Source organism: Dermochelys coriacea, chromosome 1 (assembly GCF_009764565.3).
Source record: "Dermochelys coriacea isolate rDerCor1 chromosome 1, rDerCor1.pri.v4, whole genome shotgun sequence".
NCBI lineage: Eukaryota > Metazoa > Chordata > Testudines > Dermochelyidae > Dermochelys > Dermochelys coriacea.
In genome coordinates, this window is record NC_050068.2 from 220,161,362 (window position 1) to 220,233,450 (window position 72,089).

Below are 72,089 nucleotides of genomic sequence, written 5' to 3' on the forward strand. Positions count from 1 at the left end.
ATTCTCTGCTCCTTGAAGTCTTTAAACCACGATTTGAGGACGTCAGTAGCTCAGATATAGGTGAGAGGTTTATCGCAAGAGTGGGTGGATGAGATTCTGTGGCCTGCATTGTGCAGGTCGGACTAGATATCATAATGGTCCCTTCTGACCTTAGTATCTATGAATCTATGAAAACCTGAAATTATTCTTGTGGCTCTTTTCTTAACACTTTCCAAGTTTTCAACGTCCTTCTTAGGGTGTGTATATTAGAACTGGGCACTATAATCCAGTTGTGATCTCTCCAGTACCATATATGGAGGTAATTCCACCTCCCTACTACCTGATACCATATATTGTTTATGTATCCAAGGATCACTTGAGACCTATTAGCCACAGCATCACACTGGGAGCTCATGTTCAGTTGGTTATCCACCATAACCCCTAAATCCTCTTCAGAGTCACAGCGTTGCAAGATACTGCCCCGATTGTGTAAGTGTGCCATACATTCTTTGTTTCTAATCAAATCACTCTATGGTGCTGTATATAAAGGTGATGAATTGAGAAAAAGGAACTAGGACCCAATCTAAATGTAGTCTGACCTCCTGTAAAACACGGCCCAAGAACCTCACCCAATAATTTCTGCAACAGGACTATAACTTTGGTTTGAGCTATCTCATATTTTAAAAGCACCAGAGGATTATCTGAATTCTGTGAAAAAGATATTAGATTTATCCACAGTATCAGATTAATTGCCCCATATCTGAGCCATTGCCTTGGGCCTTTTCAGGTTGTTTGCTATTGATTGCTTCCTGTGTTTTGATTAAGCCAAAAGAGTCCTTTACTAACCTTTAATACTCAGTCCTAGAAATTTTTGATGAGACAAGAGGCTCAAAAGATGTGATACCTTTGTGAATGCAGATCAAAAGCATGCTGATCTTTTTTTACATCCATATCACGTTGAAAATGTAGACACCAATTCAGGAAAGACATATGCATAAATCCCATTGATGTCAGTTAAGCATGTTCTTAAATGCTTTTTCTAGATAGGGATGGACTTAAGCACATGTTTAAGCCCTTTCCTGAGCTAGGACGTCATGTCTGATTTGCATTCCACTACCACCCCCAACGTCTCCTTTTCTATGCCCATGTGTCACATTTTCTTCCCTTTATTGAGTGTTCCAGATAATTTCTCCCCAAGTAAACATAATTAACCAAAACAATACATTAAAAGACAGACATTATCCAACATTACCCAAAGAATATTAGTTTATTTTTCCAAAATCGAATCAAGTTATTTCCTCTCCCTTTTTTAAAATACACAATCTCCCTTTGCATTACTTCTCTGTCCTCATTGGTGTTCACTCACTAATATAATGAAACTCACTAACTGTACTAAAGTGCTTTTTACTCCCTCTTCCAGGTCATTAGACACCTCCCTCAACTCAGTACTTTCTCATTTATCTCTACCCTTTATATTTACAGGGCCAGATCCTCATCTGATGTAAATCAGCATAGGCCCATTGCCTTCAGTTAACCTATGTTGATTTAGAGCAGCTGATGATCTGGTGCAATGTTTGGTATCTAGTTTTCATCCATGTAATAGTGCTTGTATTCCACCTAACTTGAAGATTTTTTTCAATGAAACATAGAAATATGTGCTTTACTAAAACCAAAATATATAAGAAATTGCCATACTGGGTCATACCAATTGTCCATCTAGCTCAGCATCCTGTCTTCTGATAGTGGTGAGTGCCAGATGCTTCAGAAGGAATGAACTGAACAGGGCAATTATCAAATGATCCATCCGCTGTCATCCAGTCCCAGCTTCTGGCAGTCAGAGGTTTATGGACACCCAGAGCAAGAGGTTGCATCCCTGACCATCTTGGCTAATAACCATTGATGGACCTATCCTCCAGGAACTTCTCTCATTCTTTTTTGAACCCAATTGTACTTTTGATCTTCATAATATCCCCTGGCAGTGCGTTCCACTGGTTGGCTGTGCAGTGTGAAGAAGTACTTCCTTATGTTTGTTTTAAACCTATTAGTTTCATTGCGTGACTCCTGGTTCTTGTGTTATGTGAAAGGATAAATAATACTTCCTTGCTCACTTTCTCCACACCAGTCATGATTTTATACACCCCTATCATATCCCCCCTCGGTCATCACTTCCCCAAGTTGAACAGTCCCAGTCTTTTTAATCTCTCTTCATATAGAAGCTGATCCATGCCCCCTAATGATTTTTATTGCCCTTCTCTGTACTTTTTCCAGTTCTAAGATGGGGTGACCAGAACTGCATGCAATATTCAAGGTGTGGGTGTACTATGGATTTATCTAATGGCATCATAATATTTTCTATCTTATTATTTATCCCTTTCCTAATGATTCCTAACATTATTAGCTTTTTGACTGCTGCTGTGCATTGGGCAGATGTTTTCAGATAACTAGCCATGAAGATTCCAAGATCTCTTTCTTGAGTGGTAACAGCTAATTTAGACCCCATAGTTTGTATGTATAATTGGCAATATGTTTTCCAATGTGCATTACTTTACATTTATCAGCATTGAATTTCATCTGCCATTTTGCTGCTCAGTCACCCAGTTTTGTGAGATACCTTTATTACTCTTTGCAGTTAGCTTTCGCCTTAACTATCTTGAGTAATTTTGTATTGCCTGCAAACTTTGCCACCTCATGGTTTACCCCCTTTTCTGGATCTGAATATAATGAACAGCACAGGTCCCAATACAGATCCTTGGGAGACACCACTATTTACCTTTCCCCATTGTGAAAACAGATCATTTATTCCTACCCTTTATTTCCTACCTTTTAACTAGTTACTGATCCATGAGAAGACTTCCCTCTTATCCCATGACAGCTTACTTTGCTTGAGAGCCTTTGGTGAGGGACCTTATCAAAGGCTTTCTGAAAGTCCAAATACACAAGAGCCACTTGATCACCTTTGTCCACAGGCTTGTTACTCCCTTAGATAATTCTAATAGATTGGTTAGGCATAATTTCCCTTTACAAAAGCCATATTGACTCTCTCCCAACATAATGTGTTCATCTATGCATCTGATAATTCTGTTCTTTACTATAGTTTCAACCAGTTTGCCTATAATTGGCATTACATTAGCTATCCTCCAGTTATCCAGTACATAGTCTGATTTGAGGCGGGCTACCGCCTGTCCCAGTCCCTGCGTGCTCAAATAAATTTGTTAGTCTCTAATGTGCCACGAGTACTCCTTTTCTTTATACCACAGTTAGTTATTCTCCAATTTCACATTTGAGTTCCTTCATAACTCTTGGGTGAATACCATCTGGTCCTGGTGACTTATTATTGTTTAATTTGTTCCAAAACCTCTTCTATTGACACCTCAATCTAGGACAGTTCCTCAGGTTTGTCAGACAAAAAGAGTGGCTCAGGTATGAGAATCTCCCTCACATACTCTGTGGTGAAGACCAATGCAAAGAATTAATTTAGCTTCTCCACAATGACCTTGTCTTCCTTGACTCCTACTTTAGTATCTTGATCATCTAGTGGCACCACTGATTGTTTGGCAGTCTTCTTGCTTCTGATGTACTTTTAAAAAATTGCTGTTAGTTTTTGTGTCTTTTGCTAGTTGCTCCTCAAAATTCTTTTTTGACCTAATTATGCTTTTACACTTGACTTGGCAGAGTTTATACTCCTTTCTGTTTTCCTCGGTACGAATTAACTTTCAATTTTTAAAAGAATGCCTTTTTGCCTCTCACAACCTCTTTTTTCTGTTGTTTAGCCATGGTGGTATTTTTTCGATTCTCTTACTGTTTTTTTATTTGGGTATACATTTAATTTTAGCCTCTATTATGGTGCTTTAAAATAGTTTGCACTCTTGTGACTATTCCTTTTCATTTCCATTTAACTAGCTTCCTCATTTTTGAGTAGTTGCCCCTTTGGAAGATAAATGCTACTGTGATGGGTTTCTTTATTATTTTCTGCCCGTACAAGAATGTTACATTTTTAATTACATTATGGTCACTGTTACTGAGTGGTTCAGATATATTCACCTCTTGCACCAGATCCTGTGCTCCACTGAGGACTAAATCAAGAATTGCTTCTCCCCTTGTGGTTTCCAGGACTAATTGATCCAAAAAGCAGTCATTAGTAGTGTCTAGAAAATTTCTCTCTACATCCCATCCTGAGGTAACATGTACCCAGTCAATATGGGGATAGTTGAAATCCCCCATTATTATTGGGTTGTCTGTTTTTGTAGCCTCTAATCAATCTCAGCATTTCACAATCATTGTCACCATCCTGGTCAGGTGGTTGGTAGTACATTCTAACAGCTCTACTCTTATTATTCAAGCATGGAACTACTATCCATAGAGATTCTATGGTACAGTTTGATTCATTTAAGATTTTTTACTATATTTGACTCTATGCTTTAGTACCACTCCCCAACCAGCATTACCTACTCTGTCATTCCTATATATTTTGTACCTTCATATTACTGTGTCCCATTGATTATCATCATTCCACCAAGTTTCTGTGATGCATATGATATCGGTTTCTTCATTTAATACAAGGCAATCAGGTTCACCCGTTTTAGTATTTAGACTTCTAGCATTTATATACAAGCACTTATAAAATTTCTCAATATTTAGTTGTCTGCCTTCATGTGATGTAATTGAATGGGAATCTTTTTCGTTTGACTGTTTCTTTTCTTATCTGTACTTTATCAACTTCTATCCTCTCCTCTTTACTAAGACATAGAGAATCCCCTTTAATAAATCCTTCCCTAAGGGATGTCTCTGTCCAAACCATGTGCTATTCCACTTCTGTCAGCTATCCCCCAACCCTTAGTTTAAAAACTTCTCTACCATCTTTTTAATTTTATATGCCAGCAATTTGGTTTCATTTTGGTTTAGGTGGAGCCCATCCTTTACTGTATAGGCTTCTTCTTTTCCAAAAGGTTCCTCAGTTCCTAATATAGTAAAATTTTTATTCTCAATACCATTGTCTCTTCCATGCACTGAGGCCCTGCAGTTCTGCCTGTCTAACTGGTCTTTCACATGTAATTGGAAGCATTTTGAAGAATGTCACCAGGTAGGTCCTGGACTTTAATCTCTTCCCTAACAGCCTAAATTTGGCCTCCAGGACCTGTCTCCAACTTTTCTCTATATCACTGGTACCTACATGTACCATCACCACTTGCTCCTCTCCATCTACTGCACATAAGTCTCTCTAGATGTATCAAGAGGTCCACAATTTTTGCACCAAGCAGACAATTAATCATGTAGTTCTCTTGGTCATCACAAACTCATAAGAACAGCCATACTGGGCCAGACCAAAGGTCCATCTAGCTCAGTATCCTGTCTTCCAACAGTGGCCAATGCCAGGAGCCCCAGAGGGAATGAACAGAATAGGTAATCATTAAGTGATCCATCCCCTGTTGCCCATTCCCAGCTTCTGGCAAACAGAGGCTAGGGACACCGTCCATGCCCATCCTGGCTTATAGCCATTGATGGACCTATCCTCTATGAACTTATCTGGTTCTTTTTTGAACCCTGTTGTAGTCTTGGCCTTCACAACATCCTCTAGCAAAGAGTTCCACAGACTGACTGTGCGTTGTGTGAAAAAATACTTCCTTTTTGTTTTAAACCAGCTGCCTATTAATTTGGTGACCCTTAGTTCTTATGTTATGAGAAGGAGTAAATAACACTTCCTTATTTACTTTCTCCAGACCAGTCTTGATTTTACAGACTTCAATCATATGCCCCCTTAGTCGTTCCTTTTCCAATCTGGAATGTCCCAGTTTTATTAATCTCTCCTCATACGGAAGTTGTTTCATATCCCTAATCATTTTTGTTGTCCTTTTCTCAATCTTTCCCAATTCCAATGTATCTTTTTTGAGATGGGGCAACCACATCTGCGTGCAGTATTCAAAATGTGGGTGTACCATGGATTTACATAGAGACAATATGATATTTTCTGTCTTATTAGCTATCGCTTTATGATTCCAAACATTCTGTTCGATTTTTTGACTGCCGCTGCACATTGAGTGGATGTTTTCAGAGAACTATCCACAATGACTCCAAGGTCTTTCTTGAGTGGTAACGGCTAATTTAGACCCCATAATTTTATATGTATAGTTGGGATTATATTTTCCAATGTGCATTACTTTGCATTTGTCAACACTGAATTTCATCTGCCATTTTGTCACCCAGTTTTGTGAAGTAATTCTCTTGAGTAGTTTTGTATCATCTGCAAATTTTGCCACCTCACCGTTTACCCTTTTTCCAGATCATTTATGAATATGTTGAATAGGACTGATCGCAGTACAAACCGCTGGGGGACACACTATTTACCTCTCTCCATTATGAAAACTGACCATTTATTCCTACCCTTTGTTTCCTATCTTTTAACCAGTTACTGATCCATGAGAGGACCTTCCCTCTTATCCCATGACAGCTTACTTTGCTTAAGAGCCTTTGATGAGGTACCTTGTCAAAGGCTTTCTGAAAATCTAAGTATACTATATCCACGGATCCCCCTGGTTGACATGCTTATTGCCCCCCTCAAAGAATTGTAATAGATTGGTGAGGCAAGATTTCCCTTTACAAAAACCATGTTGACTCTTCCCCAACAAATTATGTTGATTTATGTGTCTGACAATTTTGTTCCTTACTATAGTTTCAACCAGTTTGCCCAGTACTGAAGTCAGGCTTACCGGCCTGTAATTGCCAGGATCATCTCTGAAGTCCTTTTTAAAAATTGACGTCACATTAGCTATCCTCCAGTCATCTGGTACAGCAGCTGATTTAAATGATAGGTTACAGACTACAGTTAGTAGTTCTGCAATTTCACATTTGAGTTCCTTCAGAACTCTTGGGTGAATACCATCTGGTCCTGGTGACTTATTACTGTTTAGTTTATCAATTTGTTCCAAAACCACCTCTAATGATACCTCAGTCTGGGACAGTTCCTCAGATCTGTCACCTAAAAAGAATGGCTGAGGTTTGGGAATCTCTCTCACATCCTCAGCCGTGAAGCTAGATGCAAATAATTCATTTAGTTCTCCGCAATGGCCTTATCGTCCTTGAGTGCTCTTTTAGCACCTCAATCGTCCAGTGGCCCCATTAGTTGCTTAGCAGGCTTCCTGTTTCTAATGTACTTAAAAAAATTGCTATTACTTTTTGAGTCTTTGGCTAGCTGTTCTTCAAATTATTTTTTGGCCTTCCTAATTATATTTTTACACTTCAGTTGCCAGAGTTTATTTCTATTTTCCTCACTAGGATATTTAAAGGATACCTTTTTGCCTCTCACTGCTTCTTTTGTTCTATTGTTTAGCCACAGTGGCACTTTTTTGGTTCTCTTGTTATGTTTTTTAATATAACCCTTCTGCCCATCAGAGTTAGCAGTAACAAGGGCTGGGTTCAGTATCTAGGGGTTCGATTCCAATAACACAATGCAAAACCAGCTCGAGCCCCCACCCAGTGACCTGGGACAAATATATACCACACCCGCTGGGAGCCTCTAAGAGGTAATACTTCCCCTCTCGCAAGCACAGAGTCTGAGTGTAGCAAAACCCTTTTAATAACAGAGAGAAACAATGTGGTATTATGTTAGGGAAACACCACCAACACGATTCATAACACAACCCATGAGCAAAAAACCCACCCCAACCAAATTTGGAGCATGTCCTTTCCCTTTGGTTCTTGAGTCCCGCAAAGTCAACCAAAGTCCCAAAAGTCCAACAACCCAAAAGTCTCTGTCCCTGGTCAGTGCAGCACCAGAGTTCAAAATTTTATCTGCAGAGTTTTACCTCTCAACCTGGGTATAGATGTGAGGGGGGGGGTTAAGGGGCACCTTATATGGTCCAAAGGTGTTTGCCCCACCTCTCTATGGGGCTTCGCTCTGCCAGCCATCCCACGAATAGCTCTGCTCTGCCAGTCGCCCTCATGAGCTGCTCCAGCCGTCCTACAAATTGCTCTGCTCCAAGAGATGCTCTGCTCACCGTCCCACGAGCCACTCCAGCCATCCCGCGAACTGCTCTGCAATATATCTTCAGGCTCCCCCACTACTTAACACAACACTCAGTGATTTCAACTCTTAATAAGTTTAGCTCTTTTGTGATTTCAGCTTGTAGTAGGGGAGCCTCAGTGCTGGTGCACCATTGGCCCAAAGTGAATTCAGCTCAGCAGCCTGTAACTAGACTGATAATAGAATCAAAATTAGCTCTGATATTCCACAGTGGCAAGAGGAGGAAGTGCAATTAGCATGTAAGGCCCTCTCCAGGGGGCCTATACCACCAGATATTAATACCTGTCCCCAGCCTCTCTCAATTCACTGAGTTTTGGAACCCATGTCCCTTGCCTAGCGAGTGATGGCGAGTCCCTCCATCATAACAAAAGGCCAACTACAGTTCCACTGTCCTTGATTCATATAATCAGGATAATTACAATTTATTCTTCCTGCCCCAATAACAGAGAAACTGGGGATTACCCCACAGCAGCCAAAGTGACCATTTGGGCAGCTATGAGCTCATGCTAGGTGGGATGGGTGTGCCTATGCAAATGAGATCAGCCCCCTAAGTTCTTTTCCACAACTTGCCACAACTCACCACCAGATGTCAAGGTGCAGCTCATCCTGACTCTGCTTTCATTAATTTGGGGTATATTTTTAAGTTAAGCCTCTATTATGGTGTCTTTAAAAAATTTCCATGCAGCTTGCAGGGATTTCACTTTTGGCACTGTACCTTTTAATTTCTGTTTAACTAATTTCCTCATTTTGTGTAGCCCCCCCTTTCTGAAATTAAATGTTACAGTGTTGGGCTGCTACCCAACCATCTATATTTCTACTAATCAAATCCCCCATTACTATTACCTGTCTCTGCTTAATAACTAGGATCCCCTCCTCCAGAGGGGCACCTCTGCATGAGAGGATACCATGACATCATCTGGAAGGAGGGTCCCAATTATGGGATTGTTGCCCTCTGCTCCAGCTTGATGTTCTCCTTCCCTGAGACTTTCATCCTCCTCAGCAGCACAGGGGCTGTGAGACTGGGGGTAGGACTGCTCCACTGTGTCCCTAAAAGCCTCGTCTATGTACCTCTCTGTCTCTCTTTGCTCCTCCAGTTCATCCACTCTGGTCTCAAGAGCCCATACTTGTTCTCTGAGTGCCATGAGTTGCTTGCATGGGAGGTACACATATGCCCCCTGTCCACAAGGTGGGTAATTGCACATATTCCATTCAGTATAATAAACTGGATAGTCCCAGCTCTGCCTCCCATGGAGCAGCATGACAATGCACTGCCCCTTCATATGGGTTAAATGGCAACCTCACAATCAAGCACTACTTGTGCTTCCCTGGTCAAGGCTCAGAGAATCCTAAGGGACAAAGAATGGTCAACCAACAGTTCCCTTCATTTATAATATGTCAACATCCATAGCTGCCATTTGGACTAGAAGTGGTAAAAAAGCTACCCTCAGAGAAGTGCATGTTAGGCCAAGTTAAACACGGAAGACACAATTTAGTAGTCAGTGATCCCCAATTCAATTGCCTTGTTAACAAGATGCATCTCCCCTGCATTAAAGACCACATCCACTTTTTTAAAAAAATTACTTATGAAAATGACTTACTTGCTAGGATTGTCAATGCCCTTTCCATTCCATGAGGTTCCGAAAGCAGATTACTCACTGCAGTATCAGAGGGCGGAAGTCTCATATAGCCAGCACCCACTCCCTCTGTGCAACAAGGGAGAGCCAGATACGCAGAAGTGGAACCAGACACATACACTACTTGAAGGAGGAAGCATGCACCATCTACAGAGAAAGAAAACAAAATCCATATGTACAAGAGAACATGGCACCCAATGATTAATCCCACTCCATTAGGATAATAAACCCCACCAAACTGCATTTCAGAACAGAGTCCATTTTATGCCAGAGCTAGCAGATCATCACATAAACACTAAAGGCCACCACTGATTTAAATGGGAGTTGGGCACCTGAAAACCTTTTAAAATTGGGCCTGGACCTTGGCTTGCCTTGCAGCAGGGCCTGGACCATAGCTTGCCCTTGTCTCACTTACAGCTTTACAGGTGACTATGTCCATACCACACAAACAGAAGGTCCATTTAAAGCTGGTTGACATTTTCTCACTGAAAATAATTTTTGGTGAATTTTTTTTCGAATGAGCTGAACATCTTCTATGGAAATTTTGCTTTCATTCAGATCTTTCCCATTTGTTTTTTAAAGAAAACAAATCATTTTGATATGATTCAAGATGAAAAATGTCATTTTGATTCAATTTCAAACCAAAAATGTCCAGCTTGTTTTATTTTGTTTTTTCTCCTTTTCAAAAGAAAGAGAAGGGAGAGAAAGGGGGCAAAAACATAAAAGGAAAACACATTTTTCATTTTAACAAAAAAAAATCCCATGAACAATTTTGAACAAAATGCATTTTTTCATTTCTGTCTATACTTGTGACAGAAAATACTTACCATAGTACAACCTGCTGTGTTGTAATACATTCAAGTCAGAAACTTCTTACTTAAAAGGCACTTAACTCCCCCCAAATACCTTCTGGAGTACTCTGCGGTTCTCTCAATGAGATCACAAATGGTTTTAACAGTCCATTAAAACAGTTGTACTTCTCCATCACCTCAGAAAATTCAGTAGTCAGGAGATGTCAGAGTGGACACAAGTCAAGGGGCTAAACTCTTTATTGTGAGTAGGGCTGTTGATTAATCGCAGTTAACTTATGCGATTAACTCAAAAAATTAATCACGATTAATCTCAGTTTTAATTGCACGGTTAAACAATAGAATACCAATTGAAATGTATTAAATATGTTGGATGTTTTTCTACATTTTAATTATATTGTATTCTGTGTTGTAATTGATATCAAAGTGTATATTATTTTTATTACAAATATTTGCACTGTAAAAATGATAAGCAAAAGAAATAGTATTTTTCAATTCACCTCATACAAGTACTGCAGTGTAATCTCTTTGTCATGAAAGCACAACTTAACAAATGTAGATTTTTTTTGTTATATAACTGCACTCAACAACAAAACAATATAAAACTTCAGCGCCTACAAGTCCACTCAGTCCTACTTCTTGTTCAGCCAATTGCTCAGACAAATAAGTTTGTTTACATTTACAGGAGATAATGCTGCCCTCTTCTTATTTACAATATCACCAGAAAGTGAGAACAGGCATTTGCATGGCACCTTTGTAGCCTGCACTGCAAGGTATTCATGTGCCAGATATGCTAAACATTCGTATGCCCCTTCATGCTTCAGCCACCATTCCAGATGAAATGCTTCCATTCTGATGATGCTCATTAAAAAAATAATGCGTTAAATAAATTTGTGACTGAACTCTTTGGGGAAAATTGTATGTCCCCTGCTCTGTTTTACCCTCATTCTGCCATATATTTCATGTTATAGCAATCTCAGAGGATGACCCAGCACATGTTGTTAATTTTAAGAACACTTTCACTGCAGATTTCACAAAACGCAAAGAAGGTACCAATATGAGATTTCTAACAATACCTACAGCACTCGACCCAAGGTTTAAGAATCTGAAGTGCCTTCCAAAATCTGAGAGGGATGAGGTGTGGAGCATGCTTTCAGAAGTCTTAAAAGAGCAACACTCTGATGTGGAAACTACAGAACCTGAACCACCAAAAAAGAAAATCAACCTTCTGCTAGTGGCATCTGACTCAGATAATGAAATGAACATGCATCGGTCCACTCTGCTTTGGATTGTTATCAAGCAAAACCCGTCATCCGCATGGACGCATGTCCTTTGGAATGGTTGTTGAAGCATGAATGGACATATGAATCTTTAGCGCATCTGGTACGTAAATATCTTGCGATGCCGGCTACAACTGTGCCATGCAAATGCCTGTTCTCACTTTCAGGTAATGTTGTAAATAAGAAGCCAGCAGCATTATCTCCTGAAAATGTAAACAAACGTATTTGTCTGAGCGATTGGCTAAACAAGAAGTAGGACTGAGTGGACTTGCAGGCTCTAAAATTTTACATTGTTTTATTTTTGAATGCTCTTATTTTTTGTACATAATTCTACATTTGTAAGTCCAACTGACATAATAAAGACATTGCACTAAAGTACTTGTATTAGGTGAAATGAAAAATACTATTTCTTTTGTTTTTTTTACAGTGCAAATACTTGTAATCAAAAATAAATATAAAGTGAGCATGTACACTTTGTGTTCTAATTAAAATAAATATATTTGAAAATGTAGAAAACGTCCAAAATAGTTAAATAAATTGTATTCTGTTGTTGTTTAACAGCGCAATTAATCACAATTAATGTTTTTTAATCGCTTGACAGCCCTAATTTTGAGTAATCAATTAAGACAGTGTGGCAAATTGACAGCATGATTATGATGGGTCCCACACTTCCTCTTCTTGTGTGTGTGTGGGGGGGGATGGGGCTCAGAGCACAGTTTCCTGCCCCTGAACTAGGGTATCTACTGTCCCACTAGTAATCCAGAGAAGGGTAGTGGACAGGGAGGGACCCAGACCCACCCTCTACTCTGGGTCTCAGCCCAGGGGCCCTAGGGATAGTGGGAAACCATTTGAACTAGTGCTTCCTTCCCCTGGGCTACTTCCCTCTCCTGCTCTTCAGCTTGTGGGGCTTCCTGCCCTCTCTCTGCACAAGCCAGGTATCTCTCTACCTAGGGTCTTGGTCTTCTAGCCAGGCATGGCACTTCTCCAAACTCTCCTCTGCTCCAACTCCTTTCCCTGGCTGATTGAAGCAGGTTTTTTTTTTTAAATCAGGTGACTGGCTTCAGGTGCTCTAATTGGCTTCAGGTGCTTTTAATTAATCTACAGCAACCTTTCTTCCCTCTACAGGGAATAAGGCTTCTCCTCATCCTGTGGCTTACATATCTCTCCTATATCACTCTCCTGCTGCCTTCTGGCCGTGCTGTATCAAAACAGCTACAACTGTCCCTGTTGCAAATAAAAAGCTTTAGTTCTCTGAGGCTAAAGATAATGCACAATTATTCCCTAAATACATATTAAATAGGTCCCTGTAGCAATTGCTATATTGGATCAGACCAAAGGTCCATGTAGCCCAATGTGATTGAAAGTGATCAGTAACAGACACATCAGAGTAAGAAGTAAAATCCTCGTAATGGACAATGGTGCAGTAACATGCTCATGAGAGAAGTCTCTTCCTCACCTGAGCTGGTTAGCCTGTATCTTGAAGCATGAGGATTGTTATTCCCTCATCCATTTATTATCCAGTGTAACTTCAGATATACTTATTATCCCGCCCAAATGTCAAATCATTTTTCCCCTACTAAATTCTGTGGCTCAGTAGGTTCCCAGGAAATCCCATTTTTTCATACCCTTTAATTCTGCTATTAACATCTTCATTTTGGCGAACGAATCGGTAGCACAATAGGCGCCATATTTAAAACCCTTCTGTAATAGGATCTAAACTTTTCTCTGCTGGACATTAATGTAGGCAAGAAGCTTCACAAAGAATATTATTAGCAGCAGTAGTTACTTTTGCAAAACATATCTAAAGCCATTGTCCTTGTGATATTTTATCTATGCTACCTATCTGGACTGGATTTAAAAGGGAGCACCTACTGCTTAAACAAATCACCAGTCTTCTAGTCTTCTAGACTGGGAGTAGCTGACTCATTACACACATTGAATCTATTTCCCCAAGTATCCTCACACCTTCTTGTCAACTGTCTAAATGGGCCCTCTTGATTATCACTTCAAAAGTTTTTTTTCCTCCTGCTGATAATAGCTCATCTTAATTAATTAGCCTCTTACTCCACTTTTTCATGTTCTCTGTATGTATATCTATATATCTATATACCTATATCTTCTTACTATATGTTCCATTCTATGCATCTGATGAAGTGGGCTGTAGCCCATGAAAGCTTATGCTCAAATAAATGTGTTAGTCTCTAAGGTGCCACAAGTCCTCCTGTTCTTTTTGAGGATACAGACTAACACGGCTGCTACTCTGAAACTAGTCCAGGAGAAACACTTCACAAATATAAGGGGATTAAGGGCAGATTTGTAAAGGTATTCAGGCACTTGAAGATGCAGATAGGCACCTAATGGGATCCTCAGAAGTTCCTAAGCAGTTTAGGAACCTAAATTCCACGGTCTTCAATAGATGCCTATCTGCATCATTAGGCACCTACAGACCTTTGTAGGTTTCAAAGTAGCAGCCGTGTTAGTCTGTATTCGCAAAAAGAAAAGGAGTACTTGTGGCACCTTAGAGACTAACAAATTTATTAGAGCATAAGCTTTCGTGAGCTACAGCTCACTTCATCGGATGCATTTGGTGGAAAAAACAGAGGAGAGATTTATATACACACACACAGAGAACATGAAACAATGGGTTTATCATACACACTGTAAGGAGAGTGATCACTTAAGATAAGCCATCACCAACAGCAGGGGGGGGGGAAGGAGGAAAACCTTTCATGGTGACAAGCAGGTAGGCTAATTCCAGCAGTTAACAAGAATATCAGAGGAACAGTGGGGGGTGGGGTGGGAGGGAGAAATACCATGGGGAAATAGTTTTACTTTGTGTAATGACTCATCCATTCCCAGTCTCTATTCAAGCCTAAGTTAATTGTATCCAGTTTGCAAATTAATTCCAATTCAGCAGTCTCTCGTTGGAGTCTGTTTTTGAAGCTTTTTTGTTGAAGTATAGCCACTCTTAGGTCTGTGATCGAGTGACCAGAGAGATTGAAGTGTTCTCCAACTGGTTTTTGAATGTTATAATTCTTGACGTCTGATTTGTGTCCATTCATTCTTTTACGTAGAGACCTTTGTAGATCTGTCCCTATGTCTTTTTCCCCAGCAAAAGGTAAGAGTGTGTTATGTAGGCATAGGCCTGCATTAGGGTGTTGCTGAGCTGCCCTGACTCAGGGGCCTTTTAAGACATGCAGAGGTGAACACAGGTCTGTACCACTATTGGATAGTGCACCTGGCTGCTTCTTGAGATTATCACTCTGATCCTTGAGTTTGGCTGAGCGATGAATGGGGATAGACATGAGGGGAAGTAAGAGGTCAATTTACACCACTCTAATCCTGAGGCTGGCTTGGTACCCAGCACCATAGGACCGCTCTAAAGATATGCCTGCACAACAGCTGGGAGGTGTGTGTCATGTATACCTTATACATGGTAGGTTGCAGGGCTGCTACTAACACGTCAGGTGTCTGTATCAGATATGGACTGGCTACAGAGCTTCCTTCCCAGAGGGATACATGCCAGATGTGTTCATTATAAGATCCTTTAAGGCTCTGCCAGGTGTGGCTGAGATTAAGTTATAAAGGTATGTTATACACATCACCTTTTAGTGGCTGAACAGTTCATAGAATTGTGCATTCCATTACATCTCCCCATTTAAGTTGTACATTCCTACTATTTATAACATTTACACTATCACACTGTCTTTGAAGTTTAGTATGTATCAGTCTGTTACGTGTCTCTGAATTGTACTTGTTTTCTAATTAAATGACCCGAATGCATAACAACTTGCTCATCTGGCTTTCCATTAGTTGCAACGACTGACTGTAGTTGGTCTGGAATCCCTGAGTCTTCTTCTTGTTCTGCATCCACCATCTGTACATGGAAACTCTGATGTTATCTGTAACTCAGAAGAACAAAGAATGGAGCTTCCTGCTGTAGGATTTTCTTGGATGTCTGTATAGCTCTCTCAGCCTCTGCATTCACTTGTGGACTGCTAGTAATATGATCAAACTCATATTTTGTGTGGAATGATTTAAACCAGAAGTTCTCAACCTGCGGCCCATGGGCCACATGCGGCCCACTTAGCACACAGCTGCGGCCCAGCTCAGCTGTGTGCTAATTGGGTTTAGGTGCTAACTGGGTTTAGATGGGGGGCACTCTGGTTCTCAACCTGCGGCCCAGCTAACACTTTTTTGAGATAAATAGGTTGAGAACCACTGACTTAAACGCTGCTGCAGTGAATTGTGGCCCAATGTTCATCACTAGTTTTTCTGGGATACTGAAGTGAGCAAAAATGCACTTCAGTTTCTTGATAACATTGCGACATCTGATGTCTTCCAGTTACATTATTTGTATGTACTTATAATCACTAATGATCTCTGAATTTGCAAAAATATGCAGCTAATCTCTTCCAAATTCTGTCTGGTAAGGGTGTTGTTATTAAAGGTTCTTTGTGTTGTGTTGGTCTGTTGGTTCTGCAATGTTCACATGCAGATACTTTATTGTTTGTCCTTGCTGATGCCCATCCACCACATTAACTGGTTGGCCTGTTCACAGCATTTAGTTAATCTTTGATGTCCTTCATGGATGACATTCAGGATTTCTACTCTCATTTTGCTTGGAATTACAATGCAATCACCTCCAATCTTGAGTCCATTTGACTCACTTTATTATCCATGTACTACAAAATAAACTCTTGTCACTTTGTTAGTGTCTTTCAGATACTTGGCCATCTGACCCTAATGTAAGTTGTATGCCTGTCAATGTTACTTTTAGTAGCTGTTACAGTCTCTTTTCTGACACACATCCACAGCATCCACATACCCCTTTACATCATCTTCCAGCTCACGGGTAGTCAAGTGCAATGGTGTGATCTGTGACAGAATGTCTGATAGTACCAGATTTTTCCCAGGAATTTATTTAAAAATGTGGTTAAATTGCATTAACTTTATCAATAAACATTGGCCTCTCAGTGATGTTTGATCCAGGTCTTTTCCGTTGATGAGGGTTATAATCGGTTTATGACCTGTTATCAGTGTAAACAAATTCAAATCACACAGATATCTGTAAAAGTTCTCACATGCCCATACACTTGCCAGGAACTCCTTTTCCATCTGTGTATGTTGTTTTTCAGGTTCTTTAAGGGCATAAGAGCAAAATGCCACTGGCTTCCATTCAGAGCAATGTTGTTACAACCATGCACCATCTTGGCCATAGCTGCTTGCATCCACACTAACCGTTGTGGGTTTGTTCAGATCATAATACTTGAGAACTGGAGCTGTAGAGATAATTTCTTTTACCTTTTTGAAGGCAATTACTTGATTTAGCCCCCATAGCCAAGATATGTTGAACTTTAACAGTTCATTCAGGGGTTTTGTCTCTGTAGAAAAGTCTTGTAGGTATCCACCAAAGTAATTTACCATCCCCACTACACGTCTCAGTGCTGGAACATTAGTTGATGCATTCAATTCTCAAATTGCTTTTACTTTATCAGGGCTAGGACTGATTCCTTCTTTATTATCTGTTGCAAAAACTTGATTTAGCGTAGAAGGAAAATAAACTTTTTCTTGTTTAGTTTCAGTCCAGACTGACTGATTAGGCTTAGAATGTCATTGAGGGTTCTGTTGCATTCTTCCATTGAAGACCCATATCTCACAGTATTGTCCATGAAAACTATGACTCCATTTGTGTTAGTTAAGAGTTCTGCAACCTTTCTTTAGAAAATTTCAGGTGCACCTGCAATCCCAAAAGGTCATACTTGAGAACAAAATCTCCCACATGTGTGATAAATGTAGTCAGGTTAGCACTTTCTTTGATTAATGGAATTTGCCAGAATATGCTCCGAGAATCCAGCTTGAAGAATACTGTCACTTCTTTCACTTTGGAGAGGAAGTCATCCAGTGTTGGGAGGATATATTTTTCTCTCACAACTGCTTCATTAAGTCTTTTGAAATCCACACAGATTCAATTCTTTCCATTTTTCTTTGTAACTGGTACCACTGGGACAAACCTTGCTGTTAGTGTGGAGATTTTCTCGATTATTCCAATCCACTCCTTTGTCTTTAATTCAGTTTCTACTTTCTGAAACAGCAGGATAGGAATCCTGCAAGGTATATGTATGGTGTATGGTTCAGCATTGTCTCTTGAGGTTATTTGTACTGGATCTTCTTTCAAAAGTCCAATATCACCAAATATTCTATCAAGTTCTTCTACCTTTCTCACTAGGGCCATCATGGCTGACATACTGTGTCTGAGAAGACTGCTGATCTGTGATTCTTTGATCACATACAGTCTGAATACAAAGTTTATGTCTTTGTAAGCTGTTTCTGTTGTGAACTATCCCATACAGTTCAGAGTGCCTCTAGGGCTAGTCAGGGCTGTGTCAGGTAACTTCAGCTCTGGGCGGGGTTGAAGGTAATTGTAAGGCCCTTCTGAAATGACTGTGACATCTGCTCATGAGTCAATTTTAAAGTCAGTACTCTCACCATGAATATTCAGTTTCTCTCTCCATGCAGGCTCTGTGTCATCACGTTATATATCAGAAACAATGGCTGTTGATTTTCTGTAATATTATTAAATTCCCTGACTGCTTTGGTGTGGCAAACAGCTGCAAAATGTCCATAGTGTATGCATTTATTACACCTTGCACATTTGTCAAAACATACATCTGTTAGACTATGAATTTTACCACATCTTGTGAATTTAGGCTGAAAGGTTTTGATATTTGTCTGGAATTTGTCTTTCTTAGCCTAGGAATTCTCTCTCCTTGCCTCAAGTATTTTTTGATAATTAATTGTAACATTCATGCTGAATCTATTAACAGCTTCTAAGGTAGTTTCTAATTTGGCAAGTTGCTCTTGGTTTTGCTATCTCACTAGCTCAGACTGTTTTGTTATTTGAATAGCTGTATGTAGGGTTATGTCTATTTTTAATCATAGCTGCTATGAATGATTTTTATCAATTAATCCAAAAACCAGCCTGTCTCTGATATTTTCATGTTTTGAAGTTCCAATATCAGTTTTCAGCCAATGCATGGAAAGGTCTTATAAAGCATTCAACATTTTCTCCTTGTCCTTGAATCCTCTGGTGAAAACATGCTCTTTCATAAACCACATTTTTCTGAAGTACAAGGTATGCATCAAACATTGCCAGATCCCTTTCTTAGTCATCTTTCAGAGTAGCAGCCGTGTTAGTCTGTATTCACAAAAAAGAAAAGGAGTACTTGTGGCACCTTAGAGACTAACAAATTTATTTGAGCATCAGCTTTCGTGAGCTACAGCTCACTTCATCGGATGCAAGTGAGCTGTAGCTCACGAAAGCTTATGCTCAAATAAATTTGTTAGTCTCTAAGGTGCCACAAGTACTCCTTTTCTTTTTTAGTCATCTTTGCAACTGTCTTCTGTAAAGTCAAAGGATTTAAAGAAATGCTTTGTCTGCTTCCCTATAGCATAAATTAAAGAGCATAGGTGTATAACTTTAGTTCCTTTGTAGAGTTTTGTAGCATTTTGAAATCTTGCAAAATACTGCTTCCAGTCTGTCCATTGTGAAGGTTTGTCAAAGCTGAAGTTCTATGGGGCAAGGGCAAGTTGATTGTTGATGATATCCTGCAAAGTTTGTTGCTTTCTTTTGCTGCCTGCAACCTTTGTTGCTTTCTTCTTTCTGTTAGCAACCTTTGTTGCTATTTTCCTTCTGTTTTTGTTCTCTTCTGGCACAAGTTTATCTCTGACACAGTGTCATGTATTTCTTATACATGGTATGTTGCAGGGCTGCTACTATTAGGTCAGGCTTCTGTACCAGATATAGACTGGCTAGAGAGATGCCTTCCCAGAGAGATATACACCAGCTGTGTTCACTGTAAAATCTTTTAGGCTTTGCCAGGTATGGCTGAGACTATCTTAAATAAGGTAATCTGGTGGATGAACAATTCATACAGTTTCACATTCCACTACAGTGTGATTCCCAGTTCAGGTAGACATACAGATACTAGTTCTGCTTGAGCTAGTGAGCTAAACATAGCAATATGGACTATAATGGAGATGTAACATAAAGCCAACTAGGCCAGCCTGCACTATCTGAAGATTCCTCTACTCTGGTGGTGTCTGATCTGGGGGGCAGGGCAAAGATCTGACTCTCTGCATCTCCCACTTGCAAAGGGAGCTTTTATTTCCACTATCACCAGTGGGAATAAATACTGACGCTCTCTGTCAGATACAACAAAACTAAATAAAAAATCCAACATGTTTACAGTGCAATTTAAGCACTCCCACTCATTAGTGGAAACAATGAGAAAATGTAAACGTTTACACATGACATCTTTCAAGCTACAATAGTGACAAACAAAACAAATGTTACATTTAAAATGCAAGTTTAATAAATATTTACTTTTGGTACCAGTGCTCAAGCAGTTGACACAAATAGGCGCGACTCCAGCAATGGATGAGGCACCCCCTTTAGGACAGCTGCTTTCACTCAATATGTGTTTTAGTTAGACAATCTTCAGACTGACAGCAGCAGCTCTTCCTTCAGTGTTGCTGTTGTTGTAAGGTAATGATTCATTTCACTTGAAGGATTCAGCATCTTTTAAGGTTTGTCTACAAGCCACACTATGGTGGTGTTACCACACTATGGTGGTAAAGTTACAGAGGGCTCTAAAGTGTTACACTCTAGCTGCTCTGTGTAGATCTGGCTGGAACGAACTAAAAGGTGCCTAGTTTGAATTATCATAGTTGAACTAGGTACCTTTTAGTTAGAGCACATTTACAACCTTGTAGTCTCCACCTGGTAGACAAGCCCTGTGTAAATAAATCCTTAGTAAATATATGATTCATGTGGAAAAACTTTATTTTCCATATGTACTAGATACTTTCATCAATCATTAGCTCTAAGAACATAGTCAGGTTGTACAGCAACTTGTAAACCAACAAGATCCCCAGCTCATGTAAATTGGCACAGCAAGCAATGGAGCCAAACCAATTTACATGAAGTCACGATCTGTATGTTCAGAGGCCCAGTATACTGCAGTGCAGTACTTTGAATATAAAACAATTCATATATTGTAATGGGAATAATAAGGCCTAGAGGAGGAGGGGAGAATGAGGAAAGGAAGAGGAGGAACAGAAAATGTGGGAGACACAGTAAGTCAAAAAAGGTTATTTAGAAAGTCTGGTGTCATAGCACTGAAATTGAATACACATTCATGTTTCATATAGATGTCAGGGTTCAGGACTGTGTAGAAAGAGGCATTTGAGATACCTGGATGTGGCCTGGAGATGAGCAGAGGAGCCCAATACCATTCTTGTGCAAACCTCTCCCTCTCTGTGCCTCAGTTCCCCATCTGTAAAATGGGAATGACACTTACCTCCTATGCAAAATCTTTTGCAATCTATGGATGAAAAGTGCTATATAAGAGATATTATTATTATTAGGTGGGCCACATCTAGTGTTGGTGGGTTTGGGTGCAGGTGTGTTGATATCTTTATAAACATCACTTGCCCCAGGCAAGTTACAGTTAAATGATGGATGAAATTCCATGGCCTGCGTTATGCAGGAGGTCAGACTAGATTATCTAATGGCCCCTTCTGGCCTTAAAGTCTATGAATCTCTAACTAGATAACTTCTTTTTGCCACATATAAGGGTTCCCTTGAACTACCTTAAAATCCTCAAAAGCACAGGAACTTGCATCAGGTATTTCAATATTTACAAGGGGAAGGAACCCATGGACTCTCAAGTTGTATTGGTTATTTTTGCATCAGTACAAATCCTTCCTCTTGGTAAAGTCTAAATGACAGCATTTATGGGTGTGAAGGTGTGGAGACCACTAAGGTCGGACCATCTCCAGACACTGTGCGTGCAAACATGTGCATACACACGTGCGCACAGATGTACACAGACACTTACATCTTTGCTTGGCTGCCTATGGACCTGCTTAGAGAGAGCTGATACAATTTTCAAATGGTCCCAAGTCCAATTTTTAAGGTGATTTAGATACTTGGGCCCCAAACATGAAAGGAATTTAGGTACCTAACTCCCACTGAAATCAGTGTCTGTGCCTTAAAGCCAGATTTCAAGGGTATTTAGGAGTCTAAATATGCAGATAGTCACCTACTGGAATTTTCAAAAGTAAAACCTGGGCAGGTTAGGTGTCTAACCCCATTGGTTAGAAGTTAGGTGCCTAATTTGTTTAGGTGCTTTTATAAATCCTGGTAGGTGCCTATTTGCATCTTTAGGTGCCTAAATATCTTTGCAAATATGTCCCCTGGGTGTCTAAGTCCCATTAACTTTCAATGAACTTTAGAGCTTGACTACATGGTGCAGCAATGCGCTTTACAGGGGTGTGATTTCTAAAGCGTACGAATGTGCTGCAAATTAATTGGTCCATGTAGACTGTCTTGGTGCTCACTAAAAGTTCCCTAGTGTGCTTTAATATAAGGTCTATGTGGACCAATTATTTCACAACATGTTAGTGTGCATCAGAAATCACACCACTGTGGGGTGCAATACTCCACTGTATAGACGAGCCCTTAGGATTCCCAGCGTCCAAGTCCCTTTTGAAAATGGGACTTGGGCTCCTAAGCCACTTGGGTGTTTTTAAAAAAGAACCCAGGAACTTCTCACCCATACATTTATTCTGTGGTCCCTCTTATTCTCCAGAAGTCATCATTTATCTTTGGAAGCCATTGTGACAACCACCAAAGTTGGTGAGCTTCCCATCCTATTTTGATCAGCTCTAACCCTTGAGAATCTCTTATCGCAAATTCATCCATTTAAAAAAGTATTAGTACATGATTGACAATGTAATGTCTGGGAGAGAGTCCTTTACTCTGACTGTAAAGACTGTAACACAAGAAATATAGAATTCACTTAGAACTGGTGATAGCAATTCTAGACCCAGATCCAGCAAAGTAATAATATACATGCTGAATGTTAAGCATGTGAGAAATCCCACTGACTTCAGTGAGATGACTCGTGCTTAAAGTTAAGTATGTGTTTAAGCATTGTGTTGGATGGGAGCCTCGTTTGTATTAAGGTCTGTAGAAGTTCAACCAAATTCCCAAACTGAAGTAATCTAACTGGTTGAGGTAAAGTACTCATGTAATAACATTAATATTGGAGCACTCTTGCTAATTATTGTAATCGCTTTAATAGTGGTATACTCAGAATTTATGGTAATAACATTTTGTAATGAAGGATGATTCTTTTAGGGTTCATTTCAGCAACATCAATACTGAAAGAACCATAAGAGACTGTTCTCCCAGAGGCCTTGATACTATATCCATGTAATGCATCCTGAAGCATCCTGGTCATCTAAGCCTGGAGTGGTAGTGATAGGTCCCCTAGTTTTGCTCTATTTAATTATTAATGGATATAACATGATTTTTCTGTTAATCTCCCCTCGTTATAAAGACTTACTCCTTTTCCCCCCCACCTCTCTTCTTGGAAAGTCTCCCTTTTCTCTGTCTGTCTCATTTCTTTGTGGATCCCTTTCTTTACTTCTTTGTCCATCTCTTTTTTCTTGCCTTGATTTGTCAATAATATCCTTTAAGACCCCATTTCTCTTCCTGAATTTTCAAAAATCAATGTAAACGCTGTTACTACACTGTGTGTTATTTTCTTCACTTCTGTCCTTTCTACCCTCTTTTTTATTTCTGTAGTTCTCTTGTGCTGCTCCCCCCCTCCCCCGACCATTTCCTGCAGGTTCCTCCAGCTTTTTAGTTTGTTTTTTTCTTTTCTCCTTCTGTCTCTTTTAAAAAATTTAATTGGCGTGCTTTCTTCTAGCCCTCATAAAAAGCTTTCCTTTTTTTTACCCTCTCTTTTCAACTGGTTTTCTGAACTGCAGTTGCACCAACTCTGCTTTCCTGACTGCAGAGTCATAGCAGCTGTGATACAGAGGAGCCACTGAAAAGAAAATGCTAATAGGGCTTTTTATAGAATACACTAAAAAAGCGTGGATTAAAAAAATGTTCGCTATATACATTCTACATCTCAAATACCAACAATGGGAGGGAATGAGTGCTTCTTTCTTGGACATACAGCATCTAAACGGGCTCTTCGGGCTCATATATTATCTACCTGTATCCCCAAACCACAGGTAATGTGTAAATTGAGTTAATGTTCTCCCTCCCTGCAGCCTGCCTTGAATTTATATGTAATGTAATTTACCATGTGCCCATTGGGAATATTATAATTGGTGCATAAATCAATAGCAAAGAGGTATCATAGCAAAGAGGTATGCATTGCAACATAGGATTATGCAGAGCACAAGCTCTAAATGAAAAGCCACTAAGGGTATGAAAATACATACATTTCACCAGACACTAAGAACAGAACTGGGCAAATTCTGCAAACATTTCTCCATGAACATTCCCAAGAATCTAAACAAGAATTTGCTTCAGCCTTGCTTGTGTCCCTTTCATTTTTTCCCTCTATGAACATTTTTACCATTGAGCTGGATGTTCATGAACCATCATGCAAAGCAGATTTCAACATTGCATGTGTGAGTATTTGCAGATATAAGTATTTGTGCCAAAAGCGCTTGCACACTCATCCAGTTAGGAAACAAAAAACAACATGTGACTTATCTAACCAATCACAAGAGAGCAACATGGCTTTACTAGTGAATACTCAGATAGCTTTTTGAGATTAAGCAATAGAATTTGAATAGAAACCCTCCAACACTGAGTACTTTTCAATAAAATGGAGGAAATGCCAATCTCTTGATGGATATTCAATAAGCAGTGGAGGAAGAAACATTCACTGGTTAAATGATTTGTCATGATTTATTCATCAGTAGAGCTGGTTGGGAAATGGATTTTTTTCCTGTGAAGAATGTTGATGAAAACAAAAAAATTATTTTTGTCAGTTTTTTGAAAAAACTGAGAACCCTGAAACCAACTTTTGTTCCTGTTTTCAGCAGCAAAAGACCAATTTTTTTCAGTTTATAACCCAACAAAAAACCCCAACCAAAACAACCCCCCCGCTGACAAAAAACAAAACAAAACAGATCTCTCTCTCCCCCCCATTCTTTTTTTTAACCAACCCCCTCATTCCCCATTTTCCATTCAGAAAATGTTTCAATGGAAAATTGTTGAGTTCTATTCACCAGCTGTAAGTGAGAGTTCTGAGTACAGATTCACACAGCAAGCCTGAACCTGCACTGCTTGCATTCTCAAAACTCCTACTGAATTCAGAGAGAGTTGGGGTGTGATAGGCGTGCAGGATCAGGACGAAGGAATTTAAATAGGAGGATGCTGGGAATCAAGACATAGGTTCTGATCCCAGTTGCACTAATGACTCACTGGGTGATCTTAGGCAAAGACAGCACCTCTGTGCCTCAGTTTCCCAATCTGGTAAATGGGGATAATACCCTTTTTTGTAAAGCATTCTGAGATGCCTGGGTGAAAAATGCTATGTAAGTACAAAATACAATTATTGTAGGAGCAGCTCCCATTGGCTTCAGTGGGAGCTGTTTGTATGTTGCAACTGCTGTGGATGTTTATCAACTGAAGCAGGAAAAAATTAGTGTAAAAGGAGAGAGAGAACCACTGAGAAGAAAACACCAGTCAGACAGAGAATACATACACTTCCAACCAAAGCTAATAAGAGTTTGGGGTGATTAAGCACCATGGAATCAATGTTGTGTACATTTTAGTAGCTTTTCTCCTTTCTGTCTTAGTGGTATGTGTATGTTTATTATGATACTCTGATTAAAATATTTGATAGGGGTTTAACTCTTGATTGTTTCTTTATGTTTTGACCATGGTTAAAAAAACCCCAAAACCTTTCAACAATGTCTTTCAGGGCACAACTGAGTTCCTGACAGACACCCAGGCCATCCGGATGCACCGCCCAGCTATGCAGCTTCTGCAGGATTAGGTGGCACAGAAGGCAAGGGATCATCTGGGATGAATAGAGCCCTTGGCCTGTCGTTTAGACCATCCAGCCACTCTCTATGTTCTTTGTCTGGGCCAAACAAGCTCCATATCATTACTCCGGCATTTTGCTTGCCCAGTCTCATTATTAGGTGAATTAGCTGTGGGAACTAAATCTATGACAAGAAAAGAGGGGGTGGAATTGGCACACACAAAAAAAGGCTTTCCCAGCTCAAGCTAACAACTTGTGCCTATTAGCTAAAAACGATCATTAGAAAATTCCCCTGCAGATGTTAGGCTTATGTTGGAGCAAGTTTCACGGATGCACTTGCCCTGTTACATGCACACACACAACCGGCCTTAAAGAAACACTTCCATCAGCACTGTAGCAGGATGCAAACATGGGGCTTTCTGATTAGCTTGAGCATCCTGATGCCTTTAAATACATTTTCTGTGCTTCCCACCCCTCCTTTCTGCCTTTAATAACAGTGTTTTAAAAAATATGTTGAGAAAATGGAACAAATAATAATTTTATGATTTAAAAAAAAAAACAGAAAAAAGGGAAGGAGGAAAGAAGAGTGCCAAACTTACCAGCCTGGCTGTCAGTGAAACAGTTGAGCCAAACAGGCCTTCATTTTTCATTATTTTTTTTTAAACCTGGGGCAAACCACAGCAAAATGATTGAGGTGCACACCTTGAGGGGAGGAGCTCCCCCTAAAAGTTGGTAAAGTGATTAGATTATCCTCCTTCAAATTCCATCTTAAAACTCCTCTCTGTCACAATGGATAAAAGTTTCAAAAGTGCCTACATGGATTAGGAGCTTTAGTGTCTTTTCTCAAAACTGACTTCAACACTTAGGGCCAGATTTTTAAAGATATTTAGATGCCTAGAGATGGAGATAGGTGCCTAGTGGGATTTTCAAAAATGTCGTAAGCAGGTTAGGTGCCTAACTCCCATTGACTTCAATGGGAGTTAGACACTTTTGAAAATGACACTAGGCACCTGTGTGCATCTTTAGGTGCCTAACTAGTCTCCTAAGGACCAGATTTACAAAGGTAAGTCCCATTGACTTTTAATGAAAGTTAGGCTCTTAAGTGCTTCCTAAGTGCTTGAGCACCTTTGAAATTTTCCCCAGTGGTTAAGCAGTCGGTGTATTCACTGTTTCTTATTATACTAAATAGAACAGGCTGAAAATTTCAACAATTTGTTTTTGAAAAATGTTGTCTTTGTTTTTGACGAGCTCTAATGAACAATCATTGCACAGTAACCTTGCTCTGTCATCTATGTCCCTGCAACCATTTGTTTGTTGCCATATAATAAGCGCTGTCTTTTTTATTGTGTGTGTGTACCGTGACTGACACAAGGAGCCTTGATCCCTACATGGGGTCTCCAGTGCTCTACACCACCCTTGTGTTGTCTAACTCACAACTTCATCCATGTCTGGCTACTCAAGAGCTGCAGCTTAAAGGGTGTGGACATCAGCTCTAGCTGATGTTCTTTGAAATCCATAATATCCTCCAGGAACAGGGTTGGGATAGCATTTCCCAGCAGGGCAGCCATCGCTACTACCAGCCTCACTGGGATGAAGCCTAAATCTTATTTTAGATCTTGAACCTCAAGTTTTGTCTTGTAGCCATGTAATGAAAATGTTATTGATTGGACTATGCTGTGATGGAATTACTTGCATTATGAAACAGGCTCTACTTTTTGGATACTGTATGTGATGTAACTGGGAGGAGATCTTTGACCATTTCTCTGGAAGGTATTTTTGTACATGTTTACTATTTCCTCATGCTGGATTCTTTTGAGATAGTGTAATGGTCTTCCTAAGGAAATGATGAAAAGCCCATTGCCTGAGACACTTAAAGCCAAACAGAATAGGCCTCTGGAGAATATACTGTAAGGAAGAGTTCTTTGTTGGCTGAAGGAACAGATAAGACAAACTAAGAAGTTTTTCCCATCCTTAGGTTACACGGACCTGATTCTTCTCTGACCACTGCAAATCAGAAGTCAGTCACTAAAGTCAATGGATTTATGCAACTATAAAATTGGTGTGAGAAGACATTTTTTCTCAGTCCACTTATCAGACTTGTATTCACATCACATCAGCTGGCAATCTTGTTGGTAGCCTCAGCAGAGAGGCTAAGGACTGGAATAGTGGGAATACTTCTCTCCAGGTTAGAGTTGAGGCAGCATGTGGGGAACTTGTATTGCCATTTCTGTTACTAATTCTGTGACTCTTTAACTAAACAGACGATTCTGGTCTCCCTCGGTGTTAACCTGGAATCCCTCATCAGCAACATTTTGTTTGATGTATCTCCCTATGTAGAATATACTTTATCACATCACAATATGAAATCACCCTTGTGTGTGTCTCCATAGATCATGGTCTATGGACATTTAAAGAAAAATCTATGATCTATTTTTGTTCTGACTGCCATTATCAATCTGTGGAAATTTAACATGACACATACACCTGGAGTGGACACTACACCAGAATCTAGGCTACTTACAATCTGATAAATGCCCTAATGCCTGCATACATATCCAATAAGCTTTGGTCGTTGTACACTACACTCACCTTCCTTCAAGTCTTGTGAATTTTGTCTACGGTTCCAGCCGTGTTAGTGAGCACAGTCTTGCAGAAGACTTATCTGTATTTCCCTCCTTTGTGTATCATTTCCAACACATAAAGGTGTGTCTCTGTCTGGTAGGTTGAAACAAAAGATACTCTGACTCCTAACTAAACAGGTGGTACAGGGAGATTGGAACTCGATGCAGGATAAACACATTAGAATATTTAAGCAACTTTTCTACTACTTTCTTTAAAGAAGTGTTTCTAAAACATCAGACCATGAGCAATAAACAGGATGATATTCTTCTCTGCTTTATTATAAAGGGAGAATATTGAGTTATACAAGACAAAAATTAGGTTTCAGAAAATAAAAGTTTTACAAAACCGAATGGAGCAAATCCCCCGAGACTTGACACCAGCATCAGTGATCCTGGGCAAGGGACATTTTGATGGGTTATGGACACGCGGTTTGGCCCACTGTACTACTTTATTAAAGCCAATAAATCCATATAATTCCCAATATAATTCCATGATACTGAAAAAACTAAACATCAAAAACTGAGAACTTCAGAGAGGAAGTGAATCCAAAAGTCCTGTTTCCCTTTCTTCTGTTCTAACCACCAGATCACATTTTCCGCAAAGGGGAATTAAGATTTTGGAAAATGCTAATAAAGGCCAGAATATTAATGTTCTGAGGCCTCATGGAGGTTGTCAAAGGAAGCAACCCAGTGGCATTTGGCAAGGTTTGTGGATCTGGATATATTGTACTGAAGTGCAATTTTCCACTTCATTGTAACAGGCATTTGTTGTGTCAATTACAATTAAGGTTTCAGAACAGTACATTAGAACCCTCTTTTTTCAGAGGGTGGTAATTTTCCAAAATGTTCACCCTTTGGGCTGACATTTTCCAGTCTGAATCTTTGGCTAAAGGTGAATTTCTTTGGAAAGTCTGAACAAAAAAAGGTTCTTTTCCAGATATAGAACAGTGACAAAGATGTACTTTACTGAAAAAGAAATGTGGCTTTTTTTAGCTTGGCATAAATAAAAACCAATGAACCTTTAAAATGTTAAATTTGACACATTAGAAATTCCTTGTGTGAGTAGTTCATTTTTGCTTAGATGCAAAAATTATGATTATAGAGTAACAATGTTATGCATAACAGAGGATGTGCAGAAGAGCAAAATATATTAGACCTGATTCTGTTCTCATATCACTGTAAATCTGAAGCCATGCCAATGGCTTCAATGGAATTAATCTACATTTATGCTAGTGTAAATAAGAGCAGAATCAGGACTTTGCATTTAAATTGGAATATTAAGCAGAAAAGTAATGTACGTGTGAAGATTAAGTGTGAAATTAATGGAAGCTGAAGAGACCAGGCTGGCCAAAAAAATCTGTTTTAACTTTAATTTTTAAATGGATAATTAGGTTTTAGATTAAACAAAAAAAATTGAGAAAAATATCTGTTTTAATTAATTTTTTGTCCAGAAAACCAAAAACCTGAAAACAGAAAAATTTCAAGTTGGGGGGGGTTCGGATTAAAATTATTCTATTTTAGCAATTTTTGGCCAAATTTGTTTAGTATTCATCAATTTTCATTTTTTTCATGAAAAGTTGAAATTTTAAGATCATAAGAACGGTCATACTGGGCCAGACCAATGGTCCTTCTAGCCCAGTATCCTGTCTTCTGACAGCGGCCAATGCCAGGTGCCCCAGACGGAATGAACAGAACAGGTAATCATCAAGTGATCCATCCCGTCACCCATTCCCAACTTCTGGAAAACAGAGGTTAGGAACACCATCCCTGCCCATCCTGGCTAATAGCCATTGATGAACCTATACTCCATGACCTTATCTAGTTCTTTTTTGAACCCTGTTATGGTCTTAGCCTTCACAACATCAGTGTTATAGAGAATTTTTATTCATTTTCATCAAACTTTCAGCAGGAACCCCCATCTTCCAACTAGTTTTAAAGGAGACACTCAATCTTTCAGGATCAGGACCTTTCTATTTCATAAGATACCCCTATGCATTGGATTTTGTTGAATGTGAATGTATAAAGCACCTGTGGAATTTTCAGACCAAAATGCTTTTGAGAAATGTTACTACAAAAAAAGTTAGAACGCTTTCCATAAACTGAACAGGGGTTTTGTTCCAAGTGAAATATCTCAAAAATGCCTTATCCAATCAATCTCAATTTTTTTTTTTACAAAAATGTTTTGTCTGGCCTCTTGCAAGCAGAAATCAATTTCAGTGTGAAAGAAGCCTTTACGGTGGATGTGAATCAAATCTAGGTAATCAGTAGAAACTATGTTATTTAGTCAATGGAATTTGCCCTTTTTTGGATCACAAATTGTTAGAGCTATTCAAAATTTTTGTGACGGAACAGCTTTCCATCAAAAACTGCAATTTTGTTACAATCAAAACATTTTGTGGGAACTTGTCAATTTCAACAAAATTTTCAAGAGGAAAGACTTTGGAAGTGCTTTTTACACTAACATTCAATGCTTAGGTTCTAATGCTTAGGACAAACCTTATGAAACAAATGGCCTGATCCCACAAGTTTCTGAGTGTCTTCTCTAGAACTACTTGGGCAACGCTTAGTTTTGGTAGTGTCGAAATGATTCATTTTGATTTTATTGCTTCAATTGAGTTCAAGTAGACTTTCATATTACATTAATTCATTAATTTTATTATATTACATATTGTTATATTTAATATTTATATGACATTCTCTTGATATTATTTAAACAAAACAATTTGACATTATTGAAAGGTTTTGACAGGACATTTTAAAATTTTGTCTTTTTGTTCCAATTTGGAATAAAAACAACTTTTGAAGTGTCAGAATTTCCTGCAGAACAGAAATGCTCATTTCTGACGAGCTCTACAAATTGTCCAATTGCCATTTTCTGAATAATTTCTGTGACTAATTTTTGGACCAGAGCTCAGGGATGAGCATAAGTGTTTTGCTGCTGATTTTTGAACTTCAAGCTATTTCACTGGAAACATGAGGACATGAGGGTATATTTCTGTTCCCTGAGTGGATGAGCATAGTTCTTACAGTCAGGTTCTAGTGCAAACAGAAAATGTACATCCCAAATATATTTTACACAGTTGTGCAGCATTTGCTGTTTTGCTGACCATTTCTTCCAGAAAATTTCTTTGCTAGGATAGACCAAGTACAAAAAGATTTGCAGGATTAGAATGGATTTGCTTAAAAATGTGAATGAAAGTTAACTGAAGGCTTTTTGAAATATTCAACCTTAATAGCTTAAATCCATGTCCTAAATTGGTATAAATCAGTGTAGTGTAGTTCCATTAATGCTAGGATCTGGCTGAGTCAATATTATACTAATTATTATTATTTATTATGATTACCATAGTGCCTAATGTGACACCATTTTTTTGTCTTTCAAGAAGTGAACCATTGTATGTGGCCTCCAATTCAGAACTTGGTCTAATTCCAGGAATGTCTGAAAACATTCACTACATCTTTTCTGCTGGGAAAAATCTTCTCTCAATTTACTGTTAGCACTCTGATCCAAAAATAAAATGTACAGTACATAACAAGTGTGGTCAGATAACATTTTCCCAGCTGGAAAGATGGGACTTTTTAATTTGCATATAAATAAAGAGAGACCCAACACTGCCCTTATTTAAAAAGAATGGGAGTTTTGTCATTGACTTCAATAGGCACAGAATTGGGTCCTTTAATATGGTGGGGACGATGAAAATGCTCCCTTATCAAATACAAATAAAGGGACAGCTCCAAAGCCCACTAAAATCACTAGAAGCCTTCCACTGATTTGCGGGCTTTGGATCAGGGTAAAGGTCCTAGTATGTCTTCCCTTCCCATATTATGCCTTTTTGTCTGAGAAATTATCATTTCAAATGACTGAGTTTTTATACTGAAAGTAAGCCTGTCATATCCTTTAACAGGTTTCAGAATAGCAGCCGTGTTAGTCTGTATTCGCAAAAAGAAAAGGAGTACTTGTGGCACCTTAGAGACTAACAAATTTATTAGAGCATAAGCTTTCGTGAGCTACAGCTCACTTCATCGGATGCATTCGGTGGAAAATACAGTGGGGAGATTTATATACACACACAGAGAACATGAAACAATGGGTTTTATCATACACACTGTAAGGAGAGGTTTCAGAGTAGCAGCCGTGTTAGTCTGTATTCTCAAAAAGAAAAGGAGTACTTGTGGCACCTTAGAGACTAACAAATTTATTAGAGCATAAGCTTTCGTGAGCTACAGCTCACTTCATCGGATGCATTTGGTGGAAAAAACAGAGTAGAGATTTATATACACACACACAGAGAACATGAAACAATGGGTTTATCATACACACTGTAAGGAGAGTGATCACTTAAGATAAGCCATCACCAACAGCAGGGGGGGGAAGGAGGAAAACCTTTCATGGTGACAAGCAGGTAGGCTAATTCCAGCAGTTAACAAGAATATCAGAGGAACAGTGGGGGGTGGGGTGGGAGGGAGAAATACCATGGGGAAATAGTTTTACTTTGTGTAATGACTCATCCATTCCCAGTCTCTATTCAAGCCTAAGTTAATTGTATCCAGTTTGCAAATTAATTCCAATTCAGCAGTCTCTCGTTGGAGTCTGTTTTTGAAGCTTTTTTGTTGAAGTATAGCCACTCTTAGGTCTGTGATCGAGTGACCAGAGAGATTGAAGTGTTCTCCAACTGGTTTTTGAATGTTATAATTCTTGACGTCTGATTTGTGTCCATTCATTCTTTTACGTAGAGACTGTCCAGTTTGGCCAATGTACATGGCAGAGGGGCATTGCTGGCACATGATGGCATATATCACATTGGTAGATGCGCAGGTGAAGGAGCCTCTGATAGTGTGGCTGATGTGATTAGGCCCTATGATGGTATCCCCTGAATAGATATGTGGACAGAGTTGGCAACGGGCTTTGTTGCAAGGATAGGTTCCTGGGTTAGTGGTTCTGTTGTGTGGTGTGTGGTTGCTGGTGAGTATTTGCTTCAGATTGGGGGGCTGTCTGTAAGCAAGGACTGGTCTATCTCCCAAGATCTGAGAGAGCGATGGCTCGTCCTTCAGGATAGGTTGTAGATCCTTGATGATGCGTTGGAGGGGTTTTAGTTGGGGGCTGAAGGTGATGGCTAGTGGCGTTCTGTTGTTTTCTTTGTTGGGCCTGTCCTGTAGTAGGTGACTTCTGGGTACTCTTCTGGCTCTGTCAATCTGTTTCTTCACTTCAGCAGGTGGGTACTGTAGTTGTAGGAATGCATGATAGAGATCTTGTAGGTGTTTGTCTCTGTCTGAGGGGTTGGAGCAAATGCGGTTATATCGTAGCGCTTGGCTGTAGACAATGGATCGAGTGGTATGATCTGGATGAAAGCTAGAGGCATGTAGGTAGGAATAGCGGTCAGTAGGTTTCCGATATAGGGTGGTGTTTATGTGACCATCGCTTATTAGCACCGTAGTGTCCAGGAAGTGGATCTCTTGTGTGGACTGGTCCAGGCTGAGGTTGATGGTGGGATGGAAATTGTTGAAATCATGGTGGAATTCCTCAAGAGCTTCTTTTCCATGGGTCCAGATGATGAAGATGTCATCAATGTAGCGCAAGTAGAGTAGGGGCATTAGGGAACGAGAGCTGAGGAACCGTTGTTCTAAGTCAGCCATAAAAATGTTGGCATACTGTGGGGCCATGCGGGTACCCATCGCAGTGCCGCTGATTTGAAGGTATACATTGTCACCAAATGTGAAATAGTTATGGGTCAGGACAAAGTCACAAAGTTCTGCCACCAGGTTAGCCGTGACAGTATCGGGGATACTGTTCCTGACGGCTTGTAGTCCATCTTTGTGTGGAATATTGGTGTAGAGGGCTTCTACATCCATAGTGGCTAGGATGGTGTTTTTAGGAAGATCACCAATGGACTGTAGTTTCCTCAGGAAATCGGTGGTGTCTCGAAGATAGCTGGGAGTGCTGGTAACGAAGGGCCTGAGGAGGGAGTCTACATAGCCAGACAATCCTGCTGTCAGGGTGCCAATGCCTGAGATGATGGGGCGTCCAGGATTTCCAGGTTTATGGATCTTGGGTAGCAGATAGAATACCCCAGGTCCTGGCTCCAGGGGTGTGTCTGTGCGGATTTGTTAACTGCTGGAATTAGCCTACCTGCTTGTCACCATGAAAGGTTTTCCTCCTTCCCCCCCCTGCTGTTGGTGATGGCTTATCTTAAGTGATCACTCTCCTTACAGTGTGTATGATAAACCCATTGTTTCATGTTCTCTGTGTGTGTGTATATAAATCTCTACTCTGTTTTTTCCACCAAATGCATCCGATGAAGTGAGCTGTAGCTCACGAAAGCTTATGCTCTAATAAATTTGTTAGTCTCTAAGGTGCCACAAGTACTCCTTTTCTTACTGTAAGGAGAGTGATCACTTAAGATGAGCTATTACCAGCAGGAAGGAGGGGGGAAAGGAGGAAAGCCTTTTGTAGTGATAATCAAGGTGGGCCATTTCCAGCAGTTAACAAGAACGTCTGAGGAACACTGCGGGGTGGGGTGGGGGGAGAAATAACATGGGGAAATAGTTTTACTTTATGGAATGACTCATCTACTCCCAGTCTCTATTCAAGCTTAAGTTAATTGTATCCAGTTTGCAAATTAATTCCAATTCAGCAGTCTCTCGTTGGAGTTTGTTTTTGAAGGTTTTTTTTTTGAAGGATAGCCACTCTCAGGTCTGTAATTGAGTGACCGGAGAGACTGAAGTGTTCTCCGACTGGTTTTTGAATGTTATAATTCTTGACGTCTGATTTGTGTCCCTTAATTCTTTTACGTAGAGACTGTCCAGTTTGACCAATGTACATGGCAGAGGGGCATTGCTGGCACATGATGGCATATATCACATTGGTAGATGCGCAGGTGAATGAGCCTCTGATAGTGTGGCTGATGTGATTAGGCCCTATGATGGTGTCCCCTGAATAGATATGTGGACAGAGTTGGCAACGGGCTTTGTTGCAAGGATAGGTTCCTGGGTTAGTGGTTCTGTTGTGTGGTGTGTGGTTGCTGGTGAGTATTTGCTTCAGGTTGGGGGGCTGTCTGTAAGCAAGGACTGGCCTGTCTCCCAAGATCTGTGAGAGTGATGGGTCGTCCTTCAGGATAGGTTGTAGAACCTGGATGATGCGTTGGAGAGGTTTTAGTTGGGGGCTGAAGGTGATGGCTAGTGGCATTCTGTTCTTTTCTTTGTTGGGCCTGTCCTGTAGTAGGTGACTTCTGGGTACTCTTCTGGCTCTGTCAATCTGTTTCTTCACTTCAGCAGGTGGGTATTGTAGTTGTAAGAATGCATGATAGAGATCTTGTAGGCGTTTGTCTCTGTCTGAGGGGTTGGAGCAAATGCGGTTATATCGTAGAGCTTGGCTGTAGACAATGGATCGTGTGGTGTGATCTGGATGAAAGCTAGAGGCATGTAGGTAGGAATAGCGGTCAGTAGGTTTCTGATATAGGGTGGTGTTTATGTGAGCATCGCTTATTAGCACCGTAGTGTCCAGGAAGTGGATCTCTTGTGTGGACTGGTGCAGGCTGAGGTTGATGGTGGGATGGAAATTGTTGAAATCCTGGTGAAATTCCTCAAGGGCTTCTTTTCCATGGGTCCAGATGATGAAGATGTCATCAATGTAGCGCAAGTAGAGTAGGGGCTGTAGGGGACGAGAGCTGAGGAAGCGTTGTTCTAAGTCAGCCATAAAAATGTTGGCATACTGTGGGGCCATGCGGGTACCCATTGCAGTGCCGCTGATTTGAAGGTATACATTGTCCCCAAATGTGAAATAGTTATGGGTGAGAACAAAGTCACAAAGTTCAGCCACCATGTTTGCCGTGACATTATCGGGGATACTGTTCCTGACGGCTTGTAGTCCATCTTTGTCTGGAATGTTGGTGTAGAGGGCTTCTACATCCATAGTGGCTAGGATGGTGTTTTCAGGAAGATCACCGATGGATTGTAGTTTCCTCAGGAAGTCAATGGTGTCTAAAAGATAGCTGGGAGTGCTGGTAGCATAGGGCCTGAGGAGGGAGTGATGAGGCACCAAACAAACATATGCATAGCTCAAAAAGCTGACATGAACTCCGATTGCTTCCAGATCAAAGAATGAGGTATTATAGTTTGGGAGTTTATCAGCAATAATTTACTTCGATCATTTATCTTATGTGAAATTAAATTGGAAACAAAATGCAGCACCTTATTGCTGCAAATCCAGAAAATGGAAGAAAAGGGAACAGGCATCAGCCCTGGGAAACAAAACTAAAAATGTAGGTCATTGTCTTCCTTTCAGATCAGTTTTTGATAGTGATGTACATACTGCAAAACACTTGCAAGTTTAGTTCAGGGAAGAATCCAAAAGTTCAGATCACAGGCACCAACTTTCTTCTTTCCAGGTGGGTGCTCCACCCCCTCCCCACCCTGAGGCCCTACCCCCACTCTGGCCCTTCCCCCACAGCCCTACCTCCATTCCACCCCTGATGGTGGGTGCTAAGTACCCACTTTTTTTTCCCTTCCATGAAGGCTTCAGCCCTAGAGCACCCACAGAGTCAGAGCCTATGGTCTGGATGATTTTCCAAGCCAGGGTTGAATGAATAGGGGCAACGTGGTTCAGTAAAAAACACATTGCACCAGGACTATGGGTCTATCTACACTGCAATCGTGGGGTGTGATGGCAGTGGGGTGACCACTTTTCAAATACAAAAATGGGACACATTTAGGAGCCCCACCCCCTCTGTGGCCCTACCCCCCTTCTCCTCCTCTTCCCCCTGAGACCCTGCCCAGACCAGAAGCCGGAGCCAAACCATGGTAAGAGCTGCCCAGGGAGCCCCGGTCACTGTGGATACCCCTGGACCCTCCCCCGGGCAAGAGGTTGGGATGCCCCAAAGCAGCCCCCAGCCTGTGTCCCCACCCTCCAGGGCAGGTGAAGGGTCTGGGATTCCAGGGCTGCCCCAGAGTCATTCAGTCTTTCCCAAGACCAGAACTTGAAATGAACATTTCAGGACTGTCCCAGCCAATTAGGGACGGGTGGTCACCCTAGACAGCAGCTGGAGTAGACATACCTGAGTTAGCTTTGACCTAACAAGCTTGGGTACTAGAACACTGAAACAAACTGTGGCAACACACACTTCAGAAGAGCCTGTATTAGCCCACCCGGACCCCGGCTAATTACTTGTGGGGCTAGCCTGTCCTGAAGCTTGAGCTACCATGGCTTCACTAGATGAAAGCTAGCCCAGGTGCATCTACTCAAGTGGCAATCACACCCTATGGCTGCAGTATAGATATACCCTTAGCAGGCATATGCTCTATTTCTAGCTATTCCACTAATCTCCTATGTAACTTTGGACAGCTGTGCCCCCGTCAGTTCTTGCCTATTCTGATTGCAAGCTCCTTGGGGCAGGTATTATCTTTTACTGTGTGTTGACATAGCACTCAAAAGTTATAGCATGTGTGCAAATGTAGTCTATCTTATGTTGCGGGGTGGGGCAACTGTGATGAATACCATGGCTGTATTTTCCTGCACCCTTCCTCTTTATGGTTTGGAGCTCTGCTGAAAGAATGAATAGAATACTGCTCTGGTGAGCCGGGTATGGTTGCAGCAGAGTGTGGTATTCCTGGCAGATGCTCAAGCCAGGGGGGCTTTTGCAAGCTGTTTTGTTTGTTGGCTTCTGGCAAATAATTTATTAAAATGCTTCTGTTTAAAACAGCATCCCTGTCTGGGAGTGCCACATTTGCACACAGCATAGCACACTGGGGCCCTGTAAAAACTATTATAACGCATTCAATCTGAAAAACTGGACTAGAAACCTCATGAGAATAAACTTCCTCACAAGATTCCTGGTACTTCTGGCTTCCGTTTGGGCCATAAATACTGTGAGAAATGCTTTTCTAGCACTGTTTGGGAATTTGGCTTCTAGCCTTTGCTAGAAAGACAGAGGCTGTGGTTGAAATGAAAAACAATGGGAAAGAACAGCTGCCCAGACCTCCAAAAAATTCATGGGGGAATAGTTCAGGTAGGTTCTTTGTCCTGTAGCTTTCTACTGATGAATAGCTCTGTTTCACAGCACAACCACTATTGCCAGTTATTTAGGATACATTTTTTAAACTTGGGTGCTGAACATGAGGAATTAAAATCTATAGGGAAGCACCTAAATAGAAACTGCCTTATCTTCAAAGCCACAGAGCACCTGCACCTTCCGGTGAAGCCAATGAGAGCTTTGAGGGAGAGAAGACTGTGTAAAAACTGAGTAGGGGTCCGAGGGTTTGGCCAACAGCTCTTTAATGAAACATTTATCTTTGATGCTGGTTCTTATTTTGTCAGAGCTGCTCCCTCCATATTCCCTTGAGGGCCCCTGGCATGGCACCCCAAAGGTGCAGGTCTGTAGCCATATCATTTCATGCAGTGGGCAGCAAAGCTTCCTCACTGAGTGGCAGTGTTGTCCAGCGGATGGCGTACTAGCCTAAAACAACATTGCAGATTCTAGTCTCAGTGTTGCTATTGTCTTGCTCTATGACCTTAGGCAAGTCACTTCACCTCCGCGTGCCTTGTCTGTAAGCTGTTTGAGGCTATCTTTCCCTTAAGTTTGTACAGTGCTCCCCACAATGAGGCTCTGATCTTGACTGGGACCTATGGCCACTATTGCATGGAAATGATCACAATCCCACCCAGGGATGTGGCAGCAGGCGTGCAGCCTGTCCTTTAAGGGAAGCATAAAGAAAGGCCCTACGTGAAATCTCCAGGAAAGTCAGCCCAGAGGATCATTCCCCAACATTCTACCTCTGAAATGAAACACAAAATGGCCCCTGTGCCAGGCAGGCAGATTCTTCTACTTTCAAAGAAGCAGCACACACAAAACAGAATGATGACATCTCCGCCCAGTTACACAGCTGCACTTGCCACAGGACCCTATGCTCACATTTGGGCCCATCTCTGTGCAAATTATGCTTAAACCTGCTATCAGAAGAACATTTCTGTCAGCATCCTTGAGTGCTATTTACTCTTCATCCGTCTATTGGTAGGGAAGGGTTGGGTTACATCACTTGTCTGCCTGGATGACAGTGCCATTGAGAGCTCTTTAACTTAAGAGCGATAGTGGGAATTAAATGCATCAAAGATGTAAAATATTAATAAACTCAAATAGATTCAATAATAATTTGAATAATAAATTCAAATATTCATAACAACATCATTAGATATGATTCTGTTTGTTCTATTCTACAGTATTCATTAAAAGGAATATTTTTTGATGCTTTCCAATAACTGAATCCAGGATCTGAAGTTAGGCCCATCATGTTTTACTGATGACACTAATGCATCTTCCTAAGGAGTTTCCAACAATTACACTTGGGTCAATAACTCACTGTACACAGTTCACAATCTCCTGTGTTATACACTTGCACTGGGGAGAAGGGGGTGTCCCAGGAATGGACTATCTGTACCAGGGGTTGCACTGGGAGAAGAAGAAAGAAAGTATCTGCCGCCGGGCCATTCTTCCCCCACAGGTGGGCAGACAGTGGGGAGATAGCATAGTGTATTAAGGACTGTGTTGGAATTACATGTTATCACTTTAAGAATGTGTAAGGGGGTAGGGTTTCCTGGTTTGGCTTGCAGGCTAATTTGCTTTGTGTCAAGTGACCAGGACATGGAGTCTAGTGGTTAGAGTAGGAATCAGACCCCGAGTCAGAGGCCAGATTTTAGAGCCAAGGACCGGAACAGGGTTACCTGGAGCAAGAGAGGCATGGCTGGGTCCAAGGCAGAGAAAAGTCTAGAAACAAGCACACATGATCACAGGAAAATGCTGTGAGCAGCCATGGAACTGGAGCTGGGTTTACAGGGCAATCTGCTAATTCTTCCCACCAGTCGGGCAGGGTAGCCAACCAGACAGCCTACTGCAGTCCAGCTGTGTTCATTAGGTTGCCCAGAGACTGGGTCTGCTGCAGGTTCTGAGCCTTGATGTTCTGTAGTGAAGTATTTGGGAGCAGCTGAGTCAGTCTGGAAACAGCCAGCTGAAAGCAAGCTAGGGTGAGTTGTGCCTCTCTGCCTTAAGGAATGGGTTTTGCATTCTCTCTCCCTGTTTTTGGTTACTGTGCATTTTGGTTACCTGGGTCATATAAATAAATGCAATGTTACATTGCAAGCATTTAGCAAGAATATTTTATGTTTTTATCTAGCCTCTCTGTTTGTATGCAATGAACATAACAGGTTGGGGTGAGGAATAGGTGGAGCCTTGACTCTGATCTCCCTGCCTGCAATGCATCAGCCAGCACAGCTGAGCTGAGCTAATGTGGAAGGGGAGATAATAGTGGGTGGGTGAGATTCTGTGGCCTGCATTGTGCAGGAGGTCGGACTAGATGATCAGAATGGTCCCTTCTGACCTTAGTATCTATGAATCTATAATGCACACCACATATAGGGCTGGAGTTAGAGGGAAGTCAGGGACTGTACTGTGACTTCTCTCTGAGTCACAATAGAATTCCTGGTGTGCTCCTGGAACAGTGCAACCCCACCCCTTATTTAGGACTTGAAGCAAAGTTATGATCTAACCCAATGAATAGGGAGTTGATATCTCATGACACTGTTAATGGGATTTGGGTGCCTTTCACCTGTGGGTTGCTAGTTCTAATCCAAACCCAGTCCCCATTCCTGCGAGTGCTTATTCAGTGGAGTGACTTTAAGCATAGAAGTAGTACTGCTGGCTGCAGAAATATTTGCAGGCTCAGGACCTTAGGTGCTGAAAATTTGTGTGGTGGTCCACAAGTTAAGAACTGGAGTTAAGAACCAAGTTAAGAACCACAAATCTATCACAAAAATCAGTTCTGCATAGACACTATTTGGCATTATTATTACTTATGGAGCACCAAATGGGATAGATAGCTCACAAACAGCTATAAAGACAGGACCCTTTCCAATGAGGAGTTACCAATATAAATAACAATCACACACATACAAAACTTTGTTAAAAGAACTTTAATGCTGCAAAGTCAAGTGCTCTGAAGTTAGTAAATGTCAGAATGAAAGTTGCTTGTGAAACCCTGATTTGACCCCCCCTTGAACATATGCATTATGAGACAGTCTTTACTTACATGATCACATACTGTTTTTTCCAGAGGATCCCTACCGCATTGAGTGGACATGAAAAATATGTACTAGGAAGTTTAGAAAAAACTCCTAAAGGATTTGAACTTAATATCTTTGCTATATAAACCATATGGTTAAACCACTGAGCCATGCAAGTGTTAGATAGAAAGAAGTGGGACTTTATAGGTATTATTTTAGCCACTGGAGGGCCCTCCTACTACTCCATGAATACAACAGAAAATCATTACAAATAACACATATATGTATACAAAATTGAGCATGATTTGCACATGAGCATGTTCCATAGTTTATAGCAAAAGCTGTAGGCATGAAAATCAGATGTAGGGCCAAATTTCATCACAGCCTTAACTAGGCCTGGTATTTTGTACCTATCAGTTGCTGTTATGTTCACTTAGCCCCAGTTCTACACCACTGAAGTCAATTGTAGTTTTGACATTGATTTCAGAGGGAGCAGAACTGTAGATGTCTGTGCATCTGATTATTGTGCCCACATATCAGTTATGACAATATCTACATGACATACGGCACGGTGCTGTATTGAACTGGGTGTGAGTAGATCCTTGAACCAATGCATAGCCCCATTACTTCAGTGTGGCTCCATCCAGGCAGAATGGTATGCCTATATAGGACTCAGGGATCTCTCCACACACAACTCAGTGCAGTATCTGGGCCTTAAATTTCATGCACTAAGAATTAAAGATGAAAGTTTGTATCTGCAAAATGTGAGAGACAGAACAGCAGCTAGGATTTCAAAATCTGGCTCTTGATTTACTGAGTACTTTGTTTCTTCAATTTGAAAATGAGAACAAGGCTTTTTTTCCCTTTTCCTACAAATTTCTGCATAGACAGGGTTCCTTTGAAATGACTTTTTGTATGTCATGCTAGAGAAGATTGTATGCTTGGCTCCTCAACCTCCCCCAGAAAGAAAGTTCCAGTGATTTGTGCTTGCAAGGTCATATCCCAGTTTTCCCATCAAGTCTGGTTTATCATTCTTAATATTATAGCTAGAGATTGGTGAACATGACATAAAAGTATTTAGAAACATTTGTGAGAACAGCAAATATACTAAACAACAGCCATAGAAAATAGTTCAAGAACAATCCATAGTTTGCATCAAACTTTTGTCACATAATCTCAAATAATGAACAAAATGGCAAACAATGAAGTCTTCACAGATAATTTGCATACAGAAAAAAAATACTCAGTGAGCTTAGACTGAAAGGACGTGCAACAAATAGTTCCAATTGTAATGATAGTACCTTTTTTTTAAAAAAAGTCTTTTTATTCCTGCTACCCTTACTCTACTGGCAGCACTAGTGATTTCAACAGGACAAATTGAAGAATAAGGGATTCTCATGATAAGTAAATGTGGCAGAAGCACATGAGGTAGGGAAGTGCTATTATCCCCATTTTACAGGTGGGATACTGAGGTAAATAGAGACTAAAGGCCAGATTTTTAAAGGTATCTGGTGCCTAAAGATGCAGATAGACATCTCATGGGATTGCCAAAAACACCTACCTGCATCTTCAGACATCTAAATACCTTTATAAATCTGACTTATGTGATTTGCCCAAGGTCACACAGGAAGTCTATGGCAGAGCAGGGATCCTAATGTGGGATCCCCTGAGTTTCAGACTAGCACACTGAACAAACCTCCCTCTTTTGATTCTTTGGGGCATCACCTTGAAGTGAGCTGTAGCTCATGAAAGCTTATGCTCAAATAAATTTGTTAGTCTCTAAGGTGCCACAAGTACTCCTTTTCTTTTTGAGAATACAGACTAACACGGCTGCTACTCTGAAACCAAAAATCATTGGCTCTTCAGCTTTGACCTTCACAGGTTCCAATCCAGAGCCAGCCCCAAGTGTCTGCTGGAGGGGTGTTTGTGTGTGTGTGTGAACTGTAAATAATAAAGTATTTATAGAAAAAATCACCTTGACAGACTTTGAACCGCAGTGGGTTTTGAAGGTTATATTCACAAGGAAAAGGGCTGGAAATTATGTGATTAGAAATGTATTCCTTGACATCTCTGATCACTGAGCCATTGTGATACACTCTAACAGCCAGATCCTCGACTGGTGTAGGTTGAAGTCAATGGAGCTCTGACAAGTTATACCAGCTAGGAATTGGTCCTAAACCTTTGTATCACAATTCCAGTTTATATGTTCTTCATTCACAGAATTCCCCTGCAACTTCCCCTCCTCTTCTTCCTTTTGGAACATTGGAATTTCTATACTGGATCAAAGTCGTGGTCCATATAGTCTAGGATCCCATCTCTGGTGAATGCTTCAATGGAAAGTGAAAGAAACCCCATTGTGGAGAAATATGCAAAAATCTAGCTATTAGAGAAGTATCTTCCTAGCCTTTCACCAGTGCAACTCACTTACCCACTCTGTGCCTCAATTTTCTTGTCTGTAAAATGGGAATAAACTGATCTCCAACAGGTGCAATGAGGCTTAATTAAGTGCATCAAGTGCTCTGATGAAAGGTCTTTGTGTAACGCAAGCAAACAATATATATTTTTAATATAGCTAAATATATATTTTCAGGAACAAAGAATATAGACCACACTTACAGGATGACGGGCTGTATCCTGGAAAGCCCTGACTCTCAAGAAGATTTGGAGGTTGTGGTAAATAATCAGCTGAACATGAGCTCCCACTGCAATGCTGTGGCCAAAAGACCTAATGCAATCTTGGGATGCATAAACAAGGGAATCCTGAGTAGGAGTGGAGAGAATACTGCATCCAGTTCTGGTGCCCAGAATTCAAGAAAGATGTTTATAAATTGGAGAGGGTTCAGAGAAGAGCCATGACAATGATTAAAAGATTAGAAAATATGCATTACAGTGATAGACTCAAGGAGATCAATCTATTTAGTTTAACAAAGAGAGGGCTACAAGGTGACTTGATTACAATCTAGCAGTACCTTCATGGCGAACAAATATTTTTTAATGGGCTCTTCAATCTAGCAGAGATAAGTATAACATGATCCAATGGCTAGAAGTTGAAGGTAGACAAATTTACACTGGAAATAAGGCCTAAATTGTTAATGGTGAGGGTAATTAACCATCGGAACAATTTACCAAGGGTTGTGGTGGATTCTCCTTCACGCTGAGGGCATGGCTACACTGGAAACTTCAAAGCGCTGTCACGGAAGTGCTCCCGCAGCAGCTCTTTGAAGTGCGAGTGTGATTGCGCGCAAGCACTGGGAGAGCTCTCCCAGTGCTCCTGGTACTCCACCTCCACGAGGGGATTAGCTCCGAGCGCTGGGAGCCTGTCTACACTAGTGCTTTAAAGCGCTCTCACTTGCTGCACTTGGGGGGGTGATTTTTTACACCCCTGAGCCAGCAAGTTAGAGTGCTATAAAATGTAAGTGTAGCCAAGCCCTTACAATTTTAAAATCAAGATTGGATGTTTCTGTAAAAGATATAGTCTAGGAATTATTTTGGGGAAGTTCTATAGCCTCCGTTATACAGGTCAGACTAGACATCTGGCCTTCAAATCTATGAATGCAAAATATTATTTCAGACCATACAAACTTTCTACAGAATTGCTTTGATGCACAGATTGGTACCTGCTCCTTCCTCAGTGTACATCCACACTCACCTCTCAGCATTAGGCTTGTACTTCCAGGGAGGAGTTAGTGTATTGGGATACTTGGGGGTCTAAGGCCCCCTATCCAATGGAACAAATAGAGAATGTTACAACAGAATACGATAAGCATAAATCTTCATATTATTTTTGGCATGGCACGTAGACCTTCCATGTGAACATTTGTTATTATCATAGCTCCAAAAGCAGGCTTAAATTCATGTAGGGACATTTATTATTACTTCCACTAATAATAATAATTTGTACTGCAGTAGCAACTAAGAATCACAGTCATGGACCAGGTCCCCATTGTGTATGCATGGTATGAACACAGAAGAAAAGGACTAAGGTCTAATTCTGCCTCTCTTCCTCATGCTGCGTAATACCTGACTTCATGAGTAGTCCCACTGATTTCAACAGGACTGCTTGTGGAGAGCTAGGCTGTCACAGCCCTTACTTGGTCACCTAGGGCAGTGAGATGGAGTAAAGATTCCCTTATGCTCTGCACAGATTGCTATTCTGCAGCAGTGGTGGTGATGGGGGCCGCTTGCTTGATACTCCCCACTGTGACCAAGTGGGTGGTGAGCGGAGAGAGTTCTACCCTCACCCTGCTCACTGGCTCAGGTACCTGGTTGGGCACACAGTGGGGATTATGCTGCTCCATGAAAGGGGTGCAGTACTGTATTCCTCCCCCAGAACAAACAGGGGAGCAGGGGAGGAGTTATAACACAACTCGCTCCCAGGTCTGCTCCTGGGGCTGTACAGCTCTGTGCTGCTCCTTACTCAGGGTAAACTGCGCAGTAACTGTCTGGCCTGGAGTGAGGTTCTGCCAAACAGGAATGAGAGGCGGAGGGTCTGGTGCTACATTAATTTAATAAAGACTACAAATAGCTTTAGAATAAAGCTAGGACACTTGGGGCAAATTCTGTCTTCAGAAACTTGTGGGTGACTCCCACTCATTTCAGTGTGCAAAGCCCATAGAGTTTCTCTCTCATTTGTATCTCTTTTGCCTTGAGCAAGCCATATGTAGACAGGAGGGGGAAAACGAGTTGCTTTGATTGTTTGATTATGTATGATTAATGAGTTGATTATTCAACTAACAGCTCAATTCTGCATATTGAGTACCTGGGCGTCTGATCCTGCACCCATTGAAATCAATGAAAAAACTGCCATTGACTTCAGTCAGCACAGGGTCATGAGCTGTGTCCTGCTGAAACCACTTATGTGAGTAGGGTCTATTCACCTGAGTAAGTGTTTCCAGGAGCAGCCCCTTAGTTTGTCTTCTCTGGCACAGAAAAGTTGCAACTTTCATTAATTTTATATAACCAATTTAACTGCATTTCCACACAGGGATAGTCCACTTGGGCTAAGCTCATGTGGAATCTAATATTAAAAGGGACTCTTTTAAAGACTACAGATTTCTGATTGATGATTCTCTTTATTAAAGTTGACGCTCAAAGAAAAATGAACATCCTTTGCATTGTACTAGATTTAATTGAACAGTTGACCCAAATATGCTAAAATTTAGATGTATTTTCCTTTCAGTTGGATTATCCTTTGAAACTGTGAACAAACCCTGCCTGACAACACAAAGGAATTTTCCCATGGATCAGCTAAAGCTGACTCACATGAAAGACTTGCCCGAAGTGGTCATGCCCTCTGAGCAAATACCACAGGCATGAGGATCTCTGCTCTTGGCCTGACAGCAGTGTTAGAATTCCAGAGACCCAACCTAAAAAGTGAAATCTCATTGGAAGAGAATGGGTCTCTTACCTATAATTTAGCCAATCTGCTCCTCTCTTTACTCATGTTGCTAACCTCCAAAGCAATTGAATGTTTTGAGCTGTCACTGCATGTCAGGAGAAATTTCCTGTTCTGCCCCAGGAATACAGCAAACAGCACTTGCTGTTTGTTTAAGCAGGTAAAATATATAACAAAAAGCTGCATCTGCAACTTAAAGAAGATCATCTGATCATTAAAGCTTTCAGCACTGGGTTTTCGTTCCATAGTGCAACATTGGAGTAAGCCACACACCGTTTAAGGTGAATGTTTCCTCTGCTGGCATTGTCTATTGTATCACAAATCAACAATTAGGGAGACCTATTCACTAATTCTTACCATACAGTTTCAGCATGGTTTGATTTTCTTGTAGTACTTTTTGAGAAAACGTATTCATTTCCAGATGTATAGGCTTATTTTAGAAAGAAAAGAGCATCAATTATGAGGAAGTATCGGATATAAGCTGCATATGGGAGTTGTTCCGTAGGTTATGACACAGAAGCAGCTATGTTTCTGGAGAGCAGTTTTAAAGCCTTCCCAAATATGAATGAACATAACTCACACAGACACATACCGTTAAAACATTAACAACTTTCTGAAAACAAAAAGCATTTTAAAAATGGAATTTGCTTTTCCCCTTTATGTTGTTTGTTTACTTTCTGCACTTTGCTTAATAAAGTGGACTCATCACTTTCACTTTCAATTTATAGCCAATTTCACTTTTTGTTCTTAGTGAGTTTCATTTTCTGGCTCTCTTGTTGCTAGCAAAAGATTCTTGTTTTAGAATTTCCAACATTTCAGGGTTCCATCATATTAACTGGTAAGCTCTCCTTCAATTTCCCTTTTTATTTCTCTCTCATTTTTAAACAAAACTGAAATTTTGATTGTAAGCCACTTGACAATGTCACTTCAAATCAAATCTGCCCCATTTTTGTGTTTAAACTCATCTATAAGCAAGGCCATGGCTAACTAGATCTAAATTCTGTGTTAATATTCCTGAATTCTGTAGCGCTCTGGTGCAACCCTTGAGAAGGCAGTTTGGGATCATGGGATAAGAACATTAGATGGATGTTTCTGCCAAAAGCACAAGCAGTCAAATGGCTAATTATATTGATACTTAAGCTGTCATTTTTAGATTTCAGTGTTAATAGCCCAATAGAGATAGATGGTGCAAATCTCAGAGCTGTTGATTCAGGCTGACAGCAGACTCAGGCAGACAATACTGGATTGGTTATGCTTGGTTCATGTTTTCAAAATTATCCTCACAACTATGAGTACTAGAAAAACAGTTTTTAAATCAAAGCATAAGTTTCAGTCTCTAGTCACCATGGAGTTTTCCAGGGCAGACAAGACTTCAATTAAAAACCACACAAAACAATAAACCACCAAACAAACCACTTTTCAGGTCTTTTTACAACATAAAGAACTCTATTTAAAAAAGGGGACAAGTCCAATTCTTTCCCCTTAGCAGGTCACCTTTAATGCTTTAAAACATTAAGAAACATTGTCAAATTGTATTCCCTGTGCTCTATTCAGGTCTTCAGGATCGTCTTTTATATTAATGCAGGAGATGTTGTACTTTGCCCCCATCTGCTGACTTGCACTTGGCTTGCTGACACAGCTGCTTGCTTACTGGAGTCTGGCTCTTTGACACTGTAGTGAAAGGTCACTTTTGGTGAGCTGAACACATAGGGCCTGAGCCAGATCCCTTTCCTCCATGCTGCACAAGCTGGGGAAAGGCTATAGGTGCTGATCCCAAGGCAGGCTGATTTGTCCAGGGCAAAGGCCAAACTGCTGTGGAAAGCCAAACGTCCTGCTTTTGTCGGCAACTCTGTGAGCTCACGTGATTGAATAGGAGAGTAAATGAGGAAAGGTTAAAAAAAACCCCACTGGCATGCTTAATTTTGAGAAAAGAAGACTGAAGGTGGACCTGATAACAGCCTTCAAATATGTTAAGGGGTGGGCCGTTATAAAGAGGATGCGGATCAATTGTTCTCCATGTCCACTGAAGGTAGGACAAGTAGTAATGGGCTTAATCTGCAGGAAGGAAGATTTAGGTTGGATATTAGGAAAAACTTTCTAACTTTAAGGATAGTTATGCACTGGAACAGGTTACCAAAGGAAGTTGTGGAATCTCCATCATTGGAGGTTTGTAAGACCAGGTTGGACAAACACCTGTCAGGGATGGTTTAGGTTTAATTGGTCTTGCCTCAGTGCAGGGGGCTGGACCTAATGACCTCGTGAGTCCCTCCAGCCTTACATCTCTATGATTCTATGAGCTCCCCTCACTAAGCAATATCCTTGGAAAAACCTCCCATCACCTTTTCGTCTTGATTTTTAAATAATTTTCTACTAGGATGGAACCCCTGACTTCTGAGGGTGAGAGCCCATGGGTGAGAACGGTCTTCACTGAAACCAGATAAGAAGCCCCAAGTGGGGAGAGAGAGAGAGAAGGAGAAACCAATGGCAGGTGCACACGACAGAGCTGATTTCCTCTTTCCTTTTGCCCTCATACCATAAAGAGACATGGCATTCTTTTTCTTTTTCCACCTGCCTGGCTTTCCCATGGATCCAGGATAAGACAACGGTGCTTATAGGTAGGCACCATTTGGGGTCATGCAAGGGTGTTTGAGAGTGTCCCTATTTATAGTTTCACATAGCACCACCTGGTGCTAAGAATGCAGCCTTACAGCTACCCATTGAAAGGAATGAGGCAGTGTCCAAGACTCCTTTATTGGTTTTTGTTTTGTCATTTTATTGTAATTTCATGGGATTGGTAGCCCCTTACTGCCTCCTTGCCAGGCAAACTGCTCTTTAATAGCTAACACATGCACACAATTACTTTGCAAAGGAGGTGAGAGGTGAGCTATGGGAAAAGAGACTGAAGGGGGCTGACTGGCTACGGTGAGAGGTCTTCAGGGCCTAGGAGCCGAGGTCAGACCATAACTCAGGACAGGTTGCAGGCAGGTTGCACCAGTACTGTAAAGCTGGGACTTTGGAGGAGCTGACTATCTGTGTACATATAATCATAATTTTATTATCAGAACTTTTCTATATAAAATTAGTTTACTTTTTGTTTTTTTAAATAAAAATCTAATTTTTGATATATACCTGACTTCTTTCTGCCTGTCCTCCCCTCATGGATTGTAAACACCTCCAGAACCACCTACAGTTTCCAAGCAGTAGTGTGACCACTGCAGTCCAGAGAAAGGGAGATGAGGAGACAGGCTCTGTAGGCACCTGTCTTTCAAAGGTCTGTTCAGAGAGCAAAGCAAAGAACAGGGGGAGGTGATGGTTTCTAAGCATCATGAATACTTTACTTGCCTGTAAGTGTGTACTGAGGAGAGATTAACTCTGGACTCTCCACTGAACCTATTTCTTGTAGCTGTTGCCTCTTAGCTTATTCATCCTTTCTCATTTCCATAGTGGTCCTTCCCTTGCATTCTGTGGCCCTGCTTTGGAGAAGACTATTGGCTCTCTTCATACCTATGACCTGGTTCACAGGTAGTTTCCTTCCCCTTCCTCTGCCTTTCCCAAGGCCAGAGCTTTATTTTCTCCATATGTGCCAGCCAACCGGTCCCCCCATAGAATAGCCAGATAGCCAGTTCTGTCTGGTTTAAGCAAAACAAGAGAGAGAATTTTATAGAAATAGAAAGAAAAAATAAAATAAAAGTTTGTTCAATGTGAACACTTGAGTGAGTGCTATGGAAAGCATTGTTAGTGAGGCCCTAAACTGAAATGGTGATGATGATCATAGCACTTAGGAGCCCTAGCCCTGCTTGCTAGGTGCTGTACAAACAAAGAACAAAAAGATAGTTCCTGCCCCAAAGAGCTCACTGTCTAAGTACAAGAGACGACAGATCATTACAGACTCATGGCAGAGTCCAAGGAAACAACGAGACATTATCGGTAAGCATGGAGTGGTAGTGAAAGTTACACAATAGTGCTAAATGACCTAGTTTTGCAGCATGGTAGATATTTTCTGATGCCTTTTAGAGGAAAAAGCAGCATGAAGTACTTCTGAGAGCATGATTTGACAGACAGAGTGTGTCTGTGTGTCATCCCCTCTGCTTTTCCAGTGAGGATGTCTGAATAGCCACAAGCCAGTTGCTTCCTTTCTTTCATTAACTGTGAGACAAAAGACATACTGTTTCTGATATGAACTTGTACTAAATGAGATATCTTCCTGTTACACAACTGCATGGATATTAGACATTTGAGTAAATTCTATCACCTTCCATCTTCTCCCAACCAAAATATCTTGTATATATCATATGCCCATTAGCTACTCAGTTGTAGAGCTAAAGTACTAAAGGTGCTGTTTGAAATCAACTTTATTTCTGTAAGTAGGCCTTTTAGACATATTTGCTTATGATATTTTAGCACACAGTCTATGTATCTATCTTGGGGTTTTATACTATGTCAGTGGTTCTCAACCAGGGATTTGCGTACCCCTGGGGTACGGAAGGTAATAAGCTATTTAGCTGATTAACAGGCAAGTGGTTTAACAAGAGTACAAGGATGAAAGTGCTCGAGCAGGAAGAGGGGTGAGAGAGACAAGGTGAGAAGACCTTGACAAGGGGAGCTCAAGATATGGCAACTCCTACTCCACCCTTCCAAGAGAAGGGGCCAGAAAGGTGGAGAACAGGGCAAAAGTGTGGATGCACTGATGTGTGTTGGTGGAGGGATTGAGACACTGTAAATAAAGTACCTGCTGTTGTTCTCAAGTAAGAAGGTCTCAGAGTTGTCTAATCTTTGTGGAAGAGGGAGGAGGTTTGGAATGCGTGCCCTGTCACATACTGCCACCCATCACCACGCTATCTGAGTGCCTTCCACATAAAATCAATAGCACTAGTGACGTCTCTATTAAGAAAACAAATGATTGAAATCCTCCTGGTAATGAGACTCATGGGCAGGCCACCTGTGGGGAATGGACTTGGGATCGCTGACACTAAAAGCATGAGACTCTTTGATTCCCAAGTTCAATCCCTATGAATGACCTACCCATTAATATTTATACAGCAGATAAAAATCCATATCAGACAGGCTGGACACAGGCTGCTACACAGTGAAATATTACAATCCTCTGAGAAAGACTGAAAGGGCCACAGTAGATAGAACCAGAGCAGCAGGGTACAAGAAAGTGCTTTTATCTCAATTACACACCCCGGTAGATTTGCTTTGTTATTGTTCCAGCTCAAGCACTGATTGCCTGCTCTTTATTTTTGCAGAGCAAGCCTGTCAGGAGCTAGTTTATGAATCAAAGGTATGTGCAACTGTGTCCCAAGCAATTGCCCAGTGGCCTTTCCTTTAAATGGGGAACAACGGCATGGAGGAAACTCCTGATGTCCCATCTCTGAAACCTGGAGCATCTCCTGGAGCCCACACCGAGGAGTGGAGTTAAGGGGAATCCCTGCGTGGCCTAGAGCCTGCCTAGCTGATTCTGTCATCAGTTCCTGCTTCCCCTGTCACCCAGCGTGCAGGGTGTCCTGGGGGCAACATGGCCAGGGCGTACTGCATTCTGGCGCATTCTAGCACATTCTCTCTGCTGCAAGTCAAAGCAGACCTGTGGTTAAACCAGCCCCCAAGGTTCAGGAATGAGGAGGGATGTCTGAAAGCCGCCTAGACCCCCTAAATGTTGCAGTGAGCATTGCTATCATGCCTGAGGATCTGGCCTTTGGACCCTGGGTATTTCTCTTCTCATTTGTTGTATTATCCTTCATCCCATCCCTCTCCCTACCACTAGAACCATCTAGCTTCCCTACCTGACTCTTCCTGCCCATTCTGCTTTGCAACCTCTTCCTCTCTCCTTTACCCCTTCAACCTCCCTCCTCAGAGTTTCCTTCTTCTTTACTCACTCTTATACGGTCAGTCTCTTCCCAGCTTTCCTCTCTTCACTTCAATCCCAGGGCGTGCCCCTTACAATTAAAGTTTTCCAGTATACATAAAACAAGTGTCTAATCAGAACTTTACCAAATAACAAAAGGCCAGATTTACAAAGGCATTTAGGTGCCTAAAGATGCAGATAGGAGCTTACTGGGATTTCCAAACAGTATCAAAGTGAATTAGGTGCCTTACTTCCACTGACTGTCAATGGGAGTTAGGTACTTAACCAGCTTAGGTGCCCAATAGGAGTCTCAGAAGCACCTATTTGCATCTTTAGGTGCCTAAATACCTTTGTAAATCTGGCCCAAAAATCTATTACGAAGACGGTGTGTGGTGCCATCATCCTCATTGCTTTGCATGTATGATCTGTCCTTTCCCCCCACCCTTCAACAGTCTGGCAGCTCTTCAGGTCTGGGGTTGTCTTTTCCTATGTCTTTATACAGTGCCTAGCACATTTTGAACACTAACACCATATAACTCAACAAATTTATCATAACCATGATCTTGCTGTTCATACTTTGATTCGGAGGAAGCCACCAGCCATAAAATCCCTTCACTTATCTTAGTATCAAACAAAACAAAAAACTGAGAATCATTCTGTCGACGAACAAATGTTATTGAAAACTACTGGTGGGTGGACCTCAAAGGGTGTGGTGGTTCATTGCAGTTAGGATAAGCACCCAGAAGACACTTACAAGAAATCAGCTGACAAATAATGGCACAGTTCAAAGGCAGAGTTGGAGGTGGCATGTGTATATATATATATATATAATTACACCTATTTCAGAAACCAACCTTTCTACTCTCAGTGTAGATCCATTCAAAACTACAGTATTATCGAGACAAAGCCAGTCATCACCTTGAACAATTTACTTGCACCCTAATCCCTTTCCCTCCCTCTTTTTATTTTTATTTTTTATTTTATTTTATTTTATTTTATTTTGGTCCTTTTAGCTGGTGAGTTCTTTATGGCAAGCATTATTCCTTCCAGGATGTTTGAATAGTACCTAGCACATGGTGGGTGCTACTGAAACACAAAAACAAACAAATCAATAATGAACATGTAGAGGTCTGAGTCTCCTCTTTCTCATACTGATTTTACACTGGTGCCACTCCATTCAGTTCAGCTGAGTTACTCCTGATTTACACCAATGTAAACGAGAATAGAGTCTGGCCTCAAGTTTCATAGCTGAAGCTTAGACACGCTGTCCAGGCTCCTTTGGTCTGCAAAATTGGACTGGAAGTCTCATAAGAGAACTCATTGGGAGCTTTCCAGCAATTCCTCCTTTAGAGTTAGCTGGAGATACGCGCAGAATACCCTTTGACATGCCACTCTGGCACTTCCTGGGATCAGGTGGAATCAAGCATTGCTGAAAAGTTTGAAAAATAAAAACCATTTTTTGAAAAGTTAGCCTTTTTCTTTTAGGCTAGAGAAACAAAACTTCACTTCTACATTGGAGCAGGTCCAACATACTGGGTAGAATACGTCTACATCTGGAAGCTCCAAGCAGCTCTAAGAACTATCACAAGGATGCTGGAGTGGGATATAGCTGTTGAGGGACTCCTGTGGGGGATGCAGTGCAGCTAGGCGCATCCAGGTTCAATGCAGAGGTCTTTATGTTACATATGCTATAGAAAACAAATAGTAGGGATTTATAAGTCAAGAGGAGCTTCTGAGCTCTGCAGGAATCCTGGTCCTTGCCTCTGTCTTTGCTTCTTATTGTAGCTACTCCACGAGTGTCATTTTTTTTCATACAAGGAAGTTATTTAAAAGGTTTTTTGGGGTGTCTGGGGGGAAGAAAGAAACCCCACTTTAAGGAAACTGCCAAACAAAGCCATCATTCAGAGAGAGTTATGGTTGTAATGACAGATGCACTACTTCAGATGAAAAGATTATTAAGCCAAACTGGAAAGTTTTAGCTACTCCCAATAGCTGCTTTCAATCACCAGATAACAGCCCTGGCTGTTCATGCCTTCTCAAGCACCTGGCATTGGCCACTGCCAGAAGACAGAATTCTGGTCTAGATGGACCGTTGGTCTGACCCAGTATAGCTGTTCTTATGGTCTTATATTGGCTGTATTCTACAAAACACCTCATTCTACAACCAGACAGGTTAAGATCTTACCTTTGGCCCATAGAAGGTAAAGAGGAAGTGTCTAAGATTAACTGTGATAGTAACCATAGAGCTGGCTCTGTGTCACATGGGTGAGGCGGCATGGTAGCATCAGAGACAGAGTTAAAGTTGTTTGAGGAAAATGCTTGAGTTTTTTTAAATGTATCCTTAACTTTGCGTTTCTTTGATTTGATACAGTACAAGATTTGATCTGATTCAACTGATCTTTTTTTACAAACTTTGCTCTAGCTCCATGAAGCGCTGTGACTAGAGACTGATACCCATTCATATTCTGAACAACTTTGTGCTCTGAAAAGAGCAAAGGACTGAAACAGTTACGTCCATCAATTTGCCTTATGGCTGAATTCCTTTCACAGGCATGTGTTCTCCCCAGCGCGCACACACGCCACATGCTGGACCTCACCTGCTCCTCACACAATAGAAATTATAAACATATAAAACAAAGATCACCTGATCAAGAGGACTCTGAGACTCAGCAAGGTTCCCTATTACTTATTAGCCAGCCTGTCTGTCTCTGTCCTTGGCAATAAAACACAGATGAAAGGGAGCCGTTTATTTGGAGGCAGACTTGAAAGTACAGTAGCTATCTCAACCACTAGCCTTATCAAAGCTTGGGACAGCAATAGCAGCACTATATGGAGCAACAAGGACACAGTGGGCTAGATTGTCAAACAGTTCTGCCCTGTGCAAAAACAGCACTTACACGTCCCAATGGGCAACAAAACACAATGGGCAGCTAAAGGTGAGCTTCAGCAGATGGCGCCTAACATCACGATTGTCAAACACACCTTCATGTGAAAGCGTGAAGGCCTTGGTAAGGTCGGAAAAGGGCACAGCCTCTGAGAGTGGGTGAACTTTTCAGAATTAATCAGCCAATGAGGCCTCTGGCGTAATTGTGGTCAAACGTCCCTGATCAGGATTGCATTACAGCATTCTAGTTAAAGCTCAACTGGCCCAGACCCCTTGGAGCTGCAAAAGTGAAAGTGAAATTTTGCAAGGACAGTCTCTTTCTCACGAGCTTCCCACTAATTCTGCTTCCAGTCAGGCTGGAAACAAAGTACTGTGAGACCAGCTTTTCTTCTATATTTCACAACTTTTGCTTCTAGGAGTGTTTGGCCCTGGAAGTACAGAAGCATGGGAAATCACATTCAGTTTTTAAGTGACAGTGAGTACCCTCTTGTCAAGATGGCTGTCAGAGTCGTATACCAAGCCTATCACCATGGTATCTGAGCGCCTTCCAGTAATGCATTAAGGCCCAAATTCAGCAAATCACTTAAGCACAACCTTTACTTTTAAGTCCATAAATAGTTTCATTGACTTTGGTGAGACTTCTCATGTGCTTAAAGCTAAACACACACTTAAGTGCTTTGCTGAATCAGGGCCTAAATGAAAAATTACAGTGGAGCTTTTTCCTCAAGAGGAAATAATTTGAAAGGTTTACTGGATTGGGTATTTCAAGGACTGTTGGCCTCTTATAAATACATTTCAGACTCTTGCAAAGTGTTTTTCTATAAAGTTGTATGCAAGTTGGCTAGATATTCTTGGCATACTGTCTCTTACCCAAAACAGCCATCAAACATAGCAGGAAGAAGATAGAAATTAACCCTTCGAACAACAGTGAAGTAATGGCCAGTGGAGATGAAAATGATTTGGCTAGTGAGGACTGGCTACAGAGTCCAGAGCCATAAGATCACTCCTCATCTATCAGAATTTCCATAGTAAGGGAAAGAAAATGAACTTGCATTAAACGGGGATTGTATAGACAACAGAGCATGGTGAACATGCAAACTGAAAACTTGGCTTTGCCCTAGTGTTTTATTCTGGGTCCAGAGGCTGCAACTTGCGCTCTCCATTTCTTCAAACATGCCTGCTGCTTTGTATGCCAACTCTCCATAGAATATCATGTCATGCTCAAGGTCTTGGTCCTTACGTGCAAGGTGCTTAAAGATCTAAGCCCAGAGATCCTGAAAGATGATCTGATGTCCCAGGATGAGGACCTTCAGTGACAATTCTACTCTCCTGGTGAAATGCAACTATCTTCAAAGGGAAAAGTTTGTGTGTGCAGAAGATGGGGTTTTCTCACATGGCCAAGGCAGTGGAATAAGCTCCCAGGGAACCACAAAGAGCTGGTAGGAAAATGGGGGGTTTTTCTGTGGAAAATTTTGATGCAAATGGGGAAAAATAATTTTGTTTACATTTTCCATGGAATTTTTCTTTATTATTATTATTATTTATTATTATTTTTGGGTGAAAATTTGAATACCAAAAGATTTTGGATGAAAACCAAATGTTTCCATTTGGAAATGCTGCCGCAGAGCGTTATTGGAGTTGTAGTTTGTAGTTGCATGATCCCACTCTCCTGTAGAGGTCAGGCTCCCTGGTTGGACTACATCTTCCGGGATACAAGTTTTCCCCTGCAAGGAGGAAGCAATTGTGTGAGAGATGCTGGTTATGTCACTAAATGGACTTCAGGAAGGCATCAAGAGATCTGCAAAATGAGCACTGTGTAAGAACCTGAGTAGAATAGAAAATATATTTATTTAGTGTCATCAAAACCTAATCAACCCTGGAGATAAAATGCTAAATTAATCTCTTAAAAAAGACTTTGTGATTATGCATTACCATCAAAGGCAGGTGAGATGTTGTCTTAATTCCTGAATTTAGCATCAGATGTTGCATCCCATTGAGGAATATAGGCAACATGCCTGCTGAAAGCACTGATATTTTGTGATCATATCTTGATAAAGTTTATTGTGCTTTAAGTACAATTAAGGTGAAATTTAAAAATCTGGGGAATGAGGTTTCTGTGCTGCAATCACAACTTTGAGTCATCCGTCCAGAGCCTTGGAATAGTAGATGTATATAAGTGTAAAAGGGAAGATTTAGAAAATTGATTGTATATTGGAAGCTTTAGTAGTATTGAAATTATACCAAAATAGACATGTTGAGTGAGTGGTTGGGAGTCTCAGACTTTAGCTACTCTCTGTCCTAGGAGACCATGCAAAACTATTCCCAAAAACATTGAATGAATTGCTGTTCCACTTTCATTTGAAGATCATGGATGTCACACAACTAACTTCTGTCAGTCTCTTGAGCAGTCACTGGAAACTGGTTTCTCTGTATTTGCACCACCATTTTTTGGAGCCTGACCTCAGACTCTTTACAGGGGCCTGATTTTCAGAGAGAAGGTGCTCAGCATTCTTTGAAAAGCAGGTGTGAAAGTGGATACCCTAAAATTGGGGGAATCCAAAATCCCTAGACACTTTTGAAAATGTAGGCATTAGTCAACTCGCATGACAGCGGCCTGTGCTTTGGGGATAGAGGGGCTGACAACGCAACAAGGATTTCTTTACAATACACTCTGGAGTTATTGATATTTTATATTGCTACTAGTGGGAATATTGATAATGAAGTATGCCATGCATCCTCCCCCTGCCTCCTCCCTCCAAATCCCTCCTCAAAAATACTTTATCCTACAATCCCTCAAACAACAATTTTCTAATTTCTTATAAACAATTTAAAAACTTTATTTTTAAATAAAACCATAAAGATTAAGGAGTGAACACACTAAATCCCATAACGCACAAAGAACCTCACAACTGGGTCTGTCTCTTCTCTCCTCCCATCCTTACATGTTATTGTCTGGAACTTCCTTCTTTCTTCCAATCCTGCTACCTTCCCCCCACTCCTTTGTCTGTATATTATCCTTTTAGGGCTAAATTGTGAACCTCTGACTCACATTTAGAACTGTTTGGAAAATGCCAATTATTTTCCAGAGGAAATTTTTCCCCAATAGTTTATGATTTTTTCCAGGTTTCTGACAAAAACCTATACCTATTTTTTTTCTTTTTTTCCCTTCTTTTTTTATTTTTTTCCTCCTTTTTCTAGTGGCAAAACGGAAAAAGAGATAAAGGGAAGGAAACAAGGGAGAGAAGAAGAAAAAGCCCTGAAAACTGAAAAATTTCAAATGAAATGAAAATTTCTCATGACAGTGCTTGTTTACAGAAAAAAGCTAATTTTCAGTCAAAAAAATGTTTTTGACAGAAAAATGTACAGGAGCTCTATTCACATTGGTAAGCAGTTCCTGCAAGAATAGTCCCATTGGCATCAATGGGGACAGATCATGCGAGTAACTACTTGCCAATGGGAGTCAGGGGTTCACACTCTGGCCCTGAGATTGTAAGCATTTTAGGACAGGGGCCTGTTGTATTGTGTTTGCTGGCCACCTAGCACATTTTAGCTGCAATATAAATAATTAGCAATAACAGTTCTTACTAAACCACATCTTTACGTGTTGAGAGGAAACTCACTGAGTTCTATCTGCTTCCAGCAGAGGGTGCTGCTGACAGGGGCGGGGTGAGGCATTTGCTGAGGTGGCAGGGTAGCAGTTTCAGGGGCACTGGGTACCCCCTTTCCTATGCCTAAGTGAGATGCATTTCCTGGCATAGAGAAGACGCTGATTGCAGCGTGTTGTGTCTTAACTATCAGCATTGCCATTGAGTTTATTGGGAGCAAAATCAGGCTCTATCTGCAATAACCCTAGCAGGGCAAAGAAAGAACTGAGCTGTCCATATTTAAGATTATAGTGGAGAAAAAGGAAGTAAAATGAAGACAACCTAATCCTCTAAGGTCACAGATGTCCCTTTGGGAGGGAGGAGTGGGCTTCATTCCCTGTACTTTTGGGGCCATTTAATAGACTATGCCAGAGGTTCTCAGCTGTTTTCACACTGTGGGCTCCTTTTAAAATCAGAGATATTTCTCTGTCCCTGCCAGTCCTGATTCCACATGTTCTGTGTACTAACTACAGTGTTTAGAGACCCCGTGGGTTAGATTGTGACTCACACTGAGCAGTAATCTTACTCTGCAGGTAGTTGAATTGAAATTAAAGGGACTATGTGTGGATAAGGTACTAGAGTAAGGGTGGTGTAACCTGGCACAGAATTAAGGTAACAAAATCAAAATAAATTCCCTTTAATGTGATGGGTGTGACTGCTCAGTTAGCTCTTTCCAAAGTACAATTCCACTTGAGTCTGTGAACTCTGGATTCACCCACCCACCCATATTACCTTTGAACAAATTCTATTCTGATATGCATGCTTGCAGTTCCTATCAAGTCAACAGCAGTGGCAAATATGTTTCTGAGAGCAGAGTTTGGCCTTTAGTGAGCATAGTTGAACTGTAAAAGACAAAATCCAATTACAAGTATCTTGGCGACTTTTTCCTTTCCCTAACCCGAACAGCCACATTTTGTTGTTACTTCCACTGGTGAAAATGTAAAGTCTTTCCACTGAAGTCAGTGGAATCACTATGGATTAACACTGGTGTAACTGAGAGCAGAATCCGAACACAAATCTTTAATGGTGACTAAGATGGGAAATTATTCAGATAGCAGCCCTGATGCTGAAAGATGTCTGACTGGGATCAAACCAACTTCAGCTACCTCAGAGCTGCAGGCAACTGCCATTAAATAAACAGATAAGATGAATTAGTCAATGTTTGTACAGTGCTATGAATGTGTAAAGCCGCATATAAATGCTATGTATTATTACTAAATGCAAGAGCACTGTCTTGGTGAAATTTCCCACAAAAGCAGTTGAACGAATGCTACAGTGAATGAGCTGCTGAGTTGGAGGGGCCATCAAAACAAATCATGTCAATAAAACAATCTCTCTTACTGGGCTACCCCCTAATCTGTTTCATGTTCTCTGTGTGTGTGTGTGTGTATATAAATCTCTCCTCTGCTTTTTCCACCAAATGCATCCGATGAAGTGAGCTGTAGCTCACGAAAGCTTATGCTCTAATAAATTTGTTAGTCTCTAAGGTGCCACGGGTACTCCTTTTCTTTTTGCGAATACAGACTAACACGGCTGCTACTCTGAAACCTGTCATTAATGTCACCAGGGTGAGATTAATACCTACCTGTAGTGCCACAGGGACTAGACTGTAAGCAGAGGGCTCAGCCATGCCTTGCAGGCTCTGCCCATTGTAAGGTGTACAGTGGCTCTCCAGCCAAGGAAGCACAGGAAGGAATCCTGCATCATTTAGGGTCAGATTATGGCCCCTTTGCTCACAGAGTAGCACCTTAGTGCAGCAATGGGAAGGCAGGCTGTGCATGTGCAGGACTCTGGGAGGCATTCTGCCAAAGTGCCAGATTCCAACCCCTTTACTTATAGATTCATAGATACTACGGTCAGAAGGGACCATCATGATCATCTAGTCTGACCTCCTGCACAACGCAGGCCACAGAATCTCACCCACCCACTCCTGCGAAAAACCTCACCTACGTCTGAGCTACTGAAGTCCTCAAATTGTGGTTTATAGACTTCAGGGAGCAGAGAATCCTCCAGCAAGTGACCCGTTGGATGGATCCCTACCCCATGACTTTCCCCCTTGGTTTCAGTAGAACTACTTGTGCAGTAAGGTCACACTGCGAATAAGAAAATCAGAATCATTCCCCTAGGGAGAATGCCTTCCAGGGCTCTTGGGCATGCAAGAGTGGTCTGCCTAGTACTGCATCTTCACGGGGGTGCAGAGTACTTCCTCCTTGTGTGGCTGGCAAGCTCCAGAAGCCATCATGTGGTAGATGGGTAGGGAGCAGATCCATGCCCTCAATTCCTCCCTGTTCCATTGGGGGGCACCATAAGAGTCCATAATGAACTGATTGTGCCCGATGTTAAACGCCTTGAGAGGAAATCAAAGAGTGACAGTTATCATGCTTGCAGCATACTAAAACAAACGATATGTGGCTGATCTTCTTCTGTGTAACTTCCCATGATCTCTGTGTGTTTCTCCTTCCCTCAAGCAGCTTACAAATGGAACTGAGTGCCCACTAATACCTTTCCCAAGGGCTTAGGAAACCCACCCACTAAGTGTCTCCTTGCATTAACCATTATAATTGACTGTTCTGACATCAGTTTATTATCTTGTCTTGGTGCACGGTTAGCTTAACCAACATTTCAGACTTACATACCAGCAAAAGCATGTGGATGATCCAAGGATCAAGTATGCATTCAAGGTACAGTGCAGGCGTCACACCTAGTTAAAGTCACTCCTGCACATTCTATACATGGCCCTTGCATTTTTGCAGGAAAGGGAACGTGAATCTCTTTCACAATTTTATAATAAGCGAGAACTCTTGCTAACAGATTTGCCATAATGTAGTGCTCAAAGGAGCCATCCCATGCCTTTCACCCCAACCTACAAAAATAAAGGACGATGACCAGTGAATGAAAATAAAATAAAGGGGCCTAAATACATTGGGTTTCTTATTTACAGTAAGGCCCTTTACAGCTCTTTGTTTTGTCCTACTGCCACAGTACTGTGAAAAAGCCTTAGTGTAACATATAAGTATTGTAAAAGTCAAGTATAAGTTCACTAACCTAAAAATAGAGGTGACTGGGAAATTATTTTCCCCACAAAGAATGTCAGCTTCTCACCAAAAACTGAAAACCAGAAAGTTTTCAGTTGCTGAAAACTAAAAACATTTTTTTTGTGTGGTTTCAATTTTTTTTTTAACAAAAGCCCAAATACTTCTGTTGCAAACAAAAAATTTTCATGAAGAATTTTCTTTTTTGAAAAAAGCCAATTTTTTGGGGGGGGGGAAATTGTCAAAAACATTTTAAGCAGCTCTACTTAAAAGTTACCTGCACCTTTTCTTGCTTATTTCCTTCTTCTATTTTTCTGTCACATTTTCTTCTCCTTCTATCGGACCCATTCAACTGGTACTTCGATCCAATAGTAACAGGCTCTATAAAAGTACCATAGATAGATTCTTTCTTTCTTTCTTTCTTTCTTTCTTTCTTTCTTTCTTTCTTTCTTTCTTTCTTTCTTTCTTTCTACCATCCTTCATAATATTTTCTCTTTGTTCACATTTCTGGTATTTTCTCTCCTCTCCTCTTTTCTTTCATTTCATATTCACCCCTGTCCTTTGTTGTCAAGCTCCTTAATCTCTCCTCTTTTGCTCCATATTCTATTTTTTCTGGAACCTTTAATCTCTGTGCTTTCACTTTGCTGTCCCTCTTACTCTTACCCATACGTTGTTTTCTCTCCGCAGTCCTCCCCATCTCTCGCTTTGAATAATATTTACCTCTACAGTGGTGTACAAACATTAGCTATTGATAAGCACATTGCTGGATGGGGTAAATAAGTAAATTTAATTTTTCCCATTTTACAGATGGGGCAACTAAGGTGGAAAGATTAAGTGACTTGATCATGGTCACAGAGAGAGTCATTATTAGAGATGCTGTTAGAAAACTATAAGGATAGTTAAGCACTGGAACAGGTTACCTTGGGAGGTTGTGGAATCCACATTATTGGAGGTTTTTAGAACAGGTTGGACAAACTGTCGGGGATTATCTGTGTATACTTATTCCTGCCTCAGCATAAGGGGATGGACAAGATGACCTCTTGAGTTCCATTCCAGCCCTACATTTCTATGACAATAATACAGGAGTCGCTTTCACTGAGTCTGTTAAACCATGCTGCTCCTCACATCACTGAGGTGCCTTCTACATCCCATCCCCACAGGACAACAGACCTCTCAGCTCTGCACCTCACACACTGTCTTCAGAAGGGGACAGTTGCCTCCATCCCCATCACTTGGGATCTTCAAGATATTTACCTAGAAAACACTTATGAGTTTCTGGGATGCTCGGTTAGCAAGAGGCAGCAGTAGAAGCAAGCTCTGTGCCACCCACTGGGTAAGACCGGGCAGCCTCCAACACCCAAGACTTCCTTTATGTGGCTTGGATTGTGTAGTGGAGTTAGAACAAGCTACCACCTGAAGAAGCAAGGTGGGGTGAACAGCTATCCAGCACCCTTTGAAGATGACTGGGAGGGAGCAGCTGTCTTCTACTTGAAGACATAGAAAGATGTATGTGTGTGTGGGAGGGACGGGGGGGACACACGGGACACAGGCAGGTAGGACTATTGAATGCTACCTGGACCACTTTCCCCCCTCCCAGAAAATTTTAGAGACAAAGGGGACCCCAAGCCTTTTTCCAACCAGCACTTTAACCAAAATCTCTCTCTCTTTGCTTTCCTCAGGGTCACATCACCAATGCATCTCTGGCTGTATCTTTTTCATTTTTCATTTTTCCACCAAATGCATCCGATGAAGTGAGCTGTAGCTCACGAAAGCTTATGCTCAAATTAATTTGTTAGTCTCTAAGGTGCCACAAGTACTCCTTTTCTTTTTGCGAATACAGACTAACACGGCTGCTACTCTGAAACCTGACTGTATCTTGGCTTCCTTGATGCCTTCACCCTCTTCTTTTGTGTTATTTCTGCTGCTTCTCTTTTCTCCAGCCCTCCCCCCGCCCCACCAATCACAGATGTGAAATCAAATCAATCCCCAGCCCCTGCATTTATCAGACCCCTGGGAAAACCTTTGGACTGCATGGCCCAGTCACTGCTCACATCTGCATGCAGTGTTGTCCTGGGGTCATGGTTTTCCATTGTTTCAGCTATTACTAAACAAAGAGGCATTTCATTGTTCCCTTGCTTAGCTGAATGGAAGGCTCCTATCATGCCCAACAGCTTCTATAAAGTGGTGTGATTGCCCAGCATAACAATACCTTGCATAACTGAATCCATCCCCCTCCCTCACTTTGCAAATATAGACCTAGAATAGATGATTCATTCAATTCAGCCTTCATTCAGGCTATTCCTAAGGAGAGTTTGAAGGGAGGAGATGAACATCTAGAATACCCAATGTTTCCCTGTGATGGAAATGGCATTTATTATCCCAGAAATCAAGCAATCAACCTCAGAATAACTACTCTCATTTGGCTTTGCCTTGCCACATTGAAGTTCACAATACATTCATTTTATACCACTGTCCCACCCAGGGCTGTGATCTTGTTAGCTCTTGTAAGCTAAGCATGTCTGGGCTTGGTCAGTACTTGTATGGCAAACCAGTAGAGAAAACCCATGTGCTGTGGAAAGTGGTGATTCAGTAGGTGGCATTCTTCCCTCTGAATCGCTGTCGAGCCAGTGCCCAAATGTGGTGTTTGAGGGCACTGTTTCACTGTTTTCACCCTGAAGGTGAGTGAAGTGTTTCATATATTCAGGGCAAAATTCTCTTTTCATGCACACACAGTAGGTCTTACGTGATATTTTGGGAGTTCAGTCCTTACATACTCAAAACCCCCACTGATGTTTGTCAGAGTTCTGTACAGGAAAGAAGAACACCAAACTTATGATCTGCCATGAGATCTGAGAATTTATTCCAGAGCAAGTAACTCAAGGGAGTAATTCAGGGCTTGATCCTGCAAGGTTCTTTGCACCCTCAGCTTACAATGAAGTGCCTGGAAGGAAGTCCCACTGGACTCACAGGAGATGCTCAGTACCTTGCAGACATGAGCCCTCAATACGTAAAAGTTCAGGAAGTATTTGGAGATCCTCCTGAATGAACGTTGCTATATAAATAGGATGGGCCTGACTCTCTACTGCCTTGTGCCAGCATTTACTCTTGTGCAAAGCCGGCATAAAATGCTACCAAATTGGAATGTCTGTGTTTTACACCTACTTTGCACTCACCCTCCTCAATTATCATCGCTGAAATAAGGTGCAAGGCCGTGGAGGATCAGGCTCTGTGTGCCATTCTTCAAACAGATGCACTGCTTGACACTGGCTTTGTTTGGTTCATGCTAGCAGCAATTTATAGGGGCTTGGGAAAAACAAACGAATAAAGAAGCTGCTCCTGGAGGCCACTGTCAGTTATTGATAATACCTAACAACTTGCTATCCTAAAACAGATCTGATGCTCCTTGTGGATGGTGATGATGCAGTGTGTAGGAGTGGTATCAATCATCACAAATTAAAAGTTGCTGAAGGGCAGAAGCAGCAACTGTGAGACTTCTTTATGGTTTGTGTTCACAGGGAAACTGTATCAGAATCCTGGTGCAGTGGCTTATGTGCTTTACAATCACATTTGCTTCATGCACTTTGGCCAAGACTTTCAAAAGCAGGTGACTAGGTAGGGTCCTTGGATCAGATTTTCAATCCTCAGATTTAGGGTCCTTACTTCCACTGATTTCAAGTGGCTTGAACTTCAAAAAAATACTGAGTAACCAGTAGCTCCCACTGACGTCAGTGGGAATCGCAGTCCTGCCAATCCCGGTTGTTCAGAAGTCATGTCGAGCCCCCCAAAATCATGAGATTTAAAAATATTATTAATTACTTGTATTACTTTAGCACCTAGAAGTCCCAGCCATAGACTAGAACCCCATTGTGTGAGGCGCTGGACAAACACAGAACAAAAAGACTGTCCCTGCCCCCAAAGAGTTCACAATCTAAGCATTTGGGGGTTCATTTTATGTGCATTTAGGGGTCACAATTTCAAACTTTTCTCCACACTCATGTGGGCTAGAGACTTAGCTTTTGTATAGCTATAAAGAAGCTGAGATTGTCAGGTAATAAATTTCTTCCAGCAGCTCGAGCTTTAAGTGTATGTTTACATGGCAATTACACCCCTGTGGCTTGCCCGTGCCAACTGACTCGGGCTTGCGGGGCTAAGGCTGTGGGGGTTTTTCATTGTGGTATAGATGTTTGGGATCAGGCTGGTGCCTGGGCGGTAAGACCCTGAGAGGTGGGAGGGTCCCCGAGCCCAAACATTTACACCCCAATTAAACAGGTCCACAGCCCGAGTACCACAAGTCCCAATCAGCTGGCACAGGCCAGCCATGGGTATTTAATTGCACTGTAGACATACCCTAAGAAAAACACCAAATATCACACAACATGCTATAAAATCATGGCAAAAACACTTTGAAAATCAGGCCAACAATTTAGGTGCCAAATAAGGATTTAGGAGCCTAAATTTAGGCATTCATTTTGAAAATCGGGGCCTCTTTAGTCTTTGTGGAAACAAAATAGAAAGTGTTCTTAGAGAGCTGAATAAAATGCCTAATTTTAGATAACCATGTTTGAAAATGTTGGTGTTGGCATTTATCTGAATAAGAATATCTCCTGTTACATTAGACAGAGTGCACATTTACAAGGGATATAAACTCTCATGCTTCAGGACCTACTAACTACTTGAGATTAGGAAGTAATTTCTACAAGAGGAATGCCATAATTGTCAGCAACGGGGATTTTACACCTGCTTTTGTGGCATCTGGTACTGGCCCCTTTAGGATGGATCCTAGATGGATCCAGTATGGCACTGGTTCCTGTAAGATCCTGTTTCCAGGCAAATATCTAGTGTTAAACAAGCAAAGAAAGGAAAACACCAAACAAACAGGGAGCACTCTGTCCCCATTCAAATTCAAACACATCAGCTGAATTTATTCTAGAATATTGTCCCAGCAGCCTTTCTGTAGAAAACCAATGAATCAACTACACTACTTTCAGCCTGTCTTAAAATGCCTGATCCTTTCCCCAACCCCCAAAAAGGTTTGAAAAGTGTTTGCCATTAGGACTCGTCCAAAATTTTCTGCCAAAGCTGTTTTTCTACAGAAAAATGAGTTTTAGATAATTGTAATTTTTCACCAAAAGGTATCCATTTTCTGTGGAAAATGTTGATGTTTTACTCAAACAATGGAATGCCTGAAAACAGAAATATTCTGGTCAAACGCAGAAATATTTAATTTGGAGATGCTGTCATGATGCCTCATGGGAGTGTTGTAGTTCAATGGCCTTGGTTGCCTGGGATTCTCATTATGCAATGTCTTACCCCTCCTAGAGGGCTGACTGTGGTGCATTATGGGAGATGGAGTCTGACCAGGGAGCCCAGCCTATAGAGGAGAATGGAAATATGAGGCACTCAAGTGTCAACTACCATGTGGCAATATGGTGGCATTCCCAAATTGAAATATTTTGGTTCTCCACTGAAATATTTTGAGGTTTTGAATTTCCACCAAAAAATTGAAATTTTCCATGGGGGGAAAAACTGTTTTTAACCAGCTTTAGACACCATCCCTACTTAAAGAAACAAGCACAAGTAAAATAAGTAAAAATCAGGGTTTACTTGCAATTAAATATTTTTGCTCTTCATTTTTTTCCTTCAAAGAGGTTTTTGCTTTTCACCACTTATAATTTTAGTATCATGCACTGAACATTAGTGAAACAAGGTATGAAATTAACTTCACTAGATGACTTGACTTAATAGTTTTCTGATAAGAACCCACGTTTTCCTGATTATCTTTCTATTTTAAATCCAAGGGATCCCAGAGCACTTTACAAACTTGAACAGCTGTATTAACCATTGGTCAGATCCTCAGCTGGTGTAAACTGGCATAGCTCTATCAACTTCAGTGGATCTATACTGAGGATCTTCCCCCAAACTATAGCTCTAGGGATCATTTCAGCCACTACTGACATGCAAACAGTAGGAGTTTGACAATAACTTGTAGTCTTACACAACGTTTTAGGATTGGAAGTAAAGAAGAATACTGCAGCGTGAATGTATATCAGCAGAAAGCAATCAACCAAAATGGAACTTGGCCAGGACACCATTGTTATTCTCTTAGGAAGAATGGTCTTGTACTTCATTATAGAACTTTTCTAACATCTCAGATGAGTCGCTTTGGGCTTAACGACACAAGGTGCTGAGCACTGTAGATTCTCATTGACTTCAGTAGGAACTGGGGGTACTCAAACTCTCAGGATTTGATCCTTAGCTTCCCTGTGCCTTAACTTCCCCATCTGCAGCATGGGGATAATAATTCTTGCCACCTTACAGGGCTGTCTTGATGATTAATTCACTAATGTTTGTAAAACATTTTGACATGTTTAATTACAAAATGCTATAAGACTCTGATCCAGCCAAGGATTTACTTATGTGCTTAATTTGAAGCATGTGAGTAGTCCCATTGATTTCAGTGAAACTATCTGCATGCTTCAGTGCTTTGAGGAATTGGGGTCTTTATGTGCAAATTATTTTATTATGGTTCCTGTGAAAGTGTCATGATGATTTGCTGCTGTGTGTATCTTCTCTTCTACCCTTCCACCTCCCAGAGGGAGTATCTTAGAGCTACTGCAGCTGCAGAGAGGCAGCAGTGACCACAGAGATACTCCTTAGCTGCTCTGCAGCCTGTGTGGCGGTGATTCCTTCCCTCCAGCTCTTTCCTGTGGATGATACCTGGCATTCAGGCTGGGTTCTAGATGGAAGGATTTGAGCCTTAAGGTAATGTAAGTGTATTCTATTGGAAAAAACCAGGAGTCTGACTCTCACATTGTTATCTATATTGGAATCAAGTAAAGATGGGCTTGAGATTCAGATTTCAAACAATCTCAAAAGCCAGGGTTGTTTGGATTCAGATTTCTGCTGCAGCCCATTATAGAGCTAGGCCCTAATCACAGAATTCAAATCTAGATTAGTGATCAGAGCCTCTCAGATTTGAGGGGTGTTTGAATGTGGGGGATTCCGCTCTACAGCCACTCCTCCAAAATCACCTGTAACAAAGTGATGCCATCTACAGTGAATTTGCAAAGACAATGCTGCTAAGTCACAAATGATTAATTATCTGATATATTTATTAGTAACCATTATGAATTATTAACAACTAATCCTGTCAGGAGAACCAAATTCTCAGGTTCTGTAAATCAATGGATCTCCATTGACTTCAGTGGACCTAGGCTGACTCACGCCAGCTGAGGATGGGCCCCAATTACATCTTATCTCATGGTACCATTGAACCTGTCTTATAGTGACCAATCCATTTTTTGTCTATGAACCGGTTCCTGCCTCCTTGATGTCAGCAGGAATTTTGCCATCACACAGGATAAGAGTTAGCCACTTAAGTCTCATGATTCACTGAGCATACAATGTGTTCCCCTCTTTTGTTTTAATTAGGGATGTGTGAACCAGTTTGAATCAAATCAAAATCAACTCCTGACTCCCTTTTCACATACTCTAACCACTAGAGAATGTTCTTTCACTGAAGCAGCCAAATTTCACGGAGGAGGACTGGCAATCACAGATACCCCTTCTCGGTGTTTCTTTCCAGAGCTTTCACGTGCACTGCTGCAAATGTGACCAGCAGATTGAAATGTCTGGATCTCAGTGAGTGATGGGCAAACATCAAAAAGTTCTGAGGTTTGGAAGAGCATATCAGAACTTATCTGAACCCCTCAGGGCTGGAAATCTCATGAGAGCAGGCTCACTTGTGAAAATGCCTTGTGATTCTCTTATTTGGCCCTGTTGGAAATAGCACTGGAAGAGCTATTCCCTCATCCACCGAATATACTTGCCCCAATGTGGGGTCACGAGTCATGTTGGATCTATCCTGATAAAGCCTGCCTTGTGTGAAATGGGGGTTAACACTTTGGGGCAAAAGCTCAGTTTTATGGCTATTTCATAGGGGACTGCCAAATATCCCTTCAAGTTGGTTGCTAGTCTATTGGCAGTACTGTGTGTTGTGTTAAATGATGAGAGAGCAAGCCTGCATCTTGCTGCTTTGTTTGTGTGGGCACCACTGCCCTCTACTGTATACAATCAGACCTGCTCAGATGTTGCAGCTTGTGAGAGTCTTACCCTCTAGAGGCTGGTCTGAAAAAGACACCACGCTACTACTGCTGACTTTTCAGCTTGCTGGATACAGGCCTCTGTTTCTGGAGGCAAAGATCAGGAGATCTATCCCCTCACATTGACCATAGAGTTTTGTATGCTCTCAGCCACAAAGCATCACATAGCCCCTTTGTGATCACCAAGACTGTCTTAGGTGCAACTGCCTATCATCACAAGAGGAAAAGGAGAGAAAATACGCTGGATATATCAGGACAAATTCTGCTCTTAGTTATACAGGTGAAAATCTAAAAATAGTCTATTGAGGTCAATTGAGTTACTTTGGGTTTACACTGATGTAGCTGTCAGGAGGATATGGCCCATCTACTCGGAAGGCATTTTGTGTTCCTGTGGAACCTTCCGTTCAAAGAGCTCAAAGACTTGCACCACCTCTAAATTGCGTAACCCCCGACACCCTTGTGAGGCACCTGGGTATTATGATCCCCATTCACAGATGGGGAAACAAAAGCACAGAAAGAGTAAATGACTCACTTTAGGCTTCACAAGTCTTGGGCAGAGCCAGGAATAGAAACCAAATCACCTTTAAACCTCCTCCCTCCTCCCCCGCCGGCCTGTGTTTTAACCTTTACATAATGTTTCTTCTCAACAGGAAGGAAACCTTGGGAGAGGTGTGCCATTAGGAGACAGAAGGATTTCTTCCAACAGCGAAGGCCATTCAGCACCTACCAGACTCTAGCAAGTGTGACTGGTGAGAAATAACCAGAGAAATGCCATGCATTATTCAGATGCCTGCAAACAATTTGGAATGTGGAAGTTCAGATGTAGGAGGCAGCAATGCCTGGCCAGAGGGGGATGGGGGTGCATAAACAATCCAGGTGGATGACTGTCAGGGATGGAAGAAGATTACAGGAGGGCTGACTATACAATATGTCTTTCATTAGTGTTGATAGCACTGTGAAGTGGTTCATCACATACTTTAAGCAGGTATCCAGGCCAAAGAAGACCAATGCCAAATACCAGGCTCATCTCCTGGGAGCTGCTATTCTAGATGAGGCAGATAAAATGCTTCATGCTAAAATCCACCCAAACATCAGCTAGAAAACGTGAGCCTGATTCAGCAAAGCATTTAAGCCTATACTTAATTTTAAGCACTTTCTTAAGTCCCTCCTATTCAGCAAAGCTCTTAAGGACATGCGGAATTTTAAACAGAGTCTTAAGTCCCATTGCCGTCCATTGGTTTCTGTCCCTGGCTCTGCCACAGACTTGTTGTGCAACCTAGAACAGCTCCTGAGTTTATGACTAGAGCTCTGCGCAGATACACAAATGTGTATCCACATTTGATCCGCAAAAATTACCCGTGGATTCGCAGGGCTTTACATCGGGGGCTGGACTGAGGCTCCAAGGCACGCCCCCCTCCGGAGCCCGGTGTGGGAGAGATGCGCTGGAAGCTGTGGGGAGCTGTGACGGACCATCCACCTGCCTTGGGCGGAGGGGGGGACCAACAGCCCCCGGCCCAGTGTCCAAGCCCCCCACCCAGGGCATGTGGAGGGACCTAGGCACCCAACAGCTGCCAGGGCAGCTCTCCCTGACCCGGCTGTGGCTGTGGGGCCCGAGCAGCACCTGTCCCAGCCCAGCCCAGGCCCTCAGTATCCGCACTGCGGTTCCTCACAGCTGCCTGCCCGCTCTTACTGTCAGAACCCTGCGTGGATACAAAATTTGTATCCACATCCACGCTGGTATCCACAGAAATGGTCCACAGATATAAAGCGGATACCTGCAGATTTACAGGGTTCTATTTATGACTCAATGACTCTTTGTATACAGCCCCAAACTGTATTACGTTTTTTCCTCTACAGTGTCCCATTACAAACTCATATCTGATTTGCCCCCTCCACTGAAGTCTCTCTCAGCATGACTGCTTTCCGCATTTCTCCCT